General features: G+C 48.1%; 4 protein-coding genes across 6 annotated transcripts; 2 read left to right on the top strand and 2 right to left on the bottom strand.

The window, feature by feature from the left end:
* The first annotated feature begins 1,016 nt into the window (after positions 1-1,016).
* On the top strand, positions 1,017-9,163 carry LOC123345768 (killer cell lectin-like receptor subfamily F member 1). The gene is made up of 6 exons (XM_044982817.1): positions 1,017-1,101; positions 2,206-2,304; positions 3,532-3,648; positions 5,448-5,602; positions 6,403-6,515; positions 8,259-9,163. The coding sequence occupies exons 1-6, from the start codon at positions 1,017-1,019 to the stop codon at positions 8,380-8,382; spliced, it is 693 nt and encodes a 230-aa protein (XP_044838752.1). The 3' UTR covers positions 8,383-9,163.
* A 762-nt stretch (positions 9,164-9,925) lies between these two features.
* On the bottom strand, positions 9,926-19,237 carry LOC123345382 (early activation antigen CD69-like). 3 transcript variants are annotated; one of them, XM_044982181.1, is made up of 6 exons: positions 19,115-19,237; positions 16,909-17,110; positions 15,898-15,978; positions 14,569-14,780; positions 11,735-11,838; positions 9,926-11,116 (listed from the first exon to the last, which is right to left on the bottom strand). In XM_044982181.1, exons 2-6 carry the CDS (start codon positions 16,964-16,966, stop codon positions 11,008-11,010), a joined length of 564 nt encoding a protein of 187 aa, XP_044838116.1. In that variant the 5' UTR covers positions 16,967-17,110; positions 19,115-19,237; the 3' UTR covers positions 9,926-11,007. The 3 variants fall into 3 exon arrangements, with proteins under 3 accessions (XP_044838116.1, XP_044838117.1, XP_044838119.1); XM_044982182.1 differs by having other exon boundaries at positions 16,909-17,115; positions 19,115-19,236; XM_044982184.1 differs by lacking the exon at positions 19,115-19,237 and adding an exon at positions 17,601-17,708 and having other exon boundaries at positions 16,909-17,115.
* Positions 19,238-33,696: 14,459 nt separating this feature from the next.
* Positions 33,697-40,357, top strand: LOC123345378 (C-type lectin domain family 2 member B-like). Its single transcript, XM_044982178.1, has 5 exons — positions 33,697-34,144; positions 36,611-36,706; positions 38,495-38,682; positions 38,893-38,996; positions 40,037-40,357. Exons 1-5 carry the CDS (start codon positions 34,057-34,059, stop codon positions 40,155-40,157), a joined length of 597 nt encoding a protein of 198 aa, XP_044838113.1. The 5' UTR covers positions 33,697-34,056; the 3' UTR covers positions 40,158-40,357.
* Positions 40,358-44,407: 4,050 nt separating this feature from the next.
* On the bottom strand, positions 44,408-58,757 carry LOC123345767 (killer cell lectin-like receptor subfamily F member 1). The gene is made up of 7 exons (XM_044982816.1): positions 58,479-58,757; positions 53,360-53,639; positions 52,165-52,263; positions 48,256-48,435; positions 47,403-47,560; positions 46,139-46,251; positions 44,408-44,600 (listed from the first exon to the last, which is right to left on the bottom strand). Exons 1-7 carry the CDS (start codon positions 58,755-58,757, stop codon positions 44,477-44,479), a joined length of 1,233 nt encoding a protein of 410 aa, XP_044838751.1. The 3' UTR covers positions 44,408-44,476.
* Between the last annotated feature and the right edge of the window lie 2,191 nt (positions 58,758-60,948).

The following is a 60,948-nucleotide window of genomic DNA, read 5'->3' as shown; positions in this document are numbered from 1 at the left end:
TCCCAGGGAACATCCTCCTCCCTGGCTTGCCAGCTTCTGATTGAGCTACCTGGCTGGCTTTTAAACCCGGCCTCCAATCCGAGCATGCTCAGTAAGTGTATAGGGGTGGGCGGGGCCTCCTTAGCCCATAGCTGTTCATTGACCCCCTCCTGTCCAGTGAGGGGTTATACACCTTGTCACACCCTGTCACTGGATAGGCTTTTTCTATCACAATAATACATCACGCATAGTATTTGCATAACTCACACCCTGCCCTGTGGAAAACCCCCATGTGTTCATCCTCACCTCATCACCACCACCAGTGGCCATCCTCCTGCCATCTCCCCGTCTCCCTCCACATCCTGGCCTGCACCACGGCATGCAGCTTTTATAATGTGTGACGTGGCATCCGCTGGGGTTCACACACATTGATGAAAGTTTCAACCCCCTTTCCTTATTTGAACGCCCACACCCCTTTACTTTCGGGGTGACCCAGTTTTCATAAGCCAACTTATTCGTTCCCCTGATATTCATTAACACTGATGTCACCTTATCACCATAGTAACCTTAAGGAAGTTGCTAATGTTTCAGCCCAGCTACCAATGGTCATCTCATGATGTCTCCTAAACATTGTTATCCAAATTATCCAAATCCGCACAAAAAGAAAGAGAAAGGAGAGGAAAAAAGCAGAAAAGCCCTTTTTTGGGGAATCAAAAACAGCAAACGCATTTAGAGAAATGAACATTTTAATGAAGATTTTCATCTAGAAAAAAAGACATTTTCTGTTCGAAAATGTTTCGGAATGAAAAAACAGCAGCACCAAGTACTTCTGTCACCAGAGCGCTACTCAGCTGGACCTGAGAATTGGGCCATATGTTTCCACTCGCGCATCTAAATTTCCTGTGTGGTTTCACAGTCCTGAGAAGCTGCCAGGACTTCGCGTAAAGGCGGCAGTAGGTCAGTTTCACTCTTGGGGGCACTTAGTTCTCATTTCAATCTGTTTGTTTGAAGATGCAGCTCCGCTGAGTTTGGGGAAGATGGAGGACGACGAAGGGTACACAGTACTGAACCTCCGGCCGAAGAGGGGAAACTCAGCCAGTCCGTCTCCAGATGGAGGCCAAGGTATTGACGTAGAATGTCTTCAGTTTGAGACACACCGCCATTGAGATCTGGGTTTTTATGCCAAAGGATTCAAGGAGGGGACGAGTAGAAAGCATTTTCCCTGGGTATGAGAGGCCATGTGCTCTAGTGGGTAGGAGATCTGGGTTCGAATCCTGGTTCTGAGACCTTGGGCATCTCCTTTCCCCCTCCAACCATTTGTCTGTTGTTTCCTTATTTTATAAGCTATTTGGGGCAAAGATGGTCTCTTACTAGCAACATGTACAGGGCACAGCACAATTAGGGCCCTCAATTTCAGTTGGAACCTCTTGGTGTAATTATATTACTAACATAACATACAGCTGCAGTGTTCGTGATGACGGAGTTTAGTGCCACTGGCTGTGCGGACAATATACTGGAGTAGAGAGACACCGAGTCTGAAAAATGATTCCTTGAATCTGGACTCTGGTATTGCCGGTGCTAGATGTGCAGTTATTATGCTGGTATTGAAGAAATCCTCTTCTCAGGCAGGTTAGGTTTGCAGATTTCCAGTATTTCCCGCTGAAGTAATTTTGCAGACTATTGTTTAAAACCTCAGTTTAAATTACAATCTCACCGCCAGCCGCTGGAGCTGAAAATGGTATTTCTTCTTGTTATTATTTTGTCTTTGTTACAATAGCGCCTAGAGATGCCATCCATGATCAGGACCTTCATGTGCTAGGTGCTGTACAGACGTATAACCAGAAACAGTCTCTCCCCTAAAGAATTTACAGCCTAAAGAGAGGATTATTTTCCCTCTCCAGATGGGGAGAAATGAGACATAGGAGATTCTATTCGATTCCAATCCCATGCTCATCACCGCAGTATCTGAGATTGAGCGAAGTTGCTCAGAGTGAGACAAGGAATCTGTGGCCCTGGCCCAGCAAGGAATTAAACCCCGATCCAAAATGTTTTAACCACAAACCCAGTTGTCCTCTGGCAACACGCTGATTGGCTGCAGGGGGAATTTTGGAACTAAGATTCAGGGCTGATAACATTTGCTCCTGACCTAGCATCTTTCCTATTCAGAGACCTTTGCTGGAGTTAATTAATTAATGATGATGTTTCACTACATCTTTCATCTTCCAGAGTCTCCTCCAAGTCTCCGTTGTTATAGAATCGCTCTAGGAGCTTTGGGGGCCTGGTGTATCATTCTGACGTTAGCAGGGATTGCACTAGGCGTCTGGGGTAAGTGTCTGGGGTCCCAACCATTTTTTAAATCTATCAAATGCAGTCTGGTTTAGATAGATTTCTAGAGTGCTATCACCTTCGCTAAGTAACAGTTTAACTAGATTTGGCAGATTTCAATTGATTTTTATAATTTTGAGGGATAATATCAATGTTTATTTTTAAGTATTTTTTAAATTTTTCTCAAGTTAAAATTTCACAGTTGTGAAAAATTATGGGTATTAAGCTTTTCGTATTTGTATCTATTAAAATGTTCACAGTTGTGGGAAATTATAGGGTGGCAGTGGGGTCAGTCAATAATTATTTAATGACAGCAGACATTGTGATTCTAAAAGTTAAAGCTTTATAACAGTTCACACAGAAATTGTCAGTATCACATGTCAAAATATACAAGTAAAATTAGATTATTATCCATAAATAGTTTTTCATTAGTTTGTGTGTATTTGGTGAAGTCAAGGTTTACCAATAAAAATCAAATTCTTCCAAGCCTATGTACTACAATTTTTTCTCTAACTCAATTAATTGTACTGGGCCTTGCACAGACACCCAGCGAGAGACAGTCCCTGCCTCAGCTGAGATCAGGGCTCCGTTGTGCCGGGTGCTGCACAGACACACAGCGAGAGACAGTCCCTGCCCCAGCTGAGATCAGGGCCCCGGTGTGCAGACACACGCAGAAAAAGAGTCCCTGCCCCGAACAATTCACCATCTTGATAGACAAGACAAACAACGGAAGGCTCTGTACTCCCACATCACAGGTGGTAAACTGAGGCACAAGTGGCACACAAAGATGCAATGACCTGCCCACAGTCACAGACTGAGTCTGGGGCAGAACTGGGAATTGAAGCCACACCTCCATTCACGACCTTAACCACAAGAACCACCCTACCTCTGTCAAACACTTATCAACTTCACTGGAAATGTTGCCTGAATATGAGCCGCAAACAACCCTTCCTTTCTTTTTGTCCCACCAGCTTTATCCTCTCCAAATATCCAAAAGGAAAACCCGGCACACTAGCCCTTGACAGTTTCTATTTGAAATTTAGGCTGGAGCTAGCAATCATCCAAGGCAAGAGAACCATAGATTCCCCCCCCCTAAAATATTTAATGTCTGGTCTTCTCCCTCTGCCTTTCTGCCTAACTGACCCCGATCCACATTGTCTGATGCTTTATTACAGTCAGACACTGTCAGGCAATTTCCTAACCCCAGCTCTGCTGGATGCTGCTAAGTTTTCCAGGGTCCAGCTCATGAAGACCGTCTTGGAGCAGCAGGGAACGCATCCCTGGAGGAGCTGGTGTCTCACTTGAGGCAGCGTCTGTGTGACTCAGCACCCGGCAGCGCTGCAGGTAACCTCACCTCCTTCGGACACCAGGTTGCTATGCCCATTTCACACCACCGGGAAGAAATGTCTGCACATCTAATTTCCCTTGGTAGGGTCATCAGTGGGGGTTGAACCCCAGGTCCCATAGCACAGACTTCTACTGGGTGAGCTAAAGGAGTAACTCCAATAGCTGGCAGTAGTAGAAAGTTAGGATCAGTCCTATTTAACATATTCATTCATGATCTGGAAAAAAGGGTAAACAGTGAGGTGGCAAAATTTGCAGATGATACAAAACTACTAAAGATAGTTAGCACCCAGGCAGACTGCGAAGAGCTACATAAGGATTTCTCAAAACTGGCTGACTGGGCAACAAAATGGGAGATGAAATTCAATGTTGGTAAATGCAAAGTAATGCCCATTGGGAAACATAATCCCAACTAGACATACAAAATGATGGGGTCTAAATTAGCTGCTCCCGCTCAAGAAAGAGATCTTGGAGTCGTGGATAGTTCTCTGAAAACATCCACTCAATGTGCAGCGGCAGTCAAAAAAGCAAACAGAATGCTGGGAATAATTAAGAAAGGGATAGATAATAGGACAGAAAATAGCATCTTGCTTCTATATAAATCCATGGTACGCCCACATCTTGAATACTGCGTGCAGATCTGGTCGCCCCATCTCAAAAAAGATATATTGGAATTGGAAAAGGTTCAGAAAGGGCAACAAAAATTATTAGGAGTATCAGTATGGAACAGATTCCATATGAGGAGAGATTAATAAGACTGGGACTTTTCAGCTTGGAAAAGAGACGACTAAGAGGAGATATGATTGAGGTCTATAAAATCATGACTGGTGTAGAGAAAGTAGATAAGGAAGTGTTGTTTACTCCTTCTCACAACACAAGTACCAGGGGTCACCCAATGAAATTAATAGGCAGCAGGTTTAAAACAAACAAAAGGAAGTTTTTCTTCACACAGTGCACAGTCAACCTGTGGAACTCCTTGCCAGAGGATGTTTTGAAGGCCAAGATCATAACAGGGTTCAAAAAAGAACTAGATAAATTCATAGAGGATAAGTCCATCAATGGCTATTAACCAGGATGGGCAGGGATGGTGTCCCAAGCCTCTGTTTTCCAGAAGCTGGGAATGAGCGACAGGGGATGGATCACTTGATGATTCCCTGTTCTGTTCATTTCCTCTGCGGCACCTGGCATTGGCCACTGTCGGAAGACAGGAGACTGGGCTAGGTGGACCTTTGGTCTGATCCAATATGGCCACTCTTATGTTCTTATGTTAAAGTTATTCTCCTTTCTGTGGACTAGCTACTGGAGGGGGATGTGGTATACACTTTGCTAGCATAAAGTGACTGGTTTCCACTGGGAGGTTCAAAGTTCAAACTGATTCCTTGGAATATTTCTGTTGACGTTTGGCTGCGTCTAGATCTGGTGCCTACCCTGATTGGAGAGGTGAAAAGGTGGCGTGTCCAGCGGAAATATGCCATAGGCCCATAATTGTATCTTCCTCCACCAGCCCCCGTCATTTCTGCTTGGTGCGGCCTTACTGTAGAGAGTAATAACACATTCTTGGGGCCAGTTTTGTGGGTCAGCTGAGACATCTAGTGGTCACTCAGGGTATTTCTCAGCCAGTTTGTAGGTAGGTCCTGACCAGAAGACACCAGCTATCCCAGCCCTGCATCCCTCCTCTGCTCCAACTCTGCCAATGCCCCTCAGTCCCAAACTGCAGATCCCTGCTCTCCCAGCCTGAGCTTCCCCCTGAGAATCCTCAACTCCAATGATGAAGTCCCTGCTTTTCTGTCTCTTTCCAGATGGTTCCGGGTGCAAAGTCTGCCCCCGGGACTGGCTGCCCCACAGGGACAAATGCTATTGGGTCTCTAAAGAGAGTAAGTTCTGGAGCGAGAGCTTTAAAGACTGTGAAATGAGGACGTCTCAGATGCTGGTGATCCAGGACAGGGAGGAGATGGTAAAGAAACGAAGCTGGGGGGTTAACTTTGCCTGGGGAGGTTTTGTTTATGGTTTACCGGGGATGTTGCTAACACAGCGGACGAGGGTGAATTTCAGAGGTGGAATATTTGGTTTAACAAGCTGGGCTAGAGTGTCCCATGTCGCCAAACATCCTCAACGGAAAATTCCATGCACCTGATCCCCCTGCTGGTTTAAATCTGTGTCTCTCCACTGCAGGCAGTAGAGACAGTCCTACCGAGGAAGGGGCTTGTGGGTAAGTGGGAGGGACAGAGGACGTGGTCTTGCTCCAGGCTATTGGTCTCAAAAGCCATAGGAAAATTTCACTGACTCTTCCCCCCGCCCCATGCTCCTGTTTCTGGCCTCTGTGCTTTCCCTCTATAAGAGGGCTCAGAGATGGGAATCTGTTGGGGTTATAAATATATGGAGATATACCTATCTCATAGAGCTGGAAGGGACCCTGAGAGGTCATTGAGTCCAGCCCCCTGCCTTCACTAGCAGGACCAAGTACTGATTTTTGCCTCAGATCCCTAATTGGGGGCCTCAAGGATTGAACTCACAACCCTGGCTTTAGCAGGCCAATGCTCAAACCACTGAGCTATCCCTCCCCCAAATGATATAGTTATAGTGGTGTGGATGCCAGCGTATGGTGCTGTGTAAAGTCACTGCTCCACCACTACATCCAGCTACATCTTTCCAGTCCCATGGGGCTCTCAACAAGATGGGGTTCCCATGGGGCACGAGAACAGAAGAAACCAGAGAATTATATTCACCCTGATGCATCTGTCTCACACTTGGCAGGAGTTCATACAGAACATTACTCAAGGGACAAACCTTGTCTGGATTGGACTCACCATTAAATCGCCAGAGAAGAAATGGACCTGGGTGGACACTTCCCCATTAGATCAAAGTCTGTGAGTGTTTGTAAGTGGTTACTGGTTAACATGAGGTAGAAAACTTGTAGCTGTGTTGGTCCCAGGATGTGAGCGAGAGAAGGTGGGTGAGGTAATATCTTTTACTGGACCAATTTCTGTTGGCGAAAGGTCTTCTTCATCCTCAAGAATTAGCAACTGATAAACTCATTCCTTTTTATGCCTCTATCTCCACCTCATGGATGCAGGAAGAATGCAACAGAGCTAGGCAAAAACTTTCTGCCAAAACTTTTTTTGGCAAAAAAATAGAGATTCAGTGACACTGAAATGTTCTGCAAATTCATGTAGGCTCCACCAAATTGTTCATTTCAGAAAATCAATCGATTGATCAATCAATCAAAGCATTTCATTTAGACATTTTCAAAACACTGGGGAATAGTAAATAATGAAGAGGAGATGTCACTAATTCAGAGCGATCTAGCTCGCTTGTTAAACTGAGCGCAAGCAAACAATATGCATTTTAGTACGGCTAAATGTAAATGTATACATCTAGGAACAAAGAATGCAGGCCCTACTTACAGGATGGGGGATTCTATCCTGGGAAGCAGGGACTCTGAAAAAGCTTTGGGGGTTGTGGTGAATAATCAGCTGAATATGAGCTTCATGCTGTGGCCAAAGAGTTACAGCGATGCTGGGATGCAGAAACAGGGGAATCTCAAGTAGGAGTAGAGAGGTTTTTTTACCTCTGGATTTGGCACTGCGCAACAGTGGCTGGAATCCTGTCCAGTTCTGGTGGCCACAATTCAAGTAGGATGTTGATAAATTGGAGAGGGTGCAGAGAAGAGCCACGAGAACGATTAAATGGTTAGAATACCTGCCTTATAATGCTAGACTCAAAGAGCTCCATCTATTTAGCTTAATAAAGAGACGGTTAAGGGGTGTCTTGATTACTGTCTATACGTATCTACACAGGGAACAAATATTTAATAATCGGATCTTCAATCTAGCAGAGAGAGGTATAACATGATCCTATGCTTTGAAGCTGAACCTAGACACATTAAGACTGGAAATAATGTGTAAATTTTTCACAGTGAGAGTGATTAACCATTGGAACAATTTACCAAGGGTCTTGGTGGATTCTCCATCACTGGCAATTTTTCAATGAAGATTGGATGCTTTCCTAAAAATCTGCTCTAGGAATTATTTTGGGGCAGGTCTCGGGCCTGTGTTATACTGGAGGTCAGACTAAGTGATCACAATGGTACTGTCTACCTGTGGAATCTATGAAAACAAAATATCCATTTTTCGGTTTGAAATTACTTTTCATTTAAAAATTCTCTTCATGTTTTTAAAATTGAAAAAACGTCTTAAAATGGTCAAAATCGAAACAGAACATGTTTAGTTGGATCCCAAATGACATTTTAAAAATTTTATTTTATGATTCGCCAAAAATCTCAACAAGTTTTGGTTTCGGTCCAGCAAGAAACAAATTTTTTGTGTGTGGACGAAATTGCCAACAAACCGGAAAATCATTATTCACCCAGCGCCAATTGCAAGCCACACTTGGAGCCATAATCTTGACACGATCAGTTGTAAGATATTTAGTGACTGAACATGGCGATATTCTGAACAAAACAAACCCTCAACCGTGCTTGTAGCTGATTCCATCGCTTCACACTGACTCCACAGGCATTTTAGATTTCAGAGTGACAAACAGGTGACGCTCCAGAAATCTTCTTATATCGATAGTAATAAATCACATTTTAAATCACAGATCTTTTGCAGGTTCCCAGTATCTGGCTCTGCTGAAGGAAACAGCTGTGGGATGATCAGAAGGAATCGGATTAATTCTGAATCTTGCAACACCGAATTCAAGTGGGTTTGTCAGATGGAAGCCATCCTGCTATAAACCTGGTGGTCCCTGCTTGGAAAAAATGAACACTTTGTATTTTAGTATATGGGCAGTGATGAGTTTTACGACTTGGAGTTATACATTTTAAGCCCACGGCTTGATCACCATGTGGTTTTGAAAAGGGAGGAGAAAAAATATTTCCAAATGTAAGCGGGTGAAATGGCTTTCTTCTAGAGGGAGGCTGGTCTTGTGGGGTGGGATTCAGGAGATCTGGGATGATCCTTTGTGACCTTCTTAACAGTGAGCGTGATTAACCATTTGAACAACGACCAAAGGAAGTGTTGGATTCTCCATCTCTTGATGCCTTGACTGGCTGCCTTCTGGAAGATGTATGTTGGCCAAACACAAGTTATGCTTTAACCAAACACAAGTAACTGGGCAGGGGAAATTTAATGGCTTGTATTATATAGGAGGTCAGACTAGATAAGCTAACGGTCTATGAAACTATCTTCTAAAGCACCTAAGTCACCCCGGAGTAACAATAATCAAACTGTGGCATTCCCAGTCCGCGAGACATCCTGACATTTCAGAATTTCCTTTTGTCCAGAATTGGAATGAAAAGTCAACATTTCCTGTGAAACAAAGTAAATTGTTTGGGGACTATCAAGAGAGCCTTCTTAAAGTGCTTCACTTTGGCTTCTATATTAGACTATAAACGTCAAAACGAAGTGCTTCTATAATGTTTCGTTGAAAATTTTGATGAAATTAATCTGTTCCAGCAAAATATTTTAAATTTTGTCAAATCAGCATTTTCTGGGGGGAAGCTCCAGCGAGTAGTCCAGGGAAAGTCAATGCTCTGTAACAGAACAAGGAAGCACCTAAAGGTAGCCCAAAGGGGACGGAGAACTGAGCCCAGAAGGTGGGCTAAAGAGGAGCCCAAAAGGCGCAGAAAAACCTTTTGTTGGCTTGAACTTTTGTTACCCAGGAAGGGGTTAAATTTGTGTAGAGACTTCGCTGCAAGATGGAGTGAAATCGCCAACTCAGATCCCTGTGCAGAAGGCCAAGAAGACTTGCCTCAGAGGTGGAAACTGACTCTAAGGCAGGGTTCCCTGCAGAGGCACACTCCACAGAAGGGGGCATGATGAGGAGTCATGCTCTGTGATAGCCTGTTTCTTAAAGCCCCAGCTCCTGGACTCATGTGATTATAGGATGATCTCAGCTTGAATTAAAACAACAGCAAGTCTCTAGCCCAGTGGAGGGCAACCTGCAGCCCACAGGCCGCATGTGGCCCATCAAGCCATGAGACATTTTGTTGACATTGACCATCCGCAGGCACCGCTCCCCGCGCCGCCGCTTCCCAGGGCTCCCATTGGCCAGGAACAGAGAACCGCAGCCACTAGCAGCTGCAGGGGGAGGTGCCTGCAGATGGTCAACATCAGCAAAAGGTCTCACGGCCCGCCAGCAGATTAACGGGTCACAGCTGCCCACCACTACTCTAGCCCCTGTGATTGTGACATAATGCTTGAAAACAGGGCCCCCTGAAGGCTCAAAACCCAGAAGTCAAATAAAAAGGACCCCCTTTTTGTTTTTTGGTTTTTTTAATAAAGTCTCATGGTTTTTAAATCACACACATGATTTTCAGGACTGTTTTGACTCCTGATTTGTGAATATTTGGGACTGGTGATAGTGGCTAACAGACTCTTGTGAATACAATCCTGCTTTGTTCTGGATTATTGTGTTGATCTAAAGGTCCATATGATCACTCTGTTTTAGTAGTAGTAGTACTGTAGTAACGCCTTGGTCATGGACTAGGACCCCGCTGTGCTAGGGGCTGTACAAACACAGCACACAAAGATGGTCCCTACCCCAAAGAGTGTATAAATGGAGGGTGAAGTTCCGGTCCCCTTGACATTAACAGTGAAAGTCCCATTGACCCCAGTGGGACTAGGATTTCACTCTGAACCCCTACATTCATGACAACACGCTGCTCACGCTTTCGATCCAGTTTTTTTTATGGGCTCGTAGCCTGGAATTGCTGGGGCTCAGAGGTCACAGAAACGAGCAATGTGTAAATACTTAGGGCAGTGGGGTAATATGCTTCCGCTCAGCCATTACTGCCTTAATGAATAACCAAGATAAAAAACATTTCAAGGAGCATATATAGGTGCGCACACACACCCTTTCCAGGAGAGTCAGTAAAGGGCTGGACAAGGTGAGAGGGGGACGGTGCGAGAGCCATAGAGGGCAGGATAGGGAGGGGACGGGGGGCTGTGTGGGTCAGAGGAGCAGCATGGGAAGAGGACAGGGGGCCGCATGGCAGTCATGGAAGGCAGGATGGGAAAGGGACGGAAGAACAACATGGGTGTCCACAAAGGGCAGCTCTGTAGACCGTTTATCACTGGAGATGCTGTACGAAATTAAGAACCCAGCTTGACTCTCAGATCCCAGAGGCGAGCTTGTGGTGCTGGCAGCTAATGGGGGGGTGAGGGAAGGGAGGAAACCCCAGCAGCATCTGTTTACTTGTAAAATTAGCCCATCTGATCTGGAGACACCAAGAGATGATAAATCAGTACTCCTAAGAGGCAGGTTTTTTGCTCTCGGTTTTCAGAGTCCAACTGTGATTTAAGTCCTTCATTTCTGGCATCCCCCCTGCATGTCCATGTTACTTTCCCTTCATCCCTGTTACGCATACGGTTTGTTGCAGATCCAGCTTCTCACGGTGTAGCACCTTGAAGAACTGACAGCAGTCTCTGTCAGAAATGCGCAGTTTGCATCTCCTCTGACTTCAAACCTGGAAAGAACAGCAAGATGTGGCCTGTAAGCACCCCGCATGGCCCTGCCTCAGTTTCCCTCCGAGGTTCCTGGAAATCAGCCACTCAGCACAAAAGTCTTTAAAATCGTATCACCCTCTCCTTGGGGTCTAATGTATTGAACATAGTCCAGCTCCCAAAGTCAGCCTCCTTTCGCCCACCCCCCAGGTTCAGGGTTTCCACAGTGCTGCTACCTGGGACTGTGTGGTTCAAGTCGGCCTCTCCAGCCTGCACACACACTTCCCTTTAGACCAGGGTTTCACGGCTCTCTTTCCCGGGACCAGATGCTGGCTGAGTGCTTTTTCCAGCTGCTCAGCCTCTGATTCACCCAAAGCCTCACCCTTATCGCCTGATTGGGTCACATGACCTCCATTTTCCCCCGCCCAGGAGAGTTGACTGCGTCACAGGCGGGGCTGAGACCCATGTCCCCTTAAAGGGCCAGCCACCCAGCGATTTGGCCAAGGCATTATTCTACGATGCGGGCCCCGATCTCACACACAGCCCGTGGCAAAGCCGGGCATGGAAACCAGACCTCCTGAGTTCCAGCTTTAAACACAGCCCAGCCTGACTCAGCGTTCCAGATGAACAAAGAAACTCACAGGTTGCTGAATTTGGTGCCATCTGCCCATTTCCAGTGATGATCGGAGCCCCTCCGGAGACCAATCCACGGATCTGTGGTGCCTTTATATCGCAGCACGAAATCCTTCCGGTGATAAAGAAGCAAAGAGGAAGCTCGTTATGTTCAGTGACTGCACACAGCATCAATCCACCCCACCCTTGTAGAAGACTATAGTTCCATCACTCTATCTAGCCCCATTCCTGAACATAACGTGGTTTGGTTTTGTGGAAAATGTCACAATGTCGCAAAGATCCGGCCTTCCTTCAGTCGCTCATTCTATTCAAAAGCGGTGTTGCAGGCTCTTCAGCCACGTCACCAGATGGACAAAAGTAACCCAGCGCACCGTGCTCTCAAACTCTCCAGCAACACGCAAAGGGGACTGTTTCCTGACCCTAGCTGGTGCCACATCCGGGGCCACCCCAGAGATCTGTGGGTTCGCAGGACTGAACAAGATCTAGGAACTTCACCACACAACACCTGGTGCGACGCCAGCTACCACAGGCACTCAGACTGGTGCAACGGTCCTTAGTAGACTGTATGTTTAATGATGATGACGATTATGAATGTATGTCTACATTTTAGAGCAGGGGAAAATGGAAGTTCCATCTGGTGGGAAATTCTGAATTTTAGTTTTGTCCTGAATCAGGAGAAAAAGTTGAAAGTTCGAAATTTTTCATGGAATGAAATACTGCATTTTGGGAAAATCTGAATGTTCCATTTCAGCCTCATCAAACTGATAATTTTCCATCAAAAACTCTAAATTGACAAATTCTAGCAAAATATTTCGATGACCCAGCATTTCCCAACTGTTCCGTTTGACAATTTGTGACCTGCTCTAATATATTTCTACAACGCACCATGGATGTGCTTTGGTGCTTTGCAAAAGTAATTAGTCATTAGTGCTGATCCTGAGGAGCTATTTGGATTATAAGATCTTTGCAGCAGAGATTGTCTCTCGCGGTGTGTCCGTGCAGCGCCTTGCACGACAGGGCCCTGATCTCTGCGGTGGCCTCTAGACGCTAATAAATAATATCAGCTTTTCAGACAAAATAAACCACTTGGGATCAACGTGCGACAGGAAGCCAAAATGCTTTTTGTGGGGAATAAGTGGCAATGACTCCCATGCAGGGATGGAGCTCCTCTTCAGAGCTCTCTCTGGCAGACACCTTTTTGCTGCTCAGCGGCCCTTGCACTGTTTAGCTACTGTGAAGGAAGCAGCTGTGTAGATTATTATGTACATGCACATGGGAGAGGAGCCTGGTTTGTTTACGGGGCTGAGGAAGGATCTGACTGCTCTCTATAAATACATCAGGGGATAGACTCATAGACTCATAGACTTTAAGGTCAGAAGGGACCATTATGATCATCTAGTCTGACCTCCTGCACAACGCAGGCCATACAATCTCACCCATCCACTTCTATAACAAACCCCTAACCTATGTCTGAGTTATTGAAGTCCTCAAATTGTGGTTTGAAGACCTCAAGCTGCAGAGAATCCTCCAGCAAGTGACCTGTGCCCCATGCTGCAGAGGAGAAAGGGAAGGAGAAAAAGCTAGCGAAGCTCAAGGAGAATGTTGGCACAAGAACAAATGGGGATAAACTGGCCACGAATAAATTCAGGCTGGAAATTAGAAGTAGGTTGCTACCCATCAAGGGGGGAGGTTCTGGAACAGCTGACCAATAGCAGAAGGAGCGGGGCAAACACCCTAACTAGTTTGAAGATGGAGCTTGATAAGTTCATTAACAAATGGGGTTGCCTGCGATAGCAGGTACTGGACTCAGTGACCCTGCCTGTCTTATGTCCCTATAAAGAGAGACAGCTGCCACCCCAAGAGCTCACAGACAAGACAGACACCAGTGAAGATTATTAACCCCATTTTACAGAGGGGGAACTGAGGCCCCGGAGAGATCAAGATTTTCAGACGTAACTAGTAATTTTTGGGTGCCCATCGTGAGAAGCCTTAAAGGGCTCTGACTTTTAGAGAGCGGGAGCTCAGCAATTTCTTAAAATCAGGCCCCCTGAAGCCATCTGGTATTAGGCACCCAAAAAATTACCCATCACTTTAGAAAATCTTAGCAATAGACTTATAATGGGAACTGCCTTTCAACTTACACTCAGCCATGACGACACAGATGCTAGTTTTGAATCTAGCTGCTGAAACTTCCATGCTGTTTGGCTTCTTTACCACTACAGGGACCAGAAGCTATTATGAGCTCCAGGGCTGGAACCCTGGAATGAGTCAGCCACTAGCATTCCAAACCTAGAACCCTGGAATGAGCCAGTCACTAGCACTGCAATCCCAGAACCCTGGAATGAATTGGTCACTAGCATTCCAATCCTGGAACGAGTCAGTCACTAGCATTCTAAACCCGGAACCCCGGAATGAGACAATCACAAGGATTCCAAACCCAGAACCCCGGAATGAGACACTAACATTCCAAACCTAGAACCCTGGAATGAGCCAGTCACTAGCACTGCAATCCCAGAACCCTGGAATGAATTGGTCACTAGCATTCCAATCCTGGAACAAGTCAGTCACTAGCATTCCAAACCTGGAACCCTGGAATAAGTCAGTCACTAGCATTCCAAACGCAGAACCCCAGAATGAGACACTAACATTCCAAACCTAGAACCAAGGAATGAGTCAGCCACTAGCATTTCAATCCTAGAATGAGTCAGTCACTAGCATTCCAAACCTGGAACAAGTCAGTCACCAGCATTCCAAACCTGGAACCCCAAAATGAGTCAATCACTAGCATTGCAATCCTAGTCTATTGAGATTGCCATAAAGAACAAATCAGTTTCTTCCTTACCAGGTCCTGCCGGGAGTCAATCACAGCCAGGGAGGCACCGAGGGCAGAGCAGTGGCTCTGGCTGTAGGTCCAGTTCCCTTCAGCCTCTGAGAAATAGTAGCATTTCCCTCGGTATCCAATCCAGCCATCCAAACACGACGGGGTGGAACAGTTCATTGGACATGAGGCAGCGTTGTAGAGTGGACAAGACTGCTGGGTTTTAAATGCCATCACTGGAAAGGAGAAAGAAAGAAACTGATTCTCTCCTGCCTCACTTCTCTGTGTCACAGGGGCACGAATCAAAAGAAGACCCCCCCAGATTTAGACTCTTCAGTGTCTGGTTGCTGGCTGGAGAGCAACTGATAGGAAAGATCAGAAGGGATATCATCTCTGTGCTTGGTTTACCCGTCTTTAAATGGGAGATGATAACTGGAGCCTGCCGGGAATTTTTTAACAAAACGCGTTTTCAACTGGAAAATGCCAATTTGTCAAAACTGAAACTTTTCACCGAAACAGATTGGTTTTGTTGGGAAGGTTTCTCGGGTCCAGGGGGGGATTATGGGGATCAAAACAAGACACAGAGATGCCCCAGAGTAGCCAATTGGTTAGGGCACTTTCACAGGCTTGCTGGCCCCTTTAAGGGGAGTCTAGGCCCAAGCTACTGGTAAGGAGCTAAATTAAGGGGAATGAGCCTATCTAGGCAGTTAATGGAATAACAAGCACATAGGCCAGATAAAAAGCCATCGAGGGCTCTGCTGAGGGGGAAGAACTCCAGAGACTCCAAGCCAGGATTGGGAAATACAAACCCCAAAGACGAGGGTCGTGCAACCCCCTGAGCCCAAAGGGAGAGACTTTAGTTCAAGTTTCTTTGGATGTAATAAAGTAGAACCACAGCCGGGAAATTTTGCCTCACACCTTTTTGGACTGTGTGGAGTTCTCAAGAGGCCCTGAGAGACAGGAAACCGAGACAAGGTCCCTGCAAGGCCACACCTGACTTCTACGGGCACTGGTCTGGGAGGTGGGAAACGCGGGTTCAAGTCTTTGCTGAGAATCAGGAAGACCTGGACGTTGAACCTGGCTCCCTACCCATCGGGTTATTGAGTCGGTCTCTGACTGAGGAGGAGAAAAATTCTAAACACTCAACATTTTTCATGGAAATTCAGTTCTGTCTCCAGGCCAGCTCTACTCATGAGGCAAATGGGGATAATAATGCTGCTCTAACTCAAAGGGGTGGGGGAATGCTGTCACGATGAGGGCTAGACAGGGGGAAGCTCGGAAGACAGGATGCAGGTTTGTAACCGCCCCATGCAGAGAACAAATACTGAGCTAAGCAAAAGGCTGTTTACTCACCTATCAAAGAAATGAGAAGTGCAGCTTCAACTACAATTCTAATCCAGCGTCTAAGAAATCTGAGATATGCAGATTTGCCCCCTGGAAGAGAAAAAGCCATTAGTATCCAAATATCTAGCAGAGCTAGCCATGCATCAGACTTGCCCAAATTTAATTTAATTGCTTTAATTTGCAGTTACAGTTGCCGTACAACATCCCCCACCTCTTCTAAAAAGGGGAACGAGAAGTTAAAGCTCTAGACAGGCTTCCACTGGGCGATATTTATTGCTGATCTAATCTTGATAGCCGCCAACCTCTTGCCATCTCCACTGGCTAAAGCAGGGTCTGGTTCATTTCAGACATCTTTCAGGATCCCTTAGTCAAGTAGTTGTCCAACTTTGCTCTGACGGCCCTTGCTGGTCGTCTGCAGAGAGCTGGGTGGTCACATGGCACTGGCTCCTCTTCCTTGTTTCCAGCTACTAAAGTACATGTGGTTAAGGCACTAGAATGGGACTCGGGACACTGGACACAATTCCCAGCTCTACTACTGAGTCCCTGTGCGTCCTTGGATACGTCACATATCCTTTGTGATTTCACTCCCCAGCTGTAAAATAGGCAGCTAGAAGTACAAAGAAGGCATCTATTTTCAAAGCAGTGGGCACAAATAGCTGAGACTGAAGCCTACGTGACTACTAACCTGCTGAAAATTAAGCATTAATTTAAGTGTTAGTAGGATTGGGGCCTTCAGACCAAAAACAAAAGAAGATAAGTCTGGCTATTCAGGTGTTCCTGGTGTTTCTGTATAGGTTAAATTTCAAGGGCTGTTGCTTGGAGTATCTTGGCACCTCTGGCTGGTCCTGCTTCCAGGTGCATTCAGCACCCACAGCTCACACAGTGGAAGTTGTGAGTTCTCAGAACCTCTGAAAAATTGGCTATTCAAACCTTCCCAGACACTCAGGGTCTAATCCTTTAAAACATGCTTCACTCCCCATGTCCCCAGAAAGAAAGAGGAAGGAATGGCCAGCAGATTACCGTTTTCAATCAAGTTGCAACATTGCACCTTTTCAGAATGAGAATTAGTTTTCTCCATCTTTCCTCTTCGTCTGGGAAGCGAGCTGTTTGTGTGTCCCAACCAACTCTTTCACTGATATAGAATTACTCCCGATCAGCTGTGACAGTCCTGGCTCCAGGTTCTTTTCTTCCTAAGGTTTCTCCACTTGAGTTATAGTCTGCTCTGTTCTTATACCAGAGGATGAAAGAAAACAGACACGAGTTCACTGGATGAAATTAATTTAAACTTTCAAGACAAATAAATTGAAATACTTTAGGCAGCATAGACTCATAAAGAGCTGGAAGGAACCTCAAGAGGTCATCTAGTCCATCCCCGCATGCTGAGGCAGGAATAAGTAAACCTAGACCATCCCAACAGGTGTTTTTGTAACATATTCTTAAATACCTGGGGTTCCACAACCTCCATTGATAACCTGTTTCAGTGCTTAACTATCATTAGAATTGGAAAGTTTATCCTAATAGCCAACCTAACTCTCCCTTGGTGCAGATTGTGTCTATTATTTCTTGTCCTATCTCTGGAAGGCCTGGAGACCAATCAATCACCATCCTCTTTATAATAATCTTTTACGTATTTGAAAACTCTTAGCAAGTCCCCCCTCAGCCTTCTATTCTCTAGACTAAACATGCCCAATTCTTTCAACATTTCCTCTTACGTCATGTTTTCTAAGCCTCTGATCTTTTTTGTTCCTCTTCTCTGGATTCTCTCCAATCTTTCTGAAAGTGCGGTGCCCAAAACTGGACATAATACTCCAGTTGAGGCCCCACCAGCGCTGAGTAGAGCGGAACAATGACCTCCCATGTCTTACATACGACCTTCCTGTTAATACACCCCGGAACTGCATGTTGTTAATACATCCCAGCATGGAGTCCATCTGTTGGCCGCACTGCCACAATTAGCTAAAGGAGAATTCGGGGTCTGAGTTTAAAGAAAAATGTGGCTGGTAGAACAAATCCAATATTTAGTCTTGGTGAGCAGTTACTAGCGCTGTTGTAATTGAGGTTGCAAACCTGTTTCCATTCTAATCACCCTTCCCTGCCAATTTTCAGTCACTCGTAACTTCTGAAATATTCATCACAAGTGCTGAAATTTTCCTTTACCCCAAAAATCTGTATTTGGGAAGGAAAAGTGTGTTTTGGGCAGTGGGAGGACAGACATCTGAGCTGTTCTTCAAGGTCCAGATCTTCAAGGGTATTTAGGTGCTTAACTCATATTGATTTCAGTAGGAGTTAGTGAGAGGTTGGAAAATGGAAGCCCAAGTCAACGGAAGTTAGGGGCCTAACCTGCTTTTGAAAATACCACCAGGTGCCTATCTGCATTTGTAGGTGTCTAAATACCTTTCAAAATTTTTCGCTCATGGTGCCGGTGTCATTTTTGAAAATTTTGCTCTACCTGATGGGCCCAAGGGCACACCTGGAGTTTATGGCAGAGTCCAGAATTGAACCCCAGGTCTTTTGAGTCCCAATCTTAGCCACAAGACTAGTCTTCATCTTATAATACCTGGCTCTTACTTTCAAAAGATCTCAAAGCACTTTGATATATCACTACTGCCACTGGACAGAGGGGGAAACTAAGGCACTGAGAGAAGTGACTGACCTGTGGTCACCCAGCAGAGCCAGGAATAGAACCCAGCTCTTGCAAATTCCAGTCTAGTTCGCTGCTCACTAGCCGGCACTGCCCCATCCCTCTCAGGCTGAACTCTTTCTCCCCAAACCAGTGTTTTCTCCTTGGGTGCTGTACTAAGCTTACCAGTTTACCCACATTTCCCTATCACCGGGCTGCAATGCTGGAAATCTCCACTGCGTGTCAGCATTACACGCAGCTATGGCTCCCTTGTTAACCAAGAACGCACCAGAATGTTCTGGATAGTTACATGAAATTTATAAGGCCGGTCGAATATTTTCCATCAGAACTTTTTTCCTCGTAGAAATTGGATTTTTGACTCAACAAAATTACCCGCCTCCCCCAAAATCTACAGCTGTCTAACCGTCCCCCACCCAAAACTTCCTCTCACCCAGCAATGCTCTGAATGCTGCACCAACTTTCACACCTCATCACCCGCCCTCCTCTGCATTTCTCTCTCAGAACTCTTCTTTTCACCCCATTCCCTGCCTCTCTGGGCCAGACCCCCCTCCCCACTAGTCTCCTAATATCAGAATCGTAACTCACCCTGTTTCCTGCAGCATCAACTCTGAATCTAAAGGAACTGCTCAACTGGGAGAGAATTGTGCAACCGATGTTCAGCCTCACGCTGGTAACTGGACGAAACACCCTAATTGGGGGAGGAGTTGACATGAATGTAAACCAGTGAGAAAACCGTGAGAGAGCATTCAACAACATAGCAACCTGCCACCAAATCTGGAGTCTATTGTAGTGGTAAATGTACCCCCTTGCCCTTTTGGGAGCACAAGGGAAGGAACTTCCAGCCACAGATGCTGAAACTGAAAGAGACTTTCTGAGCTGGAGCGACATTGGACTAGAAACGCTGATTGAAAAAAAAAACTACAGGGACCCACAGCAAACAAGTTTCAAACCAAACAAATCAAAGTGTGTCCTTTTGAAATGAAACTTCTGATTTGTTTTGGAAATTTTTGTTCCCCACCCACCCAATTAAAACAATTCAGTGAAATCAACACAAAGTCACAAAATGTTTCAGGGTCACCAAATCTGTATTTTTCAGAGTGGATAAAAATCAATGATTTAAAAAAAAATAAAAATTAAAAAAAAATCCAGTCCAATTTGGGAATATTTGAATGAAGTTCCTCTGCCTGTGGGTAAGACAGGCTTTATATTTCATTTAACTATTTTAGTTAAAAACAATTTTTAACAAAAACAAACCTGATTTTAAAAAAACTTGAATGTTTAACTAAATTTAAAAATTCATATGCTTGTTTTGTTAAAATATTATGTTTGCTGTTGAAGAAAAAAATCCAGAATACAGAACACTGTTGTTTTAGTTAAATAAAACAATGTAAATGTCTGTCTGGTGATGTTCTTCTCCTAATACAGCCTGGCAAGAAAATCCTCCAAATATTAATGATTAACCTGTTGAACTGGAGATAGTTCACCTCCCAATGACTTCATAAATATCTGCTTCAATTACCTTTGGTAAATGAAATAACCAGACAATCATTCATTTTCTGATATAGCTGTAAAACTGATCTGAAAAGTTTTCAGAATAAATCAAGGTTTAAAAATGTATAGTGTGTACCTTCTAAAAATGAAACCTACATCTATCTCTGAGTTGTGAAGAATATTAAGGTTATAACAACCAACAAGAACGCACTTTTATGTAGAAATCCATAATTAAATCGAGTCTTCCTGACCAGTGATTTAAATCAATTTGATTTAAATCAAATCCACCTTGGTATTATTCAATGAAAAAACCTGACCCTTGAAAAGCACCGCTTTGTAGTTATTAGCTTATTCCACCCTGCATGAGCAAAACAAGCTGCACCAGTCAAAGCACCGTTTGGCTCACATAACTGCATCTATGCACCCCGAACCGACAGCGACGCCGGCAAAGGTCTGTACTGTAAACATGACTCTTGTCTACACAGAAAATGTTTCCCTGTTATATCAGTACAGTTAAACTGATACAGATACAATTTTTGTTGTGGATACTCTTATTCCAGAACAAGGCCTGGTGTACTCTTCACAGGCGCCGACTTTCTGCTTTCCCGGTGGGTGCCCCGAGGCCTGGCCCCCACTCTGCCCTTCCCCCAAGGCCCCACCATCGCTCTGCCTCTTCCCGCCTCTGCCCCTCCCCTGAGATCCCATTTCTTCCTGCCCCCTCCCCGAGTGTGCCCTGCCTAGGGACGTAACTAATGTTTTAAAAAAGTAAATGTTTAAAATATTAAAATTGTTCCGGTTCAACATTTAACCATTAGGCACTGCTGCTGCCCTGTGCGCCCAGGATCCTGGCTGCTGTGCTGCGTGCCTGGGGCTCTGCTGCTGCCCTCCGCCCAGGGTCCCAGTTGCCGGCTCAGCGCCCAAGCTCCCAGCTGCCGACCCCACGCCCAGGGCTCAGCTGCCGCTCCGTGCCCGGGTATTCCGCTCGCTGCTGGCCCCGTGCTGGGGACTCCATTGCTGGCCCTGCACCCAGGATCCCGGCTGCCACCCTGTGCAGAGCCCCGGGGGCAGGGCCGGCAGCCTGGGACCCGGCGGTGGAGCTGGCAACTGGGACCCCAGGGGCGGGGCAGCAGCTGGGATCTGTGGCCGACCGCTGGTACCGTGGGGGCGGGGCCAGCAGCTGGGATCCTGGTGTTGGGGGCAGGGCCAGCTCCAGGGGTTTTGCAGCCCCAAGCAGCCAAAAAAAAAAAAAAAGCCGCGATCGCGATCTGTGGCAATTCAGCGGGAGCGAGGGACCCTCCCCCAAATACCTGGACGTGCTGCCCCTCTCCCAAGAGGCCGCCCTGAGCACCTGCTTGCTAAGCTGGTGCCTGGAGCCCGCCCTGGTTGGGGGAGCAGAAGCCTGGATCCATCATCCATCGCACGGGGCTGGCAGCGGAATCCCGCAGTGGAGTTTAAATGTTAATCGGAATACCTTACCGATAACACTGATGCTTACTGGTTAACTGGCTGACTTTTACATCCCTAGCCCCGCCCTCGCTCCGCCCCCCGCCCCCCAGCGCCTCCTGGCTCCCGTCCGCCGCTGAACAGCTGATCAGTGGGTGGCTGTTGAGCACCCGTTATTTTTTTCCCATGGGCCAGAGCACCCCTCAAGTCAGTGCCTATGGTACCCTTAAAACTTAGGGTACATCTACACTACAGCGGCTACAGGAGCACAGCTATGGCACTGCAGCTGTACCTCGGTACTGCAGACGCTTCCTACGACACGAGGGTTTTTTCCATCAATGCAGGTAGCCCTCTCCACCAAGAAGGAGTAGCTAGATCGACAAGAGAACTCTTCCACAGATCTCGCTGCGTCTACAGTGGGGGCTCGATAGACCTAACTACGTCAGAACAGGGCGTGAAATTTTATACATTCCTGTGCAATGTAACTAGGTCGACCTAATTTTTGTGTAGAGCAGGGCCAGGGCACCTCTATACCTTGCGCTGCTTGTGACGCTGTAGAAAAGAAACATGATTCCTGTTTAGAAAAACGTAACGTGTCACCACTGTTGCACAACTGTGATCCATCTTATACGAAGTACGCCATGTAAGGTATACATCTAGGCTAGGGTCCCCACCTCGGGTGTTGGCATCACTGCAGCATGCAACCGTGAAACCGCAGCCTCAATAGCATTTCCATGTATCCGTTTGGTGCGAGAGGTCGCTAGTCACATCTCACTTCTGGAAGGCTCTGCAATACCAGTGATGTCAAGGGATGAAAACCTAGACAGAATGTTGTAACAAAAGCCTGTGTCCTAACATGTTACCTACCTGTCTGCTATGCAAATCCAAGCGTTTCAGAAGCCGCTTTGTTTGTTTAGATCAATTCCAAGAGAGATTTGTTGGCCGCGCCCTCACAGTCACACAGGTCCGTGAAAGGAAGAGCCCGTTGAATCCTACAGCCGAGCTGAGTGAATGGATTTATTTTTTGTTGTTTTGTTTAGGGATTGCCCCCGCTGATGTCCCTTCACGTCATGTTCCAGCAGGGTGGCTGCCTTCTCGTTCCCTCTGTTCTAGCTCATCTATTCCTGTCGCCTTCTTTCTGTCACAGACCAGGGCACAGGCAATCAGGCCTAGTGGTCGGGGCTGGAGTCAGAGTCAAGGGTCAGAGCTAGATTCAGGAACCAAGGAGGGGAGCAGGGCTGAAACGCATGGGAGCAGGGCTGCAACAAAGCAGGAGCGGGGCTGGGACCAATGCAGACACAGGAGGGATCACAGATACAGGCTTAAAGTCCTGGTCTGGTGCTGCACAGCTGGGCTTATCTCTGTTCAGTTCTCCAGTGCTTAGAGCAGGGGGTCTCACAAAAAACTTTCTGGTGGCCTCAGTGTGCGACCACTAACTCTTGCTGGTGGCTGCTCTGACAATTTTTCCTAAAATACTTCATTAACTTTTAGAAAAACAAATAAATATGCACACGTACATGTCCAAATCATTGTAATTTATTTATGTAGGGTTTTTTCTGCAGACTCAGTAATAAAAATAATGCACAGTCGTCTCTATTCTTTGCTGGACCTAAACAGAATAGAAACACGAGGTGCTTTGTACATTCTTGTCTTTTTTCTTACTGTTTCTTTTGCTTTTTTTGGTTGCTTTTTTTTTAAAGACTTGCTAGCTGGTAAGTCTGTTGTGAACAGTGACACTAACAAATATCACTTTTCACCGCAGACTTACTCGGTCCCCGCAAGCCCAGAGACAAATTAAGCCCTGGATAGGGAAGTGGTTACAGAGGCAGCGGGGCGATGGGGGACTGGGGAAGGCAACAGAGGCCGGGATGATTGGGGAGGGTGAACTCAGGGCCAGAGCCTGTCATCTGACAGCCAGGGAATGGAGCCCAAAGCCCCATGCCCGAGAACGGGGCCAGGGAATGGAGCCCAAAGCTTCATGGGTGGAGCCTGCCACCCACCACCCCAGGGCTGAAGCCCAACCTCACCACCCCATGGAAGGTGGGGAACACACACCGGCGGTCTGCTCCTCCAGATTTTCTCTCTCCAGAGGCGGCCAGGGCCCAACCACTGCTGGCAGCTCCAGGGGAGGGGCTGCTGCTTTACTCCACCCCGCCCACAACCACCCAGGAGGCTGTGGCTGCAAGAACAGCCCACAGTGGCCGCATTTGAGAAACACTGGCTTAGAGAATTAACCTAGCTTCTGCAACACCATTTTTTTCTCTCCACACTGGAAAGAAAAAAAACAGCACGTTACACTACACTTGGGCCACAACCACATTTAAAAGTTATTTTTGCAGTGTGTGGAGAAGGACTGTCATGTTGATTTTATACGCTTTGCAGTCTTGCATTGAAGCTACATCTGCCTGTCTCTGTCCAGCCAGTGGAATTCATTACAGGATTCTTGTAGTCCGTGACAGGAGCCAGGCACCCCTGGTCTGTATTAAGCAACAGGTCAGACTAGAAACCAATCAATATCAGCACCCAGAAATACCCACTACAGGGACATCCTCACAGAAGAATATCACTTGTAACGGCCAGATAATGCAATCACTCACTATCTCTCCCTAACCCAGATTAGAACACACACCCACAGGCCCTCCAGCTGTTAAATTGCACTGCAGCTATAATTAGCACAGTTATTGTTTTCAGGAGTTGGCAGCATGACAAGCGGGGAAACTTTGTGGTTTTCTTTGACTGGTGTCAAATAAGCAACAGGATGACTGTGGTTTCAGAGATGCCTGGATGACGCCTCATTCTTTATCAGTCTTGCAAAGAGCAGAGTTTAAAAAAGAGGGGGGAGAGGAATCTAGAGAACCGTCCCCTATTCTGAAATTTTTCTCAATCAAAAAAACGTGTTTGGTTTGTCATCTGAACATAAGATCAGCCTTTCTACAACTGACACTCCAATCCTGCTATGAGTTCTTTGTGGGCGGAATCCCAAGCTCGCTGATTTCAGTGGGGAGCTCTGCAGGCGTGAGGGTCCGCTGCAGCACTGCAGGATCGGAACTTAAAAAGTAAAAACAGAACGCCCACATAAGCTTCAAGAAGGCAAATGACCTCAACGGATAAATGTCGTAATCATACAAGAGTTTAGAAATAAACCAAATCCAAATTCTACGCAAATCCTTTTGCAAGATAGAATATGTTCCTTTTCATTTGGCATGAGGGGCCTGGAGGTCTCAGCTGCATTTCACAGCGGTGTCCCACCCAACATCCTTTTTTCCTTCAGTTTGTTGATTTGAGAGAGAGAGAGAGAGAGAGAAGGCAACAGAGAGATTTTGTTTCAATGAATCCACACTTAGTGGTTTTACTAACACCACTTGTTTAAATGAATCCACACTCTGGGGTTTTACTAACACCGCGTGTTTAAATGAATCCACACTCTGGGGTTTTACTAACACCGCGTGTTTAAATGAATCCACACTTAGTGGTTTTACTAACACCGCGTGTTTAAATGAATCCACACTCTGGGGTTTTACTAACACCGCGTGTTTAAATGAATCCACACTTAGTGGTTTTACTAACACCGCTTGTTTAAATGAATCCACACTCTGGAGTTTTACTAACACCACATGTTTAAATGAATCCACACTTAGTGGTTTTACTTACTAACACCACATGTTTAAAAAACATGAAAATGAACATTTGTCCTTCAGTTCATTTGGAACCACCACCTTTTCCTTCTCCTCCTGCTTCTCATTCCTCTTTTTGGGGTTTCCTTTTCCCCCAGCACAGAATGCTGCTCCTGTCTGGATTCCCTTTGTCCCAGCTGACGATGGGGAGGTGGCTGGGGGTTGCAAAGAGAGTTCTTTGCTGGAGGGTCCTGAGCAAGCAGAACCTGGCCTTTGAGGAAAGGTTAAGAAAACTAGGCACGTTTAGTCTTGAGAAAAGAAGCTGGAGCGGTGCCTGATAACAGTCTGCAAATATGTTAACGGTTGTTACAAAGAGGACGGTGATCAACTGTTTTCCATGCCCACTGAAGGGAGGATAAGAAGGAATTGGTTTACTCTGCAGCAAGGGAGATTTACACTGGATATTAAAAGCAATTTTCTAACTCTAAAGGGAGTTAAGCTCTGGAACAGGTTACCAAGGGAGGCTGTAGAATCCCCGTCACTGGAGGTTTTTAAGAACAGGTTGGACAAACATCTGTCAGGAATGGTCTAGGTTTGCCTTGGTCCTGCCTCAGGCTGGGGGAATGGACTGGGTGATGTCTCAAGGTCACGTTCAGCCCTACATTTCTATGTCACACTATGGCCTTGTCTTCACCAGGAAAAAAAGGGTTTACACCACCATGTTGGCTAACATATGGCAAAATCTGAGTGTGGACAAGACAGTTGTCACACGCATTAATTGGTCACGTCTTTTCCCCAGGCTGTTAATGTGTGTGAAAACCACAAACTGCCCACGTAGGATTTTACCATGTTCGCGAACACAATTTTAAAAAAAATCATGTTGTTTCATGCTCTTTACAAACTAGAGGCTGGTTATGAAATGAGCCACTTTGACTTCCTACATGTTAGTCATTTGTGAATCGGCTGACTGGAAGTGGTTTATCTTTTTTTTGTGGTGCTTTTGTGGTGTAAACAAAGTATTACTTTGAAATGACTGTGCTGTCCCCCTTCGCCCCAGGCCCCACTACCACTCCACCCCTTCTACTAAGCCGCTGTCCCCACTCTGCCTCTTCCCGCCTCTCCCTCCCTCCCAGAGCCTCCTGAATGCTGCAAAACAGCTGTTTGCGGTGGGCAGGAGGAGGGAGGGTGGGCTTGCAAAAGGCACTGGGAGGAGCTTGACTGCCGGTGGGTGCTGAGCACCCGCTAATTTTTCTCCATGGGTGCTCCAGCCCTGGAGCACCCACAGAGTGGGCGCATATGGTTTACAACAAAGGGCACGTCACAAGCGCCAAGGGACTCAAATGTGTATCTTAATGATGCTTTTCTTGGTTTTCACAAGTCGGAGTTCTGCAGAACTCGATGGTCTGGGAAGGCAGCCGATAGCTTCAACTCTGCACTAACTAAATTGTTTTTGAACTTTAATAGCCACTAAGTATTTGTAAATTGCATAGCACCAGGGAGACCCTGAGCTCAGTTGGGGCATCTGAGGTACAACCCTCAGCAGATCAGAAGTGACTCCAGGGCTCTGGGAGTAAGAGTGAAGGAGTTGGGGGTGTAAGTGGTGTTCTCTTCAGTCCTTCCAGTCACGGGTAGGGGCCTCGGCGGAGATAGATGCATCCTGGAGGTGAATGTCTGCCTGCGAGGATGCTGTCGACAGGAGGGCTTTGACTTCCTTGACCACAGGATGCTGTTCCAGAAAGGACTGCTAAGCAGAGATGGAGTCTACCTATCAAGGAAAGGGCAGCACCTATTTGGCTACAGACTTGCTAACCTAGTGAGGCGGGCTTTCAACTAGGTTTGACGGGGGCAGGTGACCAAAGCTCACAGATAAGTAAAAAACATGGAGACCTAGGAGAAGGGTCAGAATCTGGGGGGGGGGAGCATGGGCTGTTATAGCAGAAATAAAGGGGAGGGGGAATCAAAGCAGTATCTTAGATGTCTGTATGCTAATGCGAGAAGTATGGGGAATAAGCAGGAAGAACTCAAAATGTTAGTAAATAAACATAACTATGTCATAGCTGGCATCATGGAGACGTGGTGGGATAATACGCATGACTAGAATATTGGTATAGAAGGATACAGCTTTCGCAGGAAGGACAGGGAGGGAAAAAGGGTGTTGCCTTATATATTAAAAGTGTATACACTTGGACTGAGGTTGAGATAGAAATAAGAGACAGACTTGTTGAAAGTCTCTGGGTAAGGATAAAAGGGGTAAAAACCATGATGTCATGGTAGTGGGTCTACTTCAGACCACCAAACCAGGAAGAAGAGGTGGAAGAGGCTTTTTTAAACAACTAACAAAATCATCCAAAGCACAGGACTTGGTGGTGATGGGGGACTTCAACTAGCCAGACATCTGTGGGGAAAATAACACAGCAGGGCACAGATTATCCAACAAGTTCTTGGAATGTATTGGAGACATTTTTTATTTCAGAAGGTGGAGAAAGCTACTAGGGGGAGGCTATTCTAGATTTGATTTTGACAAACAGGGAGGAACTGGTTGAGATTTTAAAAGTGGAAGGCAACTTGGGTGACAGTGATCATGAAATGGTCGAGTTCATAATTCTAAGGAATGGCAGGAGGGAGAACAGCACAATAAAGACCATGAATTTCAAGAAGGCGACGTTAGCAAACTCAGGGAGTAAAATCCCATAGGAAGCAAATCTAAGGGGAAAAACAATTGAAGACAGATGGCAATTTTTCAAAGCGATATTAAAGACACAAGAGCAAACTATGCCACTGCATAGGAAAAATAGGAAGTCTGGCAAGAGACCACCCTGGCTCAACCAGGAGATCTTCAATGATCTAAAACTCAAAAAAAGAGTCCTACAAAAAGTGGAAACTCAGACAAATTACAAAGGATGAATATAAACAACACAAGTATGTAGGGACAAAATTAGAAAACCCAAGGCACAAAACAAGATCAAACTAGCTAGGGACATAAAAGGAAACAAGAAAACATTCTACAAATGCATTAGAAGCAAGAGGAAGATCAGGACAGAGTAGGCTGTTACTCAATGAGGGAGGCAAGACAATAACAGAAAATGTGGAAATGGTAGAGCTGCTTAATGACTTCTTTGTTGCAGTTGTCACCAAGAAGGTTGGTGGCGATTGGACGTCTAACATAGTAAATGTGAAAATTAGGCAGGATCAGAATCTAAATAGGGAAAGAACAAGTAAAAAATTACTTAGACAAATTAGATGTCTTCAAATCACCAGGGCCTTATGAAATGCATCCTAGAATACTCCAGGAGCTGACTGAGGAGATATCTGAGCCATTAGCGATTATCTTTGAAAAGTCATGGAAGACGAGAGACATTCCAGAATACTGGAAAAGGGGAAATCTAGTGCCCATCTATAAAAATGGAAATAAGAACAACCCGGGGAATTACAGACCAGTCAGCTTAACTTCTGTACCCGGGAAGATAATGGAGCAAATAATTAAGCAATCAATTTGCAAACACCTGGAAGATAATAAGGTGATAAATAACAGTCAGCATGGATTGGTCAAGAACAAATCGTGTCAAACCAACCTGATAGCTTTCTGTGACAGGGTAACAAGCCTTGTGGATAGGGAGGAAGCAGTAGATGTGGTATATCTTGACTTTAGTAAGGCTTTTGATACTGTCTTGCATGACTTTCTCATAAACAAACTAGGGAAATACAGCCTAGATGGAGCTACTATAAGGTGGGTGCATAACTGGTTGGAAAATCATGCCCAGCAAGTAGTTATCAGTGGTTCACAGTCATGCTGGAAGGGCATAACGAGTGGGGTCCCGCAGGGATCGGTTCTGTTCAATAGCTTCATCAATGATTTAGATAATGACATAGAGAGTACACTTATAAAGTTTGAGGATGATACCAAGCTGGGAAGTGTTGCAAGTGCTTTGGAGGATAAGATTAAAATTCAAAATGATCTGGACAAACTGGAGAAACAGTCTGAAGTAAAGAGGACGAAATTCAATAAGGACAAATGCAAAGTACTCCACTTAGGAAGGAACAATCAGTTGCACCCATACAAAATGGGAAACGATTACCTAGGAAGGAGTACTATGGAAAGGGATCTGGGGGCTAAATATGAGTCACAAGCTAAATATGAGTCAACAGTGTAAAAAAAAAAAAGCAAACATCATTCTGGGATGTATTAGCAGGAGTACTGTAAGCAAGACACAAGAAGTAATTCTTCCGCTCTACTCCACGTTGATTAGGCCTCAACTGGAGTTTTGTGTCCAGTTCTGGGCACCACATTTCAGGAAAGATGTGGACAAATTGGAGAAAGTCCAGAGAAGAGCAACAAAAATGATTAAAGGTCTAGAAAACATGACCTATGAGGGAAGATTGAAAAAATTGGGTTTGTTTAGTGTGGAGAAGAGAAGACTGAGAAGGAACATGATAACTGTTCTTAAGTACATAAAAGGTTGTTAAAGGAGGAGGGAGAAAAATTGTTCTTCTTAACTTCTGATAGGACAAGAAGCAATGGGCTTAAATTGCAGCAAGGGAGGTTTAGGTTGGACATCAGGGAAAACTTCCTAACTGTCAGAGTGGTTAAGCACTGGAATAAATTGCCTAGGGAAGTCGGGGAATCTCCATCATTGGGGATTTGTAAGAGCAGGTTGGGCAAACACTTGTCAGGGATACGTAGTCCTGCCTTGAGTGTAGGCGACTGGACTAGATGACCTCCCGAGGTCCCTTCCAGTTTGACGATTCTATCTGTGGTGCCATCATTATATAAACAGTAAATCTTCATTCACCACCCAGCACAGCTGTGTTAAAGCAGTGGTTCTCAACCCATGGTATGTGTACCCCTGGGAGTATGCAGAGATCTTCCAGGGGGTACATCAACTCATCTATCTGCCTAGTTTTACAACAAGCTACATAAAAACACTAGAGAAGTCAGTACACACTAAAATGTCATACAGACCATGACTTGTTTATACTGCTTTACAGGCTATACACTGAAATGTTCAATATTTAACTTCCAAATGATTTATTTTTATAATTACAGGGTAAAAATGAGAAAGGCAGCAATTTTTCAATAACAGTGGCTGTATCACTTCAGCATTTTTATATCCGATTTTGTAAGCAAGCTGTTTTTAAGTCAGGTGAAACTTGGGGGTAACACAAGACAAATCAGGACTCCTGAAAGGGGGTAAGGGCAGTGGCAGGCTGGAAAGGTTGAGAGCTGCTGTGTTAAAGAATAACCTTCCTTGATCCCTCCGCCCCGAACCAAATCCTGCTCTGTTCTCTTGGCGAGACACAGTCAAACTGTTTAAAAAAAAAGAAAAGTTTTGTGGTTTTAGGGTGAATCACTTGCCGGAAACAACAATAACACTTGGCACCAGCCAAGGGCTGAAAGGGAGAAGCAGCAGCACCAGATTGGGCCAGTCTGTGTCGGGCAGGGGAGCCGGGCGGGACGTGCGAGCCCCACACAACGGGCCCGGCCCGCGGCGGGGGCATTTCAAGTTACTTTGAACCTCTGGAAGCGGAGCCACCCCCGGATCCATGACTAGGCCGGGGGCTCCCACGGACCCTCCCCCCCCCGCCCGGCTCGGAGGTGAGAGGGGGGCGCTGTGGCGGGTGTACCCTGAGGGGGGGAGCGCGATGGGGGGGTGACTCCTAGGCCCCCCCGCCCGGATCCTGGGGTGGGGGAGGGAACTGGAGGCACCGAACACGGGGGCGCGCTAGGTAACGGGGGGCGGGGCACCTGCCCGGTGGGGGGGGCACCTGCCCGGTGGGGGGGGCGGCATGAGCCTGATGGGGCGGGGCTCTATGGGGGAGCAGCACCCGCCCGCTGGGGGGGACACGCTAACGGGGGGGGGGTGGGGCACAGCCGGGGGGGGCGGCACGAGCCTGATGGGGCGGGGCTCTACGGGGGAGCAGCACCAGCCCGCTGGGGGGGACACGCTAACGGGGGTGGGTGGGGCACAGCCGGGGGGGGCGGCACGAGCCTGATGGGGGCGGGGCTCTACGGGGCGCACCCGGCGGGGGGGGAGGGTGACAACGGGGTTCAGGGGTGGCTCGCCCGACAACACGGGATCCGGGGGGGGGGGAAGCAGGGGGGTTGCGCAGCCGGAGGTCCCTGGACGGAGCGTCATCTCGGACACGTGCGAGGCACCGGCACCACTCGGCGCTAGCGGAAAGTCTAACATGGCGGCGGCCCGTGTGTTGAAAACAAAACCCCGCCTCCTGGTACGGCGAGCCGGAGGGGACGCGCCGCTCGCTTCTCGTCGTAACGCCAAAGCGCGTACGCAGGAGAAAGGGCGGGGTGGCAACGAGGCGTGTTCTCCCCCCGCCCCTTCGAGTCGGCTTGGGGGCGTCCCATAAAGGGGGGGGACTTCCCAAGCGGGGAGGGCTGTTAATGGGGGTCTCTATGGAGGGACTGCTGGGGGGGGGCAATGGAGGAATCCTAAGTGGAGAGGGTCAATGGGGGGCTGCTAATGGGGGAGTCTAAGTGTGGGGGGGCTGCCATGGGGTGTTATATTGGCATCGCTATGTTGGTCTGGGATGTTTGGGGTTCCCCCCCACGCTTCTTGTCGGTGTAGCTATGCCAATATCACTTTCAAGTGCAGACCCAGGCCTGGTCCCTATTACCGAGTTAGGCCCGCTCAAGGCTGTGCAAAATTTCATGCCCCTGCAATGTCGTTAAGCCGACCTAAGCTCACTAGGTGGATGGAAGAGTTCTTCTGTCAACCCAGCTACCGCCTCTGGGAGAGGTGAATTTACTACAGAGACAGAAGAGCCCCTTCCATCGCTGTAGGAAGTGTCTATGCTACACTCTAGGAAGTGTCTATGCTACAGTGCCGCCGCAGCACATCTGTAGAGTTTCAACTGTAGACACACCCCCAAGGCTTAGATTGCAAACTCTTTGCGGCAGGGGCTGTCTTTTTTCATCTGTGTTTGTACAGTACCTAGCACAGTGGGATCCTGGTCAATGATAATACAAGGAGAAAACAGCTTGGGAGAGTCTCTCTGTTTGTGAGACACCCGTCTCCCCGAGCATAGGGCAGGTGGCATGTGCCTCCCTTGTATGAGTGATGGTTAGCAAGTGTCATAGAAATGTTTCAGTTTCAACTTTAATTTATAGTATAATTTATGTACTATAACATCTGAAATTTTGAAACAAAAACATTATTTCAAAATTAAAAATTGAACTAAAAACATGACCTCATCCAAAAGAATCATTTTGATTTTTTTCCTGAACAACATTTTGTTGAAATTGATGCGGTCTTGCAGCCAGGGCCGCCCAGAGGATTCCGGGGGCCCGGGGTCTTCGGCGGCGGGGGGCCCTTCCATTCTGGGACCCGCCGCCAGAGTGCCCCGAAGACCCGCGGCGGGGCCCCCCCCTCCGCCGAATTACCGCCGAAGCCGGACCCGCCGCCGAAGTGCAGCCCGGTCTTCGGCGGTAATTCGGCGGAGGGGGGCCCCCGCCGTGGGTCGTCGGGGCACTTCAGCGGCGGGTCCCGGAACGGAAGGGCCCCCCGCCGCCGAATTACCGCCGAAGACCGGGCTGCAGTTCGGCGACGGGTCTCGCTCCGTCTTCAGCGGTAATTCGCCAGCGGGGGGTCCTTCCGCCCCAGAGCGGAAGGACCCCCCGCCGGCGAAGACTGGGAGCAGAAGAAGCTCCTGCACCTGGCCCCGCAAGAGTTTGCCGGGCCCCCCGGAGCGAGTGAGGGACCCCGCTCCAGGGGCCCCGAAAAACTCTGGTGGGGGCCCCTGTGGGGCTCGGGGCCTGGGGCAAATTGCCCCTCTTGCCCTCCCCTCTGGGCGGCCCTGCTTGCAGCACGTTTTGATTTCGTCAAATCTATTTTATCTGATGGAAAATTCTTCTGTCAGAAAGTTTTCAACCAGCTCTGATTACTTGTATAACAATAGCCTAAGAACTAAATCATGGACCAGCCATCAAATAAACCACAGCCTTCTCTGGGCAGCTGTTGGACTTTAAAGCACAATGGATTTAACTGACTTGTAATCATTGGTATTGTGCAATGCTGAATGTGGACAAGGCCTTTCCCTGGTAAGATAGTGGTGTAAATTGCTTATTGCACGAATGCAGCAGGCTTCTTAGGGGTTTGCAAGTATATCTACACTAGTGCAATTGCCTCTAATGTAGACAGGGCCTTATTCTGGAGGTGGCAGCTGTGACACCATTTCACTGTCTTAGCTCTAATCATGGTAGGTGGCAGGCAGCCGGGGTGCTGTCAAAACAGTGTGGGAGGGAAAGCACTGGGTTACATGCAAGCCATGAACTCCCCAACCTACTGTTAAAGTAGCATCCAGAGTTGGGGTGCAACCAGGCCTGCCCAGGCCTGCCTGGGGCTCGAACCCTCCAGAGCCCCTGGCCACAAAGGGCTGCAGCCTCTGGTCCCTCCTCTGGCTGGGTGGCTGAGAACCTCAGGCGGGGAGGAGCCTGAGGCTGATGGAGTCTCACACACACTCTGCCTCGGCTCATCATATGCTCTGCTCAGAGAAACGCCCCCACTGAAATAAGCACCCTTAGGTCCCTGTCAGGAAAATGCTGATTACGCCCCTGATCCAGGCCAGATTTGAACACAGTAAATGATTTTCTGTTTCCTTCAAATTCCCTCTGCAGTTTCTTGTGCATGTAGGCCGTTAACAGTTTATGATAAGATTTTTTTGTTTCCCCTGTAGCTATGTGCCATTAACCAGCTGCCCCAGGAGTGCCTGCATTCAGTGACTGGCTGAAGAAATCCTTGTCCATAGTGTGCAGCAATGTTTCTAAGATATTTTTTAGATTGAAGGTGCCAATGCAATGTAAGACTTGCCCCTGCTAAAAGCCCTGGCTGTTGATCAATGAATGACAAAACCCAAATGTCCTGACTCTTAAATCTTGGATTTCAGGTCTTCAAATGACGGCGGTTCCTCTTCTAAACACAGTGTCAGCCTGAGAGAGAGTTGAGCAGAGCCCAGTGTTCATAGACCATGGGTCTCACTCAGAGAAGAGAGCCTGAGAATTCTGCTGAGGACCCTCTTAATAAAAATGGGGATCAAGAGAGGGCAGGACAACCAGGTAACCAGAGCCTCACTGCTCAGAAACAGGGTGGTGGTAGAGACAAATGTAAGACCCATCTACACTGGAAGAACAGCCATGTTTAGACACAGATCTGAAACATGGGTCGTGGCTCTTCTGTGTTATAACAAAACTCTTCTTGACAGTGGACAGGACAAACATGTTTTAGCCTAAGTGTCAGGCAGGATTAAAAGAGGGTTTATGGCATGGTTAACCTGTTTTTTTCCCCCCTCTGTCCACATTAACCATAACACAGGAGAGACGTAACCTTGTTTAAATACTGAGGTTGCCTTTTCAAAGGAGGATGCAGCATTTCCATGTGCAGTCAGGCGTATCTGATCACCCCAAAACCCTCTCCTATGTGTTGTTACCTCATTTTGTACCTGCAACTCTGCATAGCTATGGGTTATTAAGTAGGTTCACGTCCATTTCTGGGCTGGAGCATGTATTGCATCTGCACATTACAATTTGGCCCTGGGGCCCTCTCCTTCTTTACGGCCAAAGACGGAAGTGGGTGTGGTTCATCCACCCAAGGCATTGCGAGCCCAGTATTCTGCATTTGCACATACAAAAGAGGAATTTGGTTCACTTAGGGGATGTCTCTACTGCATAGTGCACCCGGGTCCGTGTACTCGGGAGTGCAAGACTTGTGCTTTCCAACTCGCCTGTGAGCATCCGTACTGCATACCTGCCCTATGTCCTGGCAGCTACATCCATACTGGGGATGCCCTGATGCCTGTCAGACATGGTGGCTTATGGTGGGGTGTCCCAGGGTTCTTAGTGCCCAGCTAGCTAGAGCAGTTCTAGGGCTTGGTTCGTGGTGTATTATGGGAGAACGTCTCTGTCCGTCCTGCGACACGCTGGTTGCTAGGCATCTTCTCTGCTTTTTTAACAAACGAGGCGGAGTTGTGTTTCAAACCGAGTCGTCCGTGTGGCAACGAAGGGTTAAACACAGAGCGACTGTATTTGAGCCAGCAGGTTGCTTCCACCTCATGGGAGACAAGTGGGAAGATGGGAGACAGAAGGACAGGAACACGCAGACCTCGGGAATTGTGGGATAGCTTTGTCAGACTGTCTGAACACAAGCTAGGCCACGGGAACTTTGGCTACATCAGCTGTGAAGTTGGCAGGGTTGGGTGCACGCTAGAGTAGAATACAGGTTCGTAGCCACACTGCTGGGCGAGCCAGCCAGCCCCTGTTGTAAGATCTGGCTTACAGCACTAGTCTCTCCTGAAAATTTTTGGACAAATGGTGATATTTTTTAAACTGCAACCTCCCTTGAATGCGTGGCTATTTATAGAGCAACCGAGGTGCCTTGTATAGCATAGGCCAGAGGACTTCCCTGAAATAATGTCTAGAGCAGATCTGTTAGAAAAAGTCCAATTTTGAGTTAAAAATGGCCATTGATGGAGAAACCACCATGACCCTTGGTAAATTGTTCTAACGGTTAATTACTCTCCCTAGTAAAAACGTGTGCCTGCTTTCCAGCCTGACTTTGTCTATCTTCAACTTCCAGCCCTTGGATCGTGTTATACCTTTCGCTGTGAGACTGAAGAGCCCGTTATTAATTATTTGTTCCCCATGTTTACCAAGTGATCTAGATCGCTCTGAATCAGACACCTGCCGTCTTCCTTCAGAGAGATCTGGAGCGCTTCCTAAGCTGGGGGCAAGCAAACCGGAGGTGTTTGAAAACAGCTCAGCGTCAGCGTGTACATCTGGGAACAAAGAACGCAAGCCATGCTTACTGGATAGGGGATTCTCTCCTGGGAAGCAGGGACTCTGGAAAAGATTTGGAGATCATGGTGGATGTTTAGCTGAAGGTGGACTCGCCGTGCGATGCTGTGGCCAAAAGGGCTAGTACAATCCTGGGATGCATAATCAAGGGAATCTCTAGTAGGAGAGGAGAGGTTATTTTCTCGCTCTGTTTGGCACTGGTGTTTCTGGGCTATTGTATAAATGCCTTCTAATGCAGTATAGGTGTAAATCAACATCGTCTATCAGACTGTAATGGCTGCAGTCCCTGTTGTATGGAATGGGAACATTTTCCATCCTGTAGCAATTTCTCTGCTCTTTCGGGACACTAATACCGAATGTACATTGCTTCTCGGGAGTCAAATTTCCAGCATCTCTCCCCCTCCATGGCTTGGCTTAGAGTATCCTGACTTAATGTAGGAGCCACTAGGTTTGTGGGCTTGGTGTCTGAGAGAGTCTGATCCCCTGGGTAGGGGGCACAGGCAGGGCATAGGAAGAGACTGCGGAATGAGACACATTCCCCTCCCCTGTTAGTTGGGAGCCAGGCAGCCCTGGGATACTCGGGATCACAGCTCCAGAGAGCCTGGAGCGGAACAATGAGCGTGAGGGAGAGAAAGCAGGAGCCGTTTAACTGAATGCCCTGTCTGGCAGCTGACATGCTGGTATTAATAACTCTGGGTCCTCCCATCCACCCAACAGCTTTCTCTCTTTCAGGTGGCCGGCCTTGGGCCAAGCCCTGGAAACGCTGCACACGTAAATTCCTCTTTATACTCTTGATCATTGCTGTCCTCGTCATCGTGGCTTTGTCAGGTGAGAGAGTTCAGCGCTCCTTGCTCCTTTCTGTTCTGCGTTCGGCCCAGGAGCCGCCGCAATCGCACGTTTTTCTCTCTTCTTGCCGCAGATAGTTGGGCCACAAAGGGGATTTATACAAGACTCTTGCTCCAACTGCCCTTAACATGACTGCTCATTTGCCTTCAAACCACCTCTGTGATACGGTTCATGGGCGCCAGTCCCTAAGCCTCCCTTTTTTGCCCTGAAAGGGTTAGAATTTCAATGAGGTCTTTAGTTTTGTTACTTGGTCATCTTTTATCTCACGCAATATCCAATAAAGAGGCCTCTAAACGAGAGGTGGAATGAGATAAAACAATGGTGGACAACCCATCAGGTAATCTGATTGCAGGCCAGGAGACACTGTGCTGACGTTGTCTGCAGGCACCGCCCCCCTGCAGCTCCCAGTGGCCTCGGTTCTCTGTTCCCGGCCAATGGGAACTGTGGGAAGCGGCGGCCAGCGCATTCCTGCGGTGCCTGTGGACGGTCAATGTCAGCAAAATGACTCCCGGCCCGCAATCAGATTACCCTGATGGGCTGCAGTCAGTGCAAAGTTTTGTGATGAGGCTCTGGTGCCATCTTGTGGCTGGACTTTATCTAGTTTTTTTTAATAATGCAGGCTACCTGCATGTATTAACCAATGTTGATAAGTGCAAAGTAATGCACATTAGAAAAAATCAGTCCCAATTATACATACCAAATGATGGGTCTAAATTAGCTGTTGCCACTCAAGAAAGAGATCTTGGAGTCACCTCGGATAGTTCATCTGAAAACATCCGTTCAATGTGCAGCGACAGTCAAAAAACTAACAGAATATTAGGAACCATTAGGAAAGAGATTAGATAATAAGACAGAAAATATCATAAATGGCATTAAGTAAATCTGTGGTATGCCCACACCTTGAGTTCAGCGTGCAGTTCTGCTCACCTCAACTCAAAACAGATATGTTTGAATTGGAAAAGGTGCAGAGGATGGTGACAAAAATGATTAGGGAATTGGAACAACTTCCGTACGAGGAGAAATAAAAAAGACTGGGACTGTTCAACTTAGAAAAGAGACAACAACAGGGGGATATGACGGAGGTCTGTAAAATCATGACTGGTGTGAAGTAACTTAATAGGGAAGTATTATTTACCCCTTCACATAACACAAGAACTAGGGGGTAACCTGATGAAATGAGCAGGCAGCAGGTTTAAAACAAACAAAAGGGAGTATTTCTGCACACAGCGCACAGTCAACCTGTGGAACTCCTTGCCAGGGGATGTTGTGAAGGCCAAAAGTATAATGGGATTCAAAAAAGAATTAGTTCATGGAGGATAGGTTCATCAATGGCTATTAGCCAAGATAATCAGGGATGCAGCCCCATGCTCCGAATATCCAACTGCCAGAAGTGGGGACTGGACAACAGTGGATGGATCACTTGGTGATCACCTGTTCTGTTCATTCCCTCTGGGGCACCTGGCATTGGCCATTGTCTGGGGCTAGATGGACCATTGGTCTGATCCAATGTGGCTGATCTTATTGTCTTATGCTGTGACTTTTAGTGAGATGCTTTTTTCTTCTTAAAACTAAAATCCTTTTCTCACCCCCCCCCCCCGTTTTTTTTTTAACCTGAATCAAATATGCAGATCTGAGTGCTGGGCACAGGATGGGCTGGGTTAATTTCAGGGGGAAGCATGTGTATGAAATTCTTACTGCTGCGTATCATTGCACAGGAACAGATGGGTCTCTGTCACCCTGTGTCCGTTACTGTCTCTCTTTTCCCCCCAGGGGTAGTACTGAAACTTGGTTTTGATCCTCCGCGCTCCCCTGCTGTCCCTTGGTGCCCTGACGGCTGGGTCGGGTACCTAGGGAAATGTTACTATTTCTCAGAGGCTGAAGGAAACTGGACCTTCAGCCAGAATAACTGCTCCTCCTTCGGCGCCTCCCTGGCTGGGATCGACACCCTGCCTGAAAAGGTGAGACGCCTCCAGATGACAAAATGGGCCTGGAGACTTGAGTCTTTTCCCAGGCGAGTGACCCAACCACCAGGCTAGAGAGTCCGTCTCACTCGCGCTCGGCCCCAGCGACTGTTCATGTGTCATGTGTGACGTGGAAAAGCTTTGGCAGGAGAGAGAAAGAGGGGGACCCACCCTGAAATAATGTCTTCCTTTTTCTGTTCTAAAAAGGCGTTCATGCTGCGTTATAAAGGACTTTCCGAGCACTGGATCGGCCTGCGTCGGGAAGAGGGTGAGCCCTGGAGATGGGTGAATGGTGCAGAATTCAACAAACTGTGAGTCTTCTCTCTTTCTAAGTGTTGGGACACGTGTGACTCCGATAAGCATTGAATCTGGACCAGTCTAAGCTTGGTGGGAAGACAAAACCACCGATAATCTTTTTCTGGCATTAAAAAGACTGGAACTCCTATCTGGTGCAGGATTGGGGGGCGCTGCATTGTTTAATGGGGCTGGCTTTGAGGGGATCTTAGGTCTTCTGTACGTGGGTGTTTGTTTGCACTGTTATAGCAACGCTATTGGCTAATGGCCCCCATGTAACAGACCTGGCCCAAGATACCTTTTAGTAGTAGTAGTAGTGGTATTGATGTTGGTATTATGGTAGCACCCAGAGACCCCAGCTGAGATCAGGGCCCCATTGTGCCGGGCGCTGCACAGACACACAGAGACAGGCCCTGCCCCAGCTGAGATCAGGGCCCCGTTTGTCTGTGCAGCACCCAGCACCACAGCGAGAGACAGGCCCTGCCCCAGCTGAGATCAGGGCCCCGTTGTGCCGGGTGCTGCACAGACATACAGGGAGAGACAGTCCCTGCCCCAACTGAGATCAGGGCCCCGTCGTGCCGGGCGCTGCACAGACACACAGCGAGAGACTGGCCCTGCCCCAGCTGAGATCAGGGCCCCATTGTGCCGTGCGCTGCACAGACACACAGCGAGAGACAGTCTCTGCCCCAAAGAGTTCACAGTCTAACTAGACAGGACAGACCAAGGGTTGGGGGCAACAGAAGGTACAATCAGACTGAATAGCGTGATGGTCTGGAAACATCCTACCTATGGTCTGGTCCCCATCCGGCCTGACATTTTGCCTGCATTAGAGACATACCAGGGCTAACCTCAGGGCTGTATGCTCCACACGGGAGGCCATCATGAAATGAACTGAATTTGCTATTAAAACAAATCACAAGGGGATGCTGGGCCCAGATGCAGCGGGGAGAGCAATGGGGAGCAGAGTAATTATGGCCTCGGTGCAGCTCACTTTCATCTGCTGCGCTACCCAGAATGCGGAGCCGGGACTCACAGCCCCGGGGCGCTTGTGTTGCAGGTTTGAAATCCGAGCTGACGGCAACTGTGCCTATCTGAACGACAAGGCTGTTGGCTCCTCGTGGTGCCACACGCTGCGCAACTGGATCTGCACCCAACACGACACGTACACGAAGAGCTAGGGAAAAACCGCTGCCGCGGCGCATGGTGCTTGACATGCGTGGGACTGGTCAGGCCAGGCTTCTCGGACTTCCAATCTGCTTTTGCTGCTGCGCTATCTGCATATATTCAGTGATGAGCTGTCAAAATACTAACAACCGGTTCCCTCCTCCTCGCCCCATGAGGGGGTCATGCCCCCCCGGGGACTCCTGCCCCATCCAACCCCCCCCCATGTTCCTTGACAGCCCCTCCACGGGACCCGTGCCCTATCCACCCCCCTTCCCTGTCCCCTGACTGCCCCTTGCCACCCCATCCAACCCCTTCTCTGATTCCTGATGGCACCCCGGGACCCCTACCCCATCCAACCACCCCTTCTCTCTGTCCCCTGACTGTCCCTGGAATCCCTACCCCTGACTGCCCCCCACCGCCCCATCCAACCCCTGCTCCTTCCTGACTGCCCCCCGGGACCCTTGCCCCCGTTCAATCCCCCTGTTCCCTGCCCTCTGACCGCTCCGACACTAATCCACCCCCCCAACTCCTCTGCCCTCTATCCAACATGCCCTCCCTGCTCCCTTACCGTGCTGCCTGGAGGTGGAGGCCCAGCTGGGCTGGACCCGGGACCGGAGCCACCCGGCCGGCCCCGGGGGCCGGACCGGAGCCACCCGGCCGGCCCCGGGGGCCGGGCAGGAGCCGCGCCGCCCGGCCGGCCCCGGGGGCCGGGCAGGAGCCGCGCCGCCCGGCCGGCCCGGGGGCCGGGCAGGAGCCGCGCCGCCCGGCCGGCCCCGGGGGCCGGGCAGGAGCCGCGCCGCCCGGCCGGCCCCGGGGGCCGGGCAGGAGCCGCGCCGCCCGGCCGGCCCCGGGGGCCGGGCAGGAGCCGCGCCACCCAGCCGAGTTCGCAGCAGGACCGCGGGGGGCAGGAACCACGCCGACTCGCCCCAGGGTGCAGCCGTGACCTCGCCGGGCAGCGCGGCGCCTGGAGCCCTCCTCCCGCTGGCGCCCCCAGCCCCGGCCCCAGCTCAGGCTCACCTGCAGGAAGCCTCTGCTTTCTTCTCAGCCCTTCCAGGCTTCCTGCGCGAACAGCTGATTCGCGGGAAGCTGGGGAGGGGGAGGAGAAGCCGGAGGAGAGTTGAGAAGAGGAGGCGGAGTGAGGTGAGCTGGGGCCGGGGGAAGGGCAGGGAGCTGCTAGAGCTTTTGTTACATTTAAAAGCCCTTTTGGAACTAGTTGTCCCTCCAGGAACAACCGGTTCTAAACGGGCTTCTAAATTTAACAACCGGTTCTAGCGAACTGGTGCGAACCGGCTGCAGCTCACCACTGCATATATTGCAACGGGAGGAGCCCAGTCACTGCTGTGGTCATCTGCTCTGCTGTAACGTGACAGCACCACCTGCAGGGCGCCGATAAGATGGCTGGCGAGTTCCAGACTCCGGGCTGCCGTTGAATGAAGCATTTCCTTGCTGCCGAAGGGCTGCTCCAGGAGAAGAGCAATGCAGAGCTGACTCTTCGGTGCTATATTGGGTGATGGTGGCCGGGGCACAAACGGTGCCACTGAGTGACTTGCTGCTGATCCCTTCTCTGAGGATATTTACATCACAGGGGCACCCGGAGGCTCCTGTCAAGGTCACGGGCCCCATTTTGCTGGCTGCTGTCCAAACAAACTTCAGTAAGACTCATCCACCACCCCAGAGAACCTCGCAGCCACAAACAGAGGATGCCGGGGAAAAGGGATACGGCATCCGAGCAGAATGGCAGAAACTCCCATCCAAGTATCTTAGAACCTGGAGGTAATCTCTCTTATTGGGCCAATTTAGAATATAAGAACGGACATACCGGGTCAGACCAAAGGTCCATCTAGCCCAGTATCCTGTCTTCCAACAGTGGCCAATGCCAGGTGCTTCAGAGGGAAAGAACAGAACAGCCAATCATCAAGTGATCCGCCCCCTGTCACCCAATAACTTCGTTAAGCTTTGCTTCCTTTTTCTTCATATTGTGGAGTTTCCATAGAGATGGCAAAATTCGGTGTCTTCCCTTGTCGCGGGTCCCATGTCGGTCCCAGGATAAAGCTTTAGTCTCACTGACAGCGACAGAAGGAATTTTGCCGTGGGTGTATTTGATCCACCTCTCTGAGAGAATTCTTCTGTCAAGCTACATCTACAGTCAGCTGTACTACGGTGCACAGGGTGTGACATTTTTCCTAGCCCTGAGTGCTGCAGCTGGGTCAATCCGATTTTTAGGTGCAAACCCAGCCTTACACCCATTCTACAGGGGTGTAAAGTAGCTGTTTAAGGAAATGTAGGGAATCAGGCCCCAGGCCGTTTGCAATGAGGCTGAGACCAAACTGTGAAAAGGCAAGAGTCAGGGCTTAATTTCACCATCCGTCATCCCAGCCAGCCCCCCACAAACTGCCTATCTTGGGAGAGACTTTTAGGGACTTTCCCTATTTCGCCCTGGCTCAGTGAACCCACTAATGGGTTACAGTATTTTGTATACTTGAGAAACACCTGTGAACAAGAGTACAGGTGCTGCTTAAGCCTTTGTATATAAATAGTTTTTGTACTCTCTTTTGCACTTTGTGTAAATAAATGACCTCACGGCTGGGTCTATGGTTTTTGTTCTGTCTTCTTCCCTGCATTCGCTTTGGCGCCTCCTGGGTGCCAGCAGAGCTGGGTCCAGGTGGAAGGAAGAAAAGGGGATTTTCTAGCAGCTGGCCAACTAATTTGGTGGGGGGAGGAGTCTGAGTTGCCTGATCAACTGCAGAAAGCAGCCAGCGCCACCCAGCCTTCCCCTCCTCACCTGGGGTGGAATCTGGAGCATGGGATGGTTCCTAGCGGTCCTTAGCAATGGGCTTGGAGGTGGCTTAGGTGACAGGGGAGGGGTGGGAGGAGAAATAGATGTTAAAGATAGTGACTGTGGTAACAAGGGCTCCGTATTCAGTACCTTAGATTTAAAAAAAAAAAAGAGAGATTATGTTAGATCTTTAGGAAAAACTTTCTAACTGTCAGGGTAATTAAGCACTGGAACGAATTATGTAGGGAGATGGTGGAGTTTCTATCATTGGAGGCTTTTAAGAGCAGGTTAGACAAACACCTGTCAGGGATGGTGTAGATAATACTTAGTCCTGCCTCGGTGCAGGGGACTGGACTAGATGATCTGTCGAGGTCCCTTCCAGTCCTACATTTCTGTGATTCTCTCTCTGCCTCCATTTCCTCTGCCACCTCTACAATAATGGTGATCACTTGCCTTTTGTACAGCACTAAGAAGGGCACTACATGCTAAGGATGATGGTTATTGGGGGTTGTCACGGATCCACCCGCCCAGTGCTTTAGAACATTCCCCGGGGGGACCCCTTCAGCGTGCCAGACCCCCTTTGGGTCTCACTCTGTCACTAGGATTAACCCTTTGGCTTCACCACCTCCTTGGACTGAACCTCCAAGTCTCCAGCCCCCCTGCTTCACTCTGTGAGCTTCCTTCAGCCAGGCCACCTGAGATGGGCCTCTGAGGGAGACTTGTACCCCCAAAAGGAGCCATGCACCCCTCCTTCAGCATCAGCCATGACTCCCAGCCAGCGTGGTAAAAGCAGGAGGGTTTATTAGCTGTTGGGAACACAGTGTAGAGAGTCCTTGGTTACCATAGAGAAAAAGTTACAACAAGGTCCATTTTGATCGGCCCAGAGCCCTAGCCAAAGTGGTGTGTCCCCTCCTCGCTCCCGCTCTGGCCTCTTTGGTCAAGATCTCAGGCCAGTCCCACCAGGCCCCTTCTGGGTCCTTTCTTGTCCAGCTGCTCAAACACAGCTGGCTTCCTGCGGAGAGGTGGGCCATCCATGGTCGTTCCTAGCTTGGTAGCAAATGTCCTGGGGGTTGGCTTTGCCATTGTCTTCATGGGCTTCCAAGGATATGGGCTCCACACTCGAGACCGGCGTCAGCCACCCCTGCCTGAGGATAACCAGCCCTTTTCTACCTCCTAGGTGACGACGCAGCATACAGGGGAAACTGAGGCACACACAGGTGTCACACAAAAATATTACAGAAAATTCCCACTCTGTCACGGGTGAGCTGGACCTTTCAGAGGACTAGGAGTAGAGTGACAAGTGTGAAAAATCGGGAAAGGTGTGAGGGGCAATAGGAGCCTATATAAGAAAAGGCCCCAAATAGCGGGACTGTCCCTATCAAATCGGGACATCTGGTCACCCTAACTATGAGGAGCATGTGGCTCCCTCCCATCAGCTTTTTACTGAGTGACATTCACTGGCCTTTGTTATGCAGGAGGTCAGAGTAGACAATCCGAATGGCCTTTCTATCTGGGAATCTGTTCTTTCTAAGGATACCGCCCCCCTACTGTCACTGCTTAGATCAGGACGGCGTCTTTCTGACAAATCCACTTAAACTCAGCGCTGCACATTTCCGAACGCACCTGATTCCCCTTTATCACCCCACAGCTGTTTCTCACAGCTGGACCAGATACCGGAAACCTGTGGAACAAAGGGGGGGGGGGGGGGAGAAATAATCTGTGTTAGTGACTAGACTTCTCAAACAAAGGTCCGGAGAAGCGTCTCTTTGTATTAAATCTAATGGTCTGCTCAGCTGTAGGTTTTCCATTAGCTCTGCGTTTTCCCCTGCAAGGTTATAAATGTCACAAAGCTCCCACCACGTCTGGTCTCCATGCGGCTGTTGGGGACTGAATTTACCACCACGTCTGGTCTCCATGCGGCTGTTGAGGACTGGGCTCACCACTTTAGCCTAGAGGCGCCAGTGGGAAAGCGTGGATTGGAAGAAAGTTTGCCAGGCTCTCTGCTGAGTGTGGCTCTTTGTCTCCTCCTTGTCAGTGGTTGGGCCACAAAAGTGCCCAACGTCCAGTCCTTTCTCTCAAGCAGTCGTGTGCATCCTTTCAGACCCGGCAGTCCCATGATTGGCCTGAGAATCAAGGGGAAGTTGCCTACCTAATAACATTCAGCATCGCCTTTAATTCCTGACAGGAGGGGACTTGACTTAGTGTTAGAAGAAGCCGGAAAATGGAATTTCCATTCCATGGAATATTCCAAAAATATCAGGAGGTTTGTTGGTGATTTTTTTTGCTGCTGTTCTCAATCAGAACGAAACATTGACATTTACAGCAAAATGAGGTTTCCAAAAATTTCGTTTTGGAAACATCTAAACAGACCTCATCGAAATGTTTCAATCAGATCAAAGTCTTTTGACTGTTATGTTGTAATGTAATATACAATGGAATCAAATGGATGGCGCTGAAATAAACTGTTGCGATCATTTGCCATCAAAAATTGAGAAAAACCGATACATTCACAGGCAACGTGTCAATTGCATGGAATGGGTGTTTTCTGAGACGTGGTTTTCATCTAAAAACTTCAGGCGACCTAACTACGTCTCTCAGGGCTGTGAAAATTGTTGCGTCCTGTGCAACGTTGTAAGGTTGACCTCCCCCCTAGCTGTAGCTAGGTTAATGGAAGAACCAGCCCCTGCCTCTCGGAGAGGTGGACTACCTACAACAACAGGAAAACCCCTTCGGTCGATGTGTAGGAAGGGTCTACAGTTTGGTGCTACAGCGTCACACCTGCTGCACCACTGTAGCCGCTGTAGCGTAGACATTCCTAGAGGGAAAGCTGTTCCGTTGGGAATTCCCCCCCCCCCCCCCGGCTCTCTGTATTATGTATGTTCTTGTAATGCTTAGAGGCCCCAACCAAGATCAGGACTCCATTGTGCTGGGCGTTTTAGCTACACACTTAGCAAGAGGCAGTTCTTTCCTCCAGAGGCCTGCAATCTAAATACCCAAAACACCCAAAGAATAATTATTCCTTATGACAGCTGGGGAGTGGAGGCCCAGAGAGTTTAAATGACTTAGCCGAGGTCACGCAGGGAGTCTGTTCGTAAATCCAGATTGCCTGAGCCCCAGTTCAAGGCCAGCCTTTCTCTCCGACTCTGCAAACCTCCAAAGTTACTTAATTATATGCTTTTCTCAAGACACTTGAAATATTTAACAGCAAGAAACACTCACAGATTTTGGTTTAAGATGGAGCCGTCCACCCAGGTCCATTTCTCCTCTGGGGATGTAACGTTAAGCCCAATCCAAACGGGATATTTCCCTTGTGTGACGTTCTGTATGAACTCCTGTGGAGAAAAGCAGGAGTGTGAATTTAGCCTGGGGGAAAAGCAATCGTTCCCAAGGACACAAGAGAACTTAACCCACAATCTCCAAAGAGGCTTTGAGTTGAACCCAAAACAAGCAAGGGAATTGTTTTTCCCTATAGAACTGGCATATAACACTTGTTAGGACACTAACGGCTAGGTCTCAAAATTTAATTGTAAACAGGGAATCGTCACTGGGCAGGTGTGTTTCCAATGGCGTCCCACAGGGACTGGTTCTTGGCCTTAAGCTATTGAACATTTTTACCAAGGACCTGGAAGAAAAAATAAAATCATCATTGATAAAGTGTACAGCAGACATAACAATTGGGGGCACGATAAATAATGAGGAGGATAGGTCAGGGATACAGAGCGAGCTGGAAGGGCACAAGCCAATATTATGTGTTTTTAATATGGCTAAATGTATATCGCTAAGAACAAAGAATGCAGGATGGGGCCTCTACCCTGGGAAGCCGTGATGCTGAAAAAGATTTAGGGGTCACAGTGGATAATCAGCTGAACATGAGTTCCTAGTGGGACACTGTGGCCAAAAGAGCCAATGTGACCCTGGATGCTTAAACGGGAATATTGAATGGAGCAGAGAGGTTATTTTACCTCTCAATTTGGCCCTGGTGTGACCACTGCTGGAATCCTGGGTCCAGTTCTAGTGCCCACAGTTCAGGAAGGATCTTGCTAAATTGCAGAGGGGGCAGAGAAAAGCCACGAGAATGATTAAAGGATTTGAAAACCTGCCTTAGAGTGATAGACTCACGGAGCTCAATCTATTTAGCTTAGCAAAGAGAAGATTAAGGGATGACGTAATCATAGTCTGTAAGTACCTACATGAGAAACAGGTATTTAATAATGGGCTTTTCAATCTAGCAGACAAAGGTAGAACATGATCCAATGGCTGGAAGTTGAAGCTAGACAGACTCACACTGGAAATAAGGTGTAAATTTTTAAGAGTGAGGGTAATTAACCATTGGAACAATTTACCAAGGGTCGTTGTAGATTCTCAGTCACTGACAATTTTTCAACCCAGATTTAAAACAAGAGGCATTTTTCACAAGCCTGAGCAACATAGCTAGGTTGACCTAAGTTTTAAGCGTAGGATGCACACTTATTTTTCACATTACCATCTCGTCCTGGTCCTGGATCACCAGGATGTGAGACCTCTTCCTTGGACAGTCATCACGGCTCCCATTCCAGTCCTTATTCCCTTTAGAGAACCAGTAGCACTTTCCTCTGTGCGACAGCCAATCCATGGGACAGAGTTTGCACTCAGAGCCTACACCTGGGGGAAAGGGACCCAGCATTAATGGGGCTAAAGACACTTCATAGTTCAACACTTTCCATGCAGCGGGTTCAGGCACTTGACTGCGAGTCGGGTGATCTAGCTTCAGTTCCCAGCTCTGCCACACACGCTACTGTGTGACCTGAGAAAAAGTCATGGCAACCTGCTGTGCCTCAGTTTCCACATCTGTCATATAAGGATAGCACTGCTTTGTTCATCTGTCTTGTAAGTTCTTTGGGGCAGGGACTGTCTCTCCCTGTGTGTCTGTGCAGCACCCGGCACAACGGGGCCCTGATCTCAGCTGGGGCAGGGACTGTCTCTCACTGGGTGTGTGGCATGATGGGTAGACACCTGATGTCCCTTCATGCCATGTCCCATCACAGCCTCTGCCTTCTATCTCACTCTGTTCTAGCCCATCCCTTCTCCTCCCACTCGCCTGTGCTCCCCCACGTGGTACTGTATATACCGAGAGCTACCCTAGCTGGCCACTAGGTGTCACTGCTGCTCCCCAGTCCCATCTGAAAATGCTTGTATGGTACCCAGTGCAGAGAAGCTCTGGAGGATGGGCGGGTGGTGGCACATGTGGGCCGAGTAGCAGAAAGGGACTTTTCTAGGAGGAGCCCTGACAGATGCACTAGAGCAGCCTAAGGAGCTAGACAGGCGGACAGCTCAGGCACGAAAGGAGCTGTGGTTACCTGTTGCGTTGCTTTGTGTTTGCAGCTCGCACAGATTCTGTCTCAGATGAGTGAGGACGTCCTCTGGGCTGCTGCTGCTGCTGCCTTCTGCGCTGTTCAATCTTCTCTGCCCGGAATCACTGTCCGCAGGGGCATTTGGGGGTGTTCCCGTCCGGCCTTCATGAGAGCCACACTGGAAAACTTCCCCACACAGCATCATTGTGAACAGAGGTTAGAGAACTGCCGCGTATGTGTGTGTAATAAAGCACTGAATAATATGGATCCCAGTCAGTCACTTTGGAGAAAAAACTGAACTGTTATAAATCCAGAGGTAAATTCTATTCTGTTTCTATCTAAATACAAAGGTGAAACAGGTACGTATCAGTGTTTACATCCCCCTTTCCTATTACATGTAGTAATCTCTTAGCGCTTTCACATTTCTCTCGCCTGCTTTTGTCTGTTTCCAGCTGGCCCTGGAGTTCTTTTATTTTGAATGATTTTCCCTGGGCTCAATTTGCCTCTGCCTCATTCGTTTCATTCTTTGGCGTCAGCATCTTTGCTTTATGTTATCAGTAGAACAGGTCTGAAAAACCTGAAGGAACAGTTTTCTGTGGGGAAAATGCAGTTTCATCAAAATTGAAACATTTTGCAGGAATTTGTCTGTTTCAATGAAATTTTTGATGAGGAAAAAATCTAAAGGAATTGTTTTGACATGCTCATTTTGTTTAAAAATGTTTCAATAAGGTAAAAAAACATTTTCTTTTAACTTTATCATTTTGTGTGAGTAACAGTAGTGGGGAAATTAGACTGGGGGTGGATGAGTCATTACACTAACTAAAAACTATTTCCCCATGCTAATTTTCATCTAATTTCTCCCCTACTGTTACTCACACCTTCTCGTCAACTGTTTGAAATAGGCCATCTTGATTATCACTACAAAAGTTTTTTTTCTCCTGCTGATAATAGCCCACCTTAATCGATTGGTCTCGTGAGAGTTGGTATGGCAACCTCCATTTTTTCATGTTCTCTGTGTATCTATATATTTTCCACTGCATGCATCCGATGAAGTGGGCTTTAGCCCACAAAAGCTTATGCTCAACTAAATTTGTTAGTCTCTAAGGTGCCACAAGTACTCCTCGCTCTTTCTGCTAATTATGATACTTTAAATGTCAACATCGTTAGCTATCACTGTGCAACATCACATGTGAGAAAGGAGAAGGAAGATCATATTTTGAAGAGACTCCAGCCGATAGGACCAGAAGCAGGGACTGCTGCAGTGAGGGGAGGAGAATAACTGGGGAATAGCAGGCTAGGACTGGGGAATAAGAGGCTCGGTGGCGGTTACAGTGGATTATAAATGGAATATGAGTCAACAATGTGAGGCAGTTGCAAAAAAGGCTCTATCATCCTGGGGTGTATTAACAGGAGTGTCGAATGTACAATACAGGAGGTGATTGTCCTGATCTACTCAGCACTGGTGAGGCCTCACCTGGAAGACTGTGTCTGATTCTGGGTGCCACACTTTGGGAGACGTGGACAAATTGGAGAGAGCCCAGAGGAGAGCAACAAAAATGATCAACGATTTAGAAAGTCTGACCTAAGAGGCAAGGCTAAAAAAACCTGGGCCTGCTTAACCCTGAGAAAAGAAGACTGAGCAAGGACCTGACAACAGTCTTCAAATATGTGCAGGTCTGTTATGAAGAGGAGAGTGATCAATTGTTCTCTATGTCCATTAAAGGCAGGCGAGAAGTAATGGGCTGAATCTGTAGCAAGGGCGATTCAGGTTCGATATTAGGAAGAACTTTCTAACTGTAAGAGAAGTTAAACTCTGGACCAGGCTTCCAAGAGAGGTTCTGGAGGCCTCATCACTGGCGGTGTTTAAGGACAGGTTGGACAAACGCCTGTCAGGGATGGTCTAGGTGTATTTGCTCCTGCCTCATTGCAGACGGCTGGACTTGATGTAACTGTTTATTTGATTTTTTTTCTTCCTATGTGTAGCAATGTGCACTTGTCTTTAACAAATTTCATCATGTCAATTTCAGACCAATTCTCCAATTTGTCAAGGTTGTTTTGAATTCTGATCCTGTCCTCCAAAGTGCGTGCAACCCCTCTCAGCGTGGTGTCATCTGCAAAATTTATAAGCTCACTCTCCACTCCATTGTCCAAACTCACTAGTTACTTCTGAAAAGTGTTCTAGGGTCTGACAGAGGAGGAAAAACACTCTTAAAAATGTCAGGAAATGGGATTGTAAATAGAGCTGGTTGAAATTTTTCTTTTTTATTAAAAATTTCAAAAATTTAAAAACTATCTGTTTTCACACTAGACATATTTTGTTTTATAAAATTTGTCCTGGTGTTTGGAAACCACAGAGCCTCTTGTGTGAGACACAACAGGAGAGTGTCAAGAATTGACATGCACACTCATCGTATCAAGGAGTCGGATTAAAAACATCTTGTACCAACATATTACAACCTGTGCCAATCAAAACACAGTGGCAAACCGAAAACTGAAATAATTTTGACAAATGGAAAAAAGCCCAACAATTTTTTCACAAACAGAACAAAGCACTGAAAACTTTTCAGTGAAATTGTTTGTACAACTGACAAGTTGTCGGAACCAAAAAATTGTTTCCAGATATACAAGACTTTTTTTTTTATGAAAAAAATTGTTCACAAACTTTTGATCAGCTTTGATTGTAAATGGTTTGACGGTCAAGAGAACCCAGTAGCAGTGACACATTTAGCTTGTTTTTCTTTTTTTTTAAATTGACAAGATTTAAAGGTGATGGTCTCTTTAAGGCCCCTAATCAGGAAACCACTGAAGCACATCCTTCATTTTAAAAGCGTCCATATGTGCTTACCTGAACTGGGGCCATTTCCTGCTCAGGGGCCATTTCTTCATTATGTTACTAATGATGTGGTATCTGAATATAGGACAGCAGTTCTCAAACTGTAACCCATGACGAACCAGTGAGCACTTGGTGGTAGTAAAAGCTGGCCACACAGGACTAAATCTCTTTGCTTTTACCTGCTAAATTACTTTACACAATAGCAACAATTACATTATTTTCCTAACGTTACTCTTTCCAGTAAGCAGTAGCTGTCATTGGCACAGGGATTATAAATGTAAGAGATTATGTTCTGTGCACCAGGGAATCTGTAATCCCTGCTTCCCACAGCTTCCATTGGCTGGGAATGGCGAACCGCGGCCACTGGGTGCTGTAGGCGGCTGTGCCTGCGGACAGTCAGTCTAAACAAAGCGTCTCGCGATCTGCCAGTGGATTACCCTGATGGGCCGTGTGCGGCCGCTGGGCTGAAGGTTGCGCAGCACCGGTCCACGCTGTGGTGCACAGCTACGTGTCAGGGAACGGTTCTGGCAGGGAGGAGGCGGTGGGGTGAGGCTCGGCAGCAGGGAATTGCCAGAGACTTTCCCCACTGCTGGAGTCTTTCCCTACAATGGGTAAAGGCTCCACAGCAGGGAGCTGCCGGAGCCTTTCGCTGCTGACTTCTCATTGCCAGAGTCTTTCCCACTTCTGAACCTTCCCCTTTGGCGGGGAAAGACTCTGGCAGTGGGACACTGAAATAGAAATGGAGATGGGGAGACACTGCTTGGGTGAGTAGAGAGCTGTGTAGGGGGCATTCCTGAGACACTGAACCCTGGGGTATGTAATCTTAACTCTGTTCCCCTAGGCAGGGCCTCACCATCTACACTGCCACTTATACCCAAGTTGGGGGGGGGCATGTGGTGTATGTGCTCTGCACACCGCCGAAAAGAGTGTGCAGCGTAGATGGACCTTCACAGGCGGACTGCGCCATGGAAAACTTTGAGAATCCCCGATCGATGAATAGAAAATAGCTAAGCTGAATTACTAAGGCATCAGAAACTTCACCACCTGCGTATTTACAAAACAGACGGGATCCAGACACTTACCCAGGACAGTCAGAATGATCACGGCTAATGTCAGAATGATGCAAACAGCCCCCAAAATCCCTAGCATGCGTTTCCAACACTGGGAACTCAAAGGAGAATCTGTAAAACATGGAAAGTTTGGTGAGACAGCGTCAACCTTATCTTTGCCTTTTAAAATCTGGTCTCACGTTATGTCATTAGACATTGTTAGCCAGATAATATCCACAATGCAATACAAACCAAACTTTCTCATGCACCCCTATGTGTGGTAATTTACAGTACAGTTGCATAACCAGTCTTGGCTTGGTTTTTTGTTTTTTAAGCCTCACTGAAATCTACTAAAGTCAAGTGAAGAAAATGCTGCAGCCATTTTTCAAGTTATAGGTGAAGATTTTCAAAAGGGACAAGTGATTCTGGGGGCTCAAATTTAGAGACCTTAAAGGGCCTTGGTTTTCAGAAAGCACTGAGCACCCGCCCTCTGAACCCTCTGCAGTTTATCAAGATCCTTCTTGAATTGTAGATATCAGAACTGGACACAGTATTCTAGCAGCAGTCACATCAATGCCACATACAGAGGTAAAAAACCTTCTCTATTCCTACTCAGTATTCTCCTATTTATGGATCCAAGAATCACCTTTGCGTTCAGTTGCAGCCCCACACTGGGAGCTCACGTTCAGCTGGTCGGGAATTTGCCAACAAAACAGTTTTTGTCGGAAAATGCCGATTCATCAAACTTTCTCATGGAAGCGTATCAGTTCCAGCAAAGTTTGCTCAGGTTCAGGGGTGGTTATGGCATTTCCCCTGGGATGTGGGGGAGCCAGGCTCACATCCCTGCTATATCAAAGGATCTTATTTTTGTTCTGCTGCAGAATTAAAACAAAGGTCGAGACCACTACGTTTTTCACAAACGGGAATTCCTGTTGTCTGTCCAGCCCTAAAAATAAGCAGCTTTGAAAATCAGAGCCTGTGGGAATTGAATGCCCAAATCCCATTGATTTTGATTCAGTTTGGGTGTCCAAATCTCTTAGGCAGCACTGAAAATCTCAACCTTCAAGTGCAAATATCCCTTTCTGAACAGGAACAGGGAATGGCTGGTCACAGGGTAAAAGAAAAGCCTGTCTGACACACATCAGAATAATGGCGCTCTGCACTTCTGCTCTGCACTCATTCTCTCCCTGCCACATGCTCATGAAGCACAACTTTCTAATGTCCGTACCTTGGATCCTCCCTGGTGACAGGCGGGGGGTGGTTTTTTCCTGGCGTCGGAGGTTTAATACCGTGTAACCTTCTTCATCCTCCATCTTCCAGGCTTGCCCAGAAACCGACAAGAAGAGAAGAAACAAATGACCCTCCACAGACTCACCCTGTCCGACTGAGGGCTCAAGGCTGCAGAGGAAGCGCTGGCCCCACCTCGAGCTGTCAAACCACAGGATCTGCTCAGATGCAAGAGGCCGACCAACCTGCTCGCAAGCTGCAGGGCCTGGCACTGTGAAAGGGCAAGAGGATGGGAGCGTGGGTCAGAACATAACGCTAAGTGGGGGAGCACGTAAAGGGAGCAATCACAGGGCAAAGCTGGATCCGATGCCCTGAAATAAGTCACAGGGAAGTTGCAGGCTGCAGGCAGGACCGAGAGCAGCCAAGGCACTGGGGGGCTATTCTTGAGTCCGTCCCCACGCCCTGCTGCGCCTGTCAGCGATAAGAAACACATCTCTAAACATGCAATAAACAATGCCACGGGCCCAGTTCCCTGGTGGTGTAAATTGGTATCGCTCTTCTGAAGTCAACGGAGCTTCATTGATTGACACCAGCTGGGGGATCTGGTCCCATTGACCCCAATGGAGCTACGGCCAAGTCACACCAGCTCGGGTATCCGGCCCCCAAAAATGTTGGTTTGAAAACACAGAGATGAACGTGACCGTGTTAGACCCAGATCTTGCAAACACGGAAGCATTTGCTTAGCACGGGTGAGTTGTTTGCCGTGACTGCTTGGACTGGGAGCTCTTTGGGGCTGTCTTCTACTGATGTTTCTTTGGACAGCACCCAGCACAATGGAGCCAGATTATGACTGGGCCTCGGGCCTGGCATTATGGGCCTGGTATAACTGTGCTGCCATAATGCAAATAAAAATAATAGCCAAACGGGAGTCAGTAGGGCTAGTTCTGTGCGTAACGTTAGCCACGTGCATAAACGTTTGCAGGACTGGGGCTTCTTAAGGAACGTTGCACTTGCTGCAGTTGCACAGTGGATTTGAAAAGATCGGTATGATTCACAGACACTATGTATCGCACCAAAGTTTGTTTTGGGGTTTGGATGGGGAAGCCTTTGGTAAATGACTGATCTATCTTTCGTGTGCTGTATTAGTCACCTCACCACTGGCTATGCGCATTGGGTGAGATTTTCAAAGTTGCCTAGAATGTGTTTAAAACCCCTGATGGGGTTGAATATTGCAACTACAATGTTCAGCTAATGCTTCCATGCAGGGCTGTATGTGGGGCGAGCCAGGCGGCCGCCCAGGGCCCAAAGACAGAAGGATGGAAAATTGGGGTGGAAAAATTATGGAGAAAAAATGCTCAGGGCGTAAATATGCTTGGTCCCCTGGGGTGCTAAAATGCCAAGTTACAGCTCTGCTTCCACGTTGGTCAGGACAGAGGGGCACCGGCAGAGCTGTGTGTGGAACAGAAGCCCAGGGCCGGGGTAGCAGGAGACTGGGGGTTACAATTGAGGGGCACTGGCAGAGCTGGGCATGGAGGGAATCCCAGGGCTGGAGCAGTAGGGGGTTGTGGGCTGGGGCTGGGGGGCATTGGCAGAGCTGTGGGGGGAGCTGATGGGTGGGATAGCAGGGGGGCTGTGGATCAGGACTGAGAGGCACCAGCAGAGCTGGGGGTGGGTGGGGGTGAACCCGGAGGGGGGGGAGCTGTGGGTCAGGAGTACCTAACGGATTTAGATACTTCTGAAAATCCCACTAGGCCCCTCTCACCATCTTTAGGTGCCTAAACCCCTTTGGAAATCTGCCCCCTCCGTCCAGTTGACTTGCAATGAACCGCAGGCTCCTGGGTCACTTTTGAAAAGGGAGCCGTGGCTCTGAAGTGGCTCGGGCAGTGTCTTCGGCCCCATTAGACCCGAAACATGACGAGAGTTCGAGTTCCTGCAGGGAGGAAACAGGGGTGGGCGCAGGATGTGGTCGCTCCATTGCTGAGGCTCCTGTGACAGAGTTTCCAGTAGGTTCTGCAGGGACGGCCAATAAATACCAGGCCTAGAACGGCAGGACGGGAGGATGTTCTAAGAAGAATCTCTCGTTTCTACACTTCGTACGGTGAGTGACCCTGGGTCACTCCTCTGGACGGAGCGCGGTGCATCCCTTGGGTGCCATCCTCCTACCCCCTCTGCTTCAGGGACTCCCTGCAACCCTCCCCCATGCCAGGGTCTCTGTGTGCCCCCCATTCCCTCCTCCCCCATGCTCTACGCACCCCCTGCCTTCTGCCAAGGGGTCTCCTCCGGGTCACAAAGGGAGTCTGTGTTCTCCCTCATTCCCTCCCACACCCCATGCCAGGTGCTGTGTGTGCCCCCCCCCGCCCCATTCTCCAGCATCATCCCCAATTCTCCTTCCCATGCCAGGGGCTCTGCATGCCACCCAACCCACCAGGCCAGAAGCTGTGTACGCCCTTCATTCCCCCTTCTCTCCCATAGTAGGGCCCCCTTCTCCCCCCTGCCTGGCATTCTGGGTATGCTCTTTTTCCCAGCTATTGTTATTTCTTGGCCAACAGTCACCATTCATCCTACAGGTCATTGCCTTGCATGAGGCTAGAAGTGGAGAATTTGGTGCCAAACTGCCCAGAAACACTCATTGATTATTTTTTTTGTCTTAAACTTCATTCAAAACATATACCATTGTTGTCTATCCCTGCCCTTGAAATCAAGGAAGTGAATCGTTAAGGACCCTGCCAATCCTAGCTTGCCCACATGACAGAGACGTTGCTATTACAAAAAAGAGAGAAATGCATATTGCATCACAACACCCTTAACTCTGACCCCTGGATTTGCATTTTTTCCCCATGGATTTTTGTGATCTCTATTTCGGTATCTTGTATTTATTCCAATTTAAAGGAAAATATAAAAACGTGGCTAGGCAGGCTCCACGGTCCCTGCCCCAGGGAGCTGACAATCTAAGAGACAACAGATAGATACAGATCGACGGGAGCACAAGGAAACACTGACACAATAGTGGTCAGCACGCTCGGCCGTGGTCGCAGCACACCAGCAGTCTGACCACTGTCAGGTTTGCTGCAGGTATCGCGGCACAAGAGAGTTTGGAGGAGAGACTTGAAGGTGGATAATGAGTTCGTTTTGCAGATTTTTACAGGGAGCTTTTCTAGGGCTTCGTTTGTTAAAAGAAGAGGGGCTGGGTGCAAAAGCAGCAGATGATGGTGTCCTCTGCAAACGTGAGCTCGCACACATTGGACGTGTGAGGTCACACCTTGCACGCCTGGGAAGAGGAGGTGCCAGGCTAAGTACTGAGCTTCTCCCAAGGGTGCGGGAAGCCTCAAGGGGTTTGTGTGAAAATGCAACAAGTGGGCAATGGAGGATCAGAGGCGGAAGTTTTGCAACATCCCAAGTGGGACACAGGTTGAGAAACGTGAGGGTCTCTGTGAGGCCCCCAGTGCCTCAAACCCAGCCAGACAAAGAGCTCCTGGGATGTTTCCTTCTCAGCTGGGCAGCCAATGGCCGGGAACGGTTGGCTGCAGACAAACACCCAGCGCTGCACAAACACTAAAGAAGGGAAAAGCTGCAGCAGTCATGGGAGAGCAGGTGCTTTGCCCCCACCTGCACTGTGGGTGGTGGCCTTGGGATGCAGGTGAGAACTGATTTAACGTGGGTGTGTGGGCGGTAACGTGGCTATTTGGGCATGGAGATCAGGGGTGTGTGTGGAGGGTAGTGTGGCTGTTTGGGGATGGGGATTAGGTAGGTAGGGATTTGTGTGTGTGTGTGTGTGTGTGTGTTAGTTTATGTGGCTATTTGGGGATGGAGATCAGGTGTGGGTGTGGAGGGTAGTGTAGCTATTTGGGGATGGAGATCAGGTGTGGGTGTGAATGCAGCAAATTGGCAGGGACCTGGAAGGAGTAAACTTTTACCAGGAGAGGACAATGAGGAGCCATCCTGCCTTGTTCTCTAGACCAGAGGTTCTCAAACCAGGGGGTGCAGAATGTATGGAGGGGGAGGGCGAGAGAAGCTGGGGGGAGGGGGGGAACGTATCGCACAGCTGTTACCCACAGCAGGGCATGACTAGCAAAGCTGATTCCTCCAGACATGTCAGCTCCACAGGTCTGCGTTTGCTTTTGTTACAATGGCTCGTTGGCTCTGTTTGAATCAACGCCTTCCTGGGTTGAATATCTAGGGGGAGTTGTGTGTTGAGTTTTTGTATTCGTATATGTAGGTGTGGCAGGTGGGGGGGGGGACATAAACTACTCCCAACACACAGAATGGGGGTGCGATCACACACATTTGAGAAACTCTCCTCTCAATGGGGTCTTGTTTCTTTTAAAATGTATTCGAGCCGGTTTGTGTAAAGTGTAAGCATCCTGGTCTGAAAGCCAAGCTGTTACTTGTCTTCTATTTAAAGTTTTACTATGCTTTCTAGCCTCTTGAAAAAGAGGGTTCACTCCGCCAAAGCTCCCAACTTCCCTGGGTTTGTAATATATTTTGTTTAAAAGAGCCGTCGGCGTAGACATGACTGCTAACGGTACCATCTTTTACTACCACAAGTATAAAAATGGACACACACATATTGACACATTTTAAATACATTTTATTAATTGCCTGGTTTAACATAATCTTTTTTTTTTTGTTTGTTTGTTTTGTTTTGTTTTTACAGACAGCTGTAAAATGGACGCCATCCCCCCCCCCCCCCCCACGGTAAGTCTGAGCTGATTCATTCTTCCATTTTGTTTTTACAGACGGCTGTAAAATGGATGCCATCACCCCCACGGTAAGTCTGAGCTGGTTCATTCTTCCATTTTGTTTTTACAGATGGCTGTAAAATGGACGCCATCACCCCCTGGTAAGTCTGAGCTGGTTCATTCTTCCATTTTGTCCTTTTTTTGGCTGTGAAAAGGACATGAGCAAAAACAGCTGATGTTCGATCTATTTACTCCCACCGGGTTACTGATACGCAAGTTCTTTAAGGCGTCTAGAAAGGCATCGTCGAGCTGTTAAAACATTTTCAAAAACAAAACAGTATAAGTACACCAACCGCTTGGTTGATTTTTAAATTTACACAAACACCCATTCCTAGCCTCGTTACCCCCTCTTCTACCGTCGTTTCTTAATCATTCATTTACCTGAGCGCCGTCTTTTCCGTTTGCCTTGTCCCCCGGTAACTCCTCCGAGCGGCAATCTGAGGGGGTGGACAAAGAGAGGCCATCAGGCTCATCGGGGGGCCTCACGAGGGTGTCGGGTTTGGGTTCCGACGTATCCATCAACGGCTGGGCATTCGGGCTCCCTTCGGTCACTCCCTCCTCCTCAGAACTGTCGCTGACGTAGCGCCTGTGCCACATAAGTATGGTGCTTGGGTCTAAAACAAAGTCCGAATTTCTGACGGGGGTGTTGAAGGAGTCCATGTTTCCTCTCAGCAGCCTTTCTAAAAACCCCGTGTCCTTGATAAGAAATGGCCTCCTCTGTCCGGCGCTGGAACTTATAGGGTAATGGTGTTGCACTCGGATTGGCGGAGTTCTTAGAGGGGCATTGGCAGAGCTGGGATGAGGGGTGAGCCTAGTACTGGAATACACTGGTAGATAACGCTCTAGGTCAGCCTATCTGTGGCACCAGACAGTATTTCATTCTTAACAGCCAACATGCCTGCGATTGACAGAGATTAGTAACAATGTCCTGGCTACTTAGGGTCTTTCCTCTCTTTATTTCTGTTCTGTTCTTTTTAGAAAATTCCCGGCCAGTGTGTCTTGGCTGCCTGACAGAGTGTGACTCTGACTCAGATGAGAATCCCATTTTCTCAGTGAAACTGACCCAATCCCCACAGTTCAGTCCCATTGATTCTTTAGAGGATGTTTCTTCTTCCTCATGAGACTGGGCTCAGAGGCAGGCTCTGTTGGTCCCAGCAGAAGATAACGTGGTGAGTGAGCTCCCTTGTGCGTCATCCCTGGGGGTTGGGGGTTGTAGCAGGAGCAGCTGCTGTAGTTACACTTACAAACCAGTTGCCATTAGAACCTCCTGCTTCCAGATGCCTGGAGCTGTGTAGCTTTCCCAGAGCAGGGATGGGGCAATGCCAGAGCGGGATGCTTCGTTCCAGGGACTGGTTGAGGTTGATCCTGAGCTCGTTGCTGGGATCGTGTCTAATTGACGGACAGGGAGTCTCTGGTCTGTAGGAGACGGATCAGTCATTCTGGTCTCTCTCCGTGAGTAGGTGAGAGACATGATCCGAAATTAATGGCTGGTCTCATGGCCAATAGAGAAGAGAGTCTGTGTGAGTGGCACTGCTGGCTGAGAGGGTAGAAGGTAGAGCCTGTCTCTTGGTGGGTTGTGACATCTCCAGGTGTGTGGCGAATGCGGGGGATTTGAACCAGCTTTATCCCCAGTGTTGTCAGGCTGGAAGAGGTACATCAAACAGTCACAGTCTTAGCTAAAGATTCTGTTCATAAATGGAGCGAAAATGCTAGATGCATGTCACAAAGATGAGTGACAGCACTACAGAGATGACTATGTGCAGAGTAGGAAATGACTAGTATTGTTTCACTGTTCCCTGGTACTCCCCCGTCCAGCTACCTGCACCCGCCCATTGTCTCCTCTCATACAGAGGGTACGTCTACACTACGGGATTATTCCGATTTTACATAAACCATTTTTTTAAAAACAGATTGTATAAAGTCGAGTGCACGTGGCCACAGTAAGCACATTAATTCGGCGGTGTGCGTCCATGTACCAAGGCTAGCATCGATTTCCAGAGTGTTGCATTGTGGGTAGCTATCCCATAGTTCCCGCAGTCTCCCCCACCCATTGGAATTCTGGGTTGAGATCCCAATGCATGATGGAGCAAAAACAGTGTCGCGGGTGATTCTGGGTAAATGTCGTCACTCAATCCTTCCTCCGTGAAAGCAATGGCAGACAATCATTTTGCGCCCCTTTTTCTCTGGATTGCCCTGGCAGATGCAATAGCATGGTAACCATGGAGCCCATTTAACCTTTTTTCACTGTCCCCGTATGTGTACTGGATGCTGCTGACACACGCGGTATTGCAGTGCTACACAGCAGCATTCATTTGCCTTTGCAAGGTAGCAGAGACAGTTACCAGCCCTATTGCACCATCTGCTGCTTTGGAAATTTGTGATGATGGTTACCAGTCATATTGTACCATCTGCTGTTGTCATGGATGCTCCTGGCTGGCCTCGCTGAGGTCAGCTGGGGGCGCATGGACAAAAATGGGAACGACTCCCCAGGTCATTCCTTTATGTTTTGTCTAAAAATAGAGTCAGTCCTGCCTAGAATATGGGGCAAGTCTACTAGAGAACCAGAGAGCACAGCTGCTCCGGGTCAGAGCCCCAGATATCCCGCAGAAATGATGAACTGCATGCCATTCTAGGGGGTGCCCCTGCAACAACCCCACCCATTGCTTCCCTCCTCCCCCAACCCTCCTGGGCTATCATGGCAGTGTCCCCCCCATTTGTGTGATGAAGTAATAAAGAATGCAGGAATAAGAAACAGTGACTTTTTAGTGAGATAAAATGAGGGGGAGGCAGCCTCCAGCTGCTATGATAGTCCAGGCAGGACATCTCCATTACTCATTAAAGGGTTGGGGGG

This window comes from Mauremys mutica, chromosome 12 (genome assembly GCF_020497125.1).
Source record: "Mauremys mutica isolate MM-2020 ecotype Southern chromosome 12, ASM2049712v1, whole genome shotgun sequence".
NCBI lineage: Eukaryota > Metazoa > Chordata > Testudines > Geoemydidae > Mauremys > Mauremys mutica.
The sequence above is the reverse complement of the archived record's forward strand: the minus strand, read 5'-3'. Positions and strand labels throughout refer to the sequence as shown.

What these genes read in the sequence shown, in the direction of transcription:
- LOC123345767 (XM_044982816.1), bottom strand. Translation starts at nt 58,757, where the DNA reads ATGGACTCCTTCAACACCCCCGTCAGAAATTCGGACTTTGTTTTAGAC. An exon ending in GATCATTCTGACTGTCCTGG is followed by an intron (nt 48,436 to 52,164) that starts GTAAGTGTCTGG and finishes TGTGTGGGGAAG; the next exon opens with TTTTCCAGTGTGGCTCTCAT. An exon ending in TCCATCTTAAACCAAAATCT is followed by an intron (nt 44,601 to 46,138) that starts GTGAGTGTTTCT and finishes TTTGTTCCACAG; the next exon opens with GTTTCCGGTATCTGGTCCAG.
- LOC123345768 (XM_044982817.1), top strand. Translation starts at nt 1,017, where the DNA reads ATGGAGGACGACGAAGGGTACACAGTACTGAACCTCCGGCCGAAGAGG. An exon ending in AGCACCCGGCAGCGCTGCAG is followed by an intron (nt 3,649 to 5,447) that starts GTAACCTCACCT and finishes GTCTCTTTCCAG; the next exon opens with ATGGTTCCGGGTGCAAAGTC. An exon ending in TCCAGGACAGGGAGGAGATG is followed by an intron (nt 5,603 to 6,402) that starts GTAAAGAAACGA and finishes CACACTTGGCAG; the next exon opens with GAGTTCATACAGAACATTAC.
- LOC123345382 (XM_044982181.1), bottom strand. Translation starts at nt 16,966, where the DNA reads ATGGAGAAAACTAATTCTCATTCTGAAAAGGTGCAATGTTGCAACTTG. An exon ending in ACTTCTCATTTCTTTGATAG is followed by an intron (nt 14,781 to 15,897) that starts GTGAGTAAACAG and finishes TCTCCTTTCCAG; the next exon opens with TGATGGCATTTAAAACCCAG. An exon ending in TTGACTCCCGGCAGGACCTG is followed by an intron (nt 11,839 to 14,568) that starts GTAAGGAAGAAA and finishes TATCACCGGAAG; the next exon opens with GATTTCGTGCTGCGATATAA.
- LOC123345378 (XM_044982178.1), top strand. Translation starts at nt 34,057, where the DNA reads ATGGGTCTCACTCAGAGAAGAGAGCCTGAGAATTCTGCTGAGGACCCT. An exon ending in CGTCATCGTGGCTTTGTCAG is followed by an intron (nt 36,707 to 38,494) that starts GTGAGAGAGTTC and finishes TTTTCCCCCCAG; the next exon opens with GGGTAGTACTGAAACTTGGT. An exon ending in TCGACACCCTGCCTGAAAAG is followed by an intron (nt 38,683 to 38,892) that starts GTGAGACGCCTC and finishes TGTTCTAAAAAG; the next exon opens with GCGTTCATGCTGCGTTATAA.